A 72,089-nucleotide genomic window follows, 5' to 3' on the forward strand; every position below is an offset into this window, starting at 1 on the left:
GTCCCAAGTATAGGTTCATTAAGTCTATACTGAAACAGTTTAACTTTTTATATTATACCTAACCCTAGGCACAACTCAAGAACTAACTATGTTGCTCCTATTTTATTCGCTAATCTATGTTTATTTCTGTCATTAAAACTTTACAGACTTTTTCTTTGATATTTATCTTTTCTTTAACTTTTTATCTTTCCTTTATCTTTGCCTCACTAACATGTTATTACCACTCCCTAAGTGTTTTATGAAGGTAATTATGAGATTCTGCGCTTAAAGTTGTCTTTGTAAAGGTTTTACGAAAAATTGCCTTTTTCGTATTATTTTATTGTTTTTATTAAAATATTATTTTTAATTAAATATTATTATTATTTATTATTTTATTATTAAATTTTCGAAAATTACCCCTTTTTAACTTTTAACCTTTAAAATTCACTTTTTACCACCCGTAACTTTTAATATTTCTACTTTAACCACCCTAACTTTTAGAAACTACAAAATAACCCCTCAAACACCAAAATAATTACAACCTTGTCCTTTTTAAGATCTAAAAGGTGTTCTTCAATGTTCTTCATGTTCTTTGTAAATTCTTCAGATTCTTTCTCTGTTTTTACCCGTTTTTCAATCTTTTCAGTAACCGATTTTTACTAAAATTCATAATAAATTCCCAGCCACTAAAACCCCATCTTTTCCACATGATTTTAGCACAAATTGAACCCCATATCATAATCACACAACTCAAATACAATCAATTAAGATTAATTTCGTCAAACACTACCTGGTTTTGCTGCTTCAAATTCGGTTATACTCTTAGGTGGTCCTTAAGCACTTTTTCCTCCTAAATCACATCAAGAACAACTTTAAATCCACAAATTCTCAACTTACCGAATCTCACTCAGCATGTTAGGAAGGGATTTCTCATCTTAAAATTTCAGGAATTTAACATTTCTTGGCCCTCAAGTCAAGTTAAGCATGATTCCTAAGGAAGAACATCAAGAAAACCCATGCTTAAGCATGTTTCCTTGAAACCGAAGCAAAAGGGAGATGGTGCAGCCAACTCACTTTGATTCCAGCCTTGATAAGTCATATGGTTATGTAGAGAAAGAAGAGAGGATCATTTTGGTCGGATTGGGATTTTGATTTGAGTTTTAGTTCAGTAGAAATCAAGCTTTGAAGATTTGGAGCTAAGAACTTTTCTCTCTCTTTTTCTCTCTTCCTATTTTCGGCCACAAGGTGAAAATGAACCAGCCTTGGGGGTCTTGGGGGTGTAGGATGAGTTGTGATTGGTTGGCTTGGAGATGGGTTAAAATAATATTAAAATATCTCAGGTGTATAACTACTAAAACTAGATATATCAAAACATTTGTAAAAACATCTCTAAAAATTCTTTTCTGAGCTCCTAGCATAAATGAAACTAGTAACATATTTATTATGAGAATAGAACATGTATGATGAGGGCTTAGCATTGCTAAAGTCATCAGAGAGTGCTGGTGCTAAGCTGCACCAGTAAACTATGAACCTGGTTAAACCGATTTTCTGTTTTCAACTAAAATAGACCAGGTAACTTTATAATATCATTCAAGTAGCTTCTAATACTAATATAATGATAGTATTATACTATTATCTCTCTTCTCTCATTAATCGAGTCCGGTTCGTCAAACTGAGACTACTTACGAAAATCAGAATCAAAACTCCCAATCGATACGGTTCAAAAACTAGGTTCTTCGTGATTACGTTATCGAGCTGCCCCAAAAGAGGTTCTAGCTTAAAGATGACATAATGACAATGAGGATTGAGATGCTTGATGATACATTAGAGGTGTTCCCTTTACTGATCTTCTGGAGAAATCCGTACCTTTGGAAAAGATCTCACGTACTCGAAAATCGGGGTTGTTACATGTTTGGCGCATCTCTGTTTTCAAACTCTGGAGAGAAGCTTGGGTCTCTTGGACTATGCTGTGCTGGCTCCTTGTGAATTCTTACATGCTCTCTAATTGTCTTGTCAGAAGGTCCAACTGCTCAGCCATTGCCCTATTTTGAGCTAGGATTATGTCTGTGGCAGATTCCTCCTTAGGCTCCCTTCTTGCTTTGGGTCTTTATGCTATGTATAAGTGTTGGTTGTTAGCCACTGTTTCAATGAGCTCATGAGCTTCTTCAGGTGTTTTCATCATGTGTAAAGAGCCGCCTACAGAATGATCCAGGGACATTTGGGTTGTCTCAAGGAGTCTGTCATAGAAGATATCCAGCTTGATCCAAGGGGTGAACATCTCTACGGGGAATTTCCTTAGCATTGCCTTGTAACTCCCCCAAGCATCATAGAGAAACTTGTCCTCCTCTTGTTTGAAGGCTTGAATATCCTTCTGTAGTTTTGTCAAATTTCTTGGGGGAAATATCTGTTCAGGAACTTGCTGGCCACCTTACTCCAGGTGTTTAGGCTTTCTTTAGGTTGATCATTCAACCAGTCCTTAGAATGATCCCTCACAGCAAACAAAAAGAGCAACAACTTGTAAACTTCAGGATCCACTCCATTAGTCCTTATAGTGTCACAGATTTGCAAGAAGTCAGAGATGAATTTGGTCAGGGTTTCTTGGGGGCGTCCATAAAAATGACAGTTTTTCTGCACTATTGTGATCAATTTTGGGTTGAGCTCAAAATTGTCCGCTCCTATGGGGGGCACCCTAATGCTCCTTCCATAGAAGTCGGGGGTGGGAGCTGTATATGACCCCAAGATTTTCCTGGCTTATGCACCTTTATCTAGATCCATAGTGATTTTAGTGTTCCTGATCAGACAAGAAACAAAAAAAAGTGGGAGTCTCTATGTCAGAGTATAGAGAGCTCCCCGTGAGGTATCCTAAAAGAAGATAAAATAAAATAAAGTAGCCAATTAACAAGAAAAAAAATAATGCAATTCAAAAAGAAAGAAAAAGATAACACCAAACTTAAAATTTTTGAAATCAAATGGCATTGATTTCGAAAAAAATAGAGAGAGAAACACTGATAAGGAAATTGATTGGGCTAAAAAATAGGAATTATATTGGGGATTAGGGGTTATATCACAATAGATAAGGATTATTCAATAAAAAGGGACAAGAAAAGAATGGCATCAAGAAGAGGAATTTATTAGCATAAAGAGACATAGCGGAAACATAAAAGATAGATAAAGGTTTTCCTACTAGACCTCTAAGATACCTATTCTTAGTAACCCAGGTCACCGGAAAGGATTCCCTACTAGACCTTCAAAGAACTTGTCCTTGACAACTTAGATAAGAGGGATGAAAATTGAATCACTCAATCTTCTCCATGCAACAAGCGAAAAAAATCACTCACCTCACTTAATCACACGAAAAAAAATGTGCTTAAAAGCAACGGAAATTTATTCATCAAAGTTATGTAAATTGTCTCACCAAAGGTGTTTAAATAGGCACCTAACAAACTAACTAAAAGATAAGATAAGATAACTTAATTTAAATCTCCTAAAGATAAGATAACTAATTTAAATCAGATTTGATCTTATTGGATTAGATCAGATTTAATTTAAATTTTAAAATCCTAAAGATATGATAACTAATTTAAATCAGATTTGATCTTATTAGATTAGATCATATTTGATTTAAATTTAAAATCCCTAAAAATACTACTAAGCAAATCAAAAGTAAATCAAAACCTTCCAACAAACTCTAACAACAAAACAAATCCAACATAAATATCTAAATAATTTGAAAATTAATAATAAATTATGCCTCCCATTGGATTTGAAAAGTTTTATTGGGCTTCTTGTTGTCTTGCCTTAGCCCAATGGGCCTTAAGAATTATTGTCCTTTCAGCACCACTATTTTTGAGATGGATTCTTGGTCTTCTAGATGTCCAAGACTGGCATGGCACAATTCTTCTAGAATTCAGATCCTTGAATATGACAAGATTATCATTCCGTCCCTTAGCTCTAAGATGACGAAAATACCCTCCTGACCACGTATCATTCTCTCCCTCTTAAAAAAGATTCATCCTCGAATCTTGAACGATATGCTCTTCGTCCCTCCAAGGAATCCAAGCCCAATCTTCGGATTTAAATACCATGGTTTGATGACTCTTCTCTACCCACTGAATTGTGGCTATGTCCTTCATGTGTACCAGTTCAATCTTTCTAACCATATGTTCACCATCTTGTCCAAAGTGTGCAATTTGTCTTCCTTTCTTTTCATCCATATTAATGCCTCCATAATTGATCAGTAAATCTACAAAGGTTGGGAAAGTTGATATAAAAACACTAGGAATTTCATGGTTAGATGTATGAGAAACTAAGGATTCCATGAAATTCAATGATACTAATGCACTCTTATCTAAGCTAGAACTTTCTAGATCTCTCTCACAAGTGTGTTTATTGCTCTCAGTTTCTTTGTCACTCATTGACTCATCTCTCTCACTATTCTCATATTTTCTCTCAAAACTCTCACTTTCAATTAAACATTGATCCTTTTCACTCAAACACTCACTTTCTTTCTCTATTTCTTTTCTCTCTGGATTTTTAAATTCCTCACATGCCAAGAACCCAGTTGAGAAAGTCTGCACTTTTTAGTCTTCCAAGGACACATCACCTTCTACAGCATACTCAACAAATTCTTCCATCTCTGGCTTTGAAGAAGAATAAAAGATAGGTGTAGAAGAAATCCTCTTCGTATGGCGATCTATCATTTGTTGCACCTGCTCCCAGTTAATGGCCAATTTGACCAAATCCTCCATGGTTGTATAATGGTAACGTTGGACTTTATTTGTAAGTTCTTCACATAATCCAAACAAAAATCGTTTCATAAGAACCTCAAGACTCCTTTTAATATTAGCCTTGTCCATGAAATATAAAAACTCCTTGTGGTACTCCATCACTGATTGTGAACCTTGTTGCAACTTACAAAATCTTCCAAAAAATTCATTGTGGTATGATGAAGGTACAAGCTGGTTCCTCATAATTTTTTTCATAATTAAAATTTTTTTTGCGATCTTTTTGTTGCAGACGCTGACTTAAGATAGAATAATTGCAAAACCAAAATAAATAAATAATTTTTTTTCGTTTTTTTTTTTTTGTTTCTTTTTTTTTTTTGGGACTCTAACGTAAATTTATAAAAATTAAAGAAAAAGAAGAAAAAAAATAAATAAAGAGACTAAACAAGACCCATGGAATGTGCAGATAAATAAGAATTTACCTACAACCTGTAACTGATACCAGATGATAAGGAAATTGATTGGGTTAAAAGATAGGAATTATATTGGGGATTAGGCGTTATATCATAATAGATAAGGATTATTCAATAAAAAGAGACAAGAAAAGAATGGCATCAAGAAGAGGAATTTATTGGCATAAAGAGACACAACGGAAACATAAAAGATAGATAAAGGCTTTCCTAGTAGACCTCTAAGATACCTGTTCTTAGCAACCCAGCTCATCGGAAAGGATTCCCTACTAGACCTTCAATGAACTTGTCCTTGACAACGTAGATCAGAGGGATAAAAATTGAATCACTCAATCTTCTCCATGCAACAAGCGAAGCAAATCACCCACCTCACTTAATCATACCAAAAAAACGTGCTTAAAAGCAACGGAAATTTATTCATCAAAGTTATGTAAATTATCTCACCAAAAGGTGTTTAAATAGGCACCTAATAAACTAACTAAAAGATAAGATAAGATAATTTAATTTAAATCTCCTAAAGATAAGATAACTAATTTAAATCAGATTTGATCTTATTAGATTAGATTAGATTTGATTTAAATTTTAAAATCCTAAAGATATGATAACAAATTTAAATCAGATTTGATCTTATTAGATTAGATCAGATTTGATTTAAATTTAAAATCTCTAAAATTACTACTAAGCAAATCAAAAGTAAATCAAACCTTCCAACAAACTCTAACAACAAAACAAACTAACATAAATGTCTAAAAAATTCAAAAATTAATAATAAATTATGCCTCCCATTGGATTTGAAAAGCTTTATTGGGCTTCTTGTTGTCTTGCCTTAGCCTAATGGGCCTTATGAATTGTTGCCCTTTCAGCACCACTGTTTTTGAGACAGATTCTTGGTCTTCTAGATGTCCAAGACTGGCATGGCACAATTCTTCTAGAATTCAGATCCTTGAATATGACAAGATTATCATTCCGTCCCTTAGCTCTAAGATGACAAAAATGCCCTCCTGACCACGTATCAAACACTAAAAGACACCAAACTTAAAAATTTTTAAAATTAAATAGGGGAAAACACCAAAAAAATTTCGAACAAAAAGAAAGTAAACAAGCTAGAAAAAGTTGAAGAAAGCAAACAAGAACAATTTATGAAAATCAAGAGAAGGAAAAATAATTGACCAAAACTACTGAGAAATACTAAACTTAAAATTTTCACACAATATTCGACGAAAGATGACTAAAGATGAATTTTTAAAAAATTTTAAGAAAATAAATAAAGATGGTTTGAAAATTTTTAACAAGAAACACAATTAAAAGAAAAACTGGTAAAAAGTACATGATCTAAGCAACAAGACAACCGGTAGTTGTCAATCTCGAACAATCCCTGGCAACGGCGCCAAAAACTTGGTGCGCAAAAATTGAACTCGCACAACTTCACCGGCATGTGCACTAGGTCATCCAAGTAATACCTCAGGTGAGTGAGGGTCGATCCCACAAGGATTGTTAGATTGAGCAAGCAATGATTATCCTGCAGATCTTAGTCAGGCGAAATAGAGAAAGAGTTGTTGTTATTGTAGGTGGATGAAACAAGAAAGTAAAGAAAGCTGTAAGAAATTGGTGTAGAAATGATAATGAGAAAGCAATTAAGGTCTTAGAGATATTTACCTTTTCGGATTAATATTTTTTACCAACTATTTTAGCAATGCATGATTCATTCTATGGAAAATTGTAAGTGATTAATTAAAACCTGTCCGTTTAGTGAATTAAACTCCTCCGATCCTACTCAAAATGCCACAAACAAGGTCAGATCCTTCGAATCAGAGGGTGAAGTTCAGAAAACTAGTTTAGCACCACAAAAACCTCAATTACGCAAAACTAACGAGATTATATATCACATATCCCAATTTGCCCAGATAATTTCGATTTAGGAGGAGTGTTTTCAAGCTGTAGCTGAAGTGACCTTTTCCAGTATCACATGAACTCATGCAGAAAAAGGGACGTACCTAGTCTCATTTGGATGAAAAATGAAAACACACCTTAGAACTAAATCAAAAATATATTAGAATATAATAGTAATGATATTAATCCATAGAGATAAGCAGAGCTCCTAACCTTAACCTAGGAGGTTTAGTTTCTCATAACTTTACATAAAACAAAATTATATTCAGAAGATCTGTCTGTGAATCCCCCTCTAATCCTAAGTGATCTCCTTTTTAAATAGTAAAATACTAACCCTAAAAGATGTTAATTTAAATTAAAAGGTACAAAGGTAAGACTAGATAAGCTAAGGAGTGCTAAAATCCACTTTGGGCCCACTTTGGTTGTGTGCTTCGGTCCAAGCTTAGCATCCAACTTGGGAAGTGGGTGTTGAATGCCCATTAGGGGGTGAGCTCGCTACCTTTTGCTCCTTGCCTGGCATTGAACGCCACCTTTGGGCGTTCAACACTGGGCTTGCTCCTCTTTGGGCGTTGAACTCCAGATGTGGACGTTCAACGCCAGTTTTAGGCAATGATTCTAGAAGAAAAGTATAAACTATTATATATTGATACCATGCTATTTCATTGAAGAAATGTGAGATAAGTTGATAAAATCCCCTGAATTTAACACAAGATAAACCACAAAGTTGGGGTTTATCAGAGGACTCTTGGCTCTTTCACAAATCTTGATCCACAAAGTTATGGAAGTAGCATTGTAACACCCACAGTTAATGCCAACAACTTTGAACTAAAGCCGTAGCTTGTCACATTGGTTCAACAAAATTGTCAGTTCAGTGGGAGTCTGCAGGAAGATCCGAATCTATTTATCTCTAATTTCCTGCAAATTTGTGACACGGTCAAGACAAATGGTGTCCCGACTAAAGTTTACCGACTATTGCTATTTCCTTTTGCTGTGAGAGACTGTGCTAAGCAGTGGCTAGATAATTAGCGCAAAGAGAGCATAGCGACATGGGAGGGCTTGGTTACTAAGTTCCTAAACAAGTTCTTCCCACCTCAGACTCACATCTGAATGTAGGCAGGATTAACCACCATCCTTATGCCAATGTCGCAACCTCGACAAGCGGATTAACCATCGTCCTTGCTTAGCGCATAACGACTTACCAATCATAACACAACGGTAATATAGTATTCCGTCTCAGTGATCACTTCTCATATATCGCAAATCAATATCTTTCTTTTCATCAATTTCAATAGTCTCAATCTTTCATTTTCCTCAATTCATTATCAAATTGGCACTCTGCCAATCCATAGAATTTCCCAAGCCTAAGTCATCGTCTCTAATCTCCTAATAGAAAAATATCCAACTAAGCCCACTCAAACTACTCACCCTTGACCCAAAGTCTAAATACTAGCAAGGAAATCCTAAACAGTAGTTATAGAGGTTTAGAAAGCCAGAAGAGTGCTCAAAAACACAAAAATCAAATTTTCAGTAAAACAGAGGTCTCGTGTACGCATGAGTGTAAAAATTAGATTGCCGGGTACGTGAGCATCATCTGCGTATGCGAATCTTCGAAACAGAAAAGGGTTCCCGCGTACGCAAGCCATTGGTCGTGTAAGCATTATCTGGAATTATCCGAAGAAACCCGAGAGGCGGAGGTGATCCCATCATAGAATATCTGGAGTTAGACCCAATCTGTAAACATATATGGAGGGCACTTCCTAAGAATCTCTTTGTACCTCTCCCAAGCTTCATAGAGGGACTCTCCTTCATGTTGTCTGAAGGTTTGAATGTTGGTTCTGAGCTTAGTCAACCTATGAGGTGGGAAGAACTTGTTTAGGAACTTAGTGACCATGTCCTCCCATGTGGCTATGCTCTCCTTGTGCTGATTATCCTGCCACTGCTTAGCACGATCCCTTATAGCAAAGGGAAGAGCAATAATCGGTAAACCTCAGCCGGGACGCCATTTGTCTTGACAGTGTCACAAATTTGCAAAAAATTAGAGATAAACAAATTTAGATCTTCTTGTGGGCTCCCACTAAACTGACAATTTTGTTGCAGCAATGTAACAAGCTGCGGGTTCAGTTCAAAATTGTTAGCATTAATAGTAGGTGTTCAATGCTACTTCCACAACTCCCTGGATTAGGAGTAGTGAAAGATCCATGAGTCCTCCTAGGTGGAAGAGCATTAGCTGTTATTCTCTTCCATGTTTTTCTTAGATTCTTCTTCAACCACTTCTTCAATCTCTTCTTCAACTTTTTAATTTCTAGCTTGTTTTCTTTGTCGCCAAATAGTTCTTTCGATCTTAGGATCATATTGAAGAGGTTCTTTCTCCCTGTTATTCTGCATAGACAAAGACAACAAGGAAATCAAATTGGAACTCCCTTCACAGTGTGAATAAAATTCCTGGGGGGAAATAAAACAAAAACAGTAAATAAACAAAAAGTAAAAAGTTCTAATCTAGGTAATCAATTGATTGGTAGTTTGTTAACCACGATTAATCTCGGCAACGATGCCAAAAACTTGAAGCGTATTTTACAAACAGTAAAACATCGGCAAGTGCACTGTGTGAATATTGTATGGTTTGTCTGTGCTAAAAATTGGTTGCATTCATGATTGATTCTTGGTGAAAATTTGGTGAAATTTTGATGAAATTTCATGAAATTCGAGCTATGAATTTGTGTTCTTGGGTGCAGCTGGAAACCGAAACCCTAGACCTTAAATTGGAGTTTAATTTGTGTTAAAATCATGTAGAAAATATGGGATTTTCGTGGCTGCTAAATTATTATGAATTATAGTAAAAATCGGTTGCTGAAAAGATTGAAAAACGGGTAAAAATAGAGAAAGAATCTGAAAAATTTATGAAGAACATGAAGAACACTTTAAGTGTGATGACGAACATTGAAGAACAACTATTAGATCTTAAAAAGGACAAGGTTGTAATTATTTTGGTGTTTGAGGGGTTATTTGGTAATTTTTAAAAGTTGGGGTAGTTAAAGTAGAAATATTAAAAGTTACGGGTGGTAAAAAGTGAATTTTAAAGGTTAAAAGTTAAAGTAGGGTAATTTTTGAAAATTTAATGATAAAATAATAAATAATAATAAAATATTAAATAATAATATTTAATTAAAAAGAATATTTTAATAAAAATAATAAAATAATGCGGAAAAGGCAGTTTTCTGTAAAAACTTTAGAAAGACAACTTTAAGCGCAGAATCTCGTAATTACCTTCATAAAATACTTAGGGAGTGGTAACAACATGTTAGTGAGGCAAAGATAAATGAAAGATAGAAAGTTAAAGAAAAGATAAAAACCAAAGAAAAAGTTTGTAAAGTTTTAATGACAGAAAAATAGACAGAAAGTAGGGAACGAACTAGGGCAACATAGTTAGTCCTTGAGTTGCGACTAGGGTTATGTATTATATGAAAAGTTAAACTGTTTCAGTATAGACTTAATGAACCTATACTTGGGACAGGCTAACTATTCATACCGAAATTTACATAAGCTTTAAAATACATACGTTAAGCAGAGACATCATAGCAGAATAAAGTAACACAGAGAACAGAGTAAGTAGAGTAAAGTAAAGAGATAAAGAAAAAAAGAGTAATATGGATACAAAGGAAAGAGTAATACAATAAAGAGATATTTGTTTTATGTACATTTGTTGCTTGAGGCAACCCAAGAGATGTTTGCTTATTCATTTGTTGCATTAAGGCAACTCCAGAATTATTTGTATGCTCATCTGCTGTATTGAGACAGTCAGATAAATAGTGGTACGACCGCAGAATGTTTTCCAGTGCTACACAGAACGTTTTTTAATTGCATATAAATAAATTACACTTAATCACATTACTTTCATTTTAAATAAATTTATTTTTTTATAATTTTAAAGAATTTTAAAACATTAGAGACAAAATGTATAATTTATATTTTATTTTATATATATTATTTTTTTCTTTTCTCCAAATTTATATACTAGTCATTTTATAAACATTTTATGATAACTAAAAATTTTTAAGAGTAAAATTATAAAAAAAATAATTTATTTAAAATGAAAGAAATATGATTAAGTGTAATTTATTTAGATGTGATTAAAAAATAATTGAATACTATGTATAGTAAAAAATTGATATTATTGAAGAATAAAATTAAAATTTATTTCTATGTATCATTTTTGTCCCCAATGTTTTCATTCTATTTAAGTTCCTAACATTTCAAAATTGTCTCAATTTTATCCCGCTGTAGATTCTGTTAACGGATCTCTAATGGCAGGACAACATTAACTCAGTTTTGAAACGTTAGGGACTTAAATAGAACGATTGAAACGTTAGGGACAACTTTGAAACTTACTGATGTGGGCGGAAATTGGCGAGTTAAGAATGATTATAAAATATGTGTTGCAAGTATAGTTCTCAACCAACCAGAAATCCGCTTATCAATTTTGAAGGGTGTCACAGAAATTAAAATTAAAATACTGGGAGTATGAATCCCAGGTCGTCTACCAACGAGTTGCAGAAAAGTGTGCTATTTTATTAATCAGATGTTTTCAAAAAGGTTTAAGTTGAATGGCAGAAAATTAAATTAGAGAATTTATATAAATTTAAATAAAAGCCTTGACTGGGAGTTGATTAGCTGAAAGCCCTATTCTTGTTGGAGTACTCTCAAGATTAATTGACAATTGAGGGTTATTATGTTTAGTTGCCCCTTACTAAGTAAGGGAAAGTCAAACGAGTTGGAATGCTGTATCTATCCACAAGTTCCAATCCGCTCTTGGGAGGATTGGTGTTAATGACTAGAGAGAAATCCAACAATAAACCCAATTACAATATTTCTCTTGAGCATCCCAACTTAAGGGTTCCTTTCAATCAACTCTCCATCAAGTTAGGGAACTACTCGCTCATTGTAAATGTAAAATTCATAACATAAGAAAGGGAATTAAAGAAAGACATGATAAATAATAATCAAAAGATTAATTAAAAATAAAAGTGATTCTTGTATTAATAAATGCTAAAATAATCCAATAGTAAAATTAAGTAAATTAAGGAACATGGAAGAGTAAGAGATAAGTAAAGTGAACGAACTAGAATGTCGAAGTCTTGATGAGGTAATAACTCTTCTCAATGAAAAATAACAAATCCTAAAAACTATCAATGTGTAGAGAGAAAACCTAGAGGAGAGGAAAACTAGATCTAAAAACTAAAACTATCTGTGGAATGAATGTTGTCTTTGGTTTCTGCATGTTCTCTGGCTCTAGTCTGCTTTTCTGGGCCGAAAACTGGGTTAAAATAAGGCCCGAAATTGCCCCCAGCGATTCTGCAGATTATGCAGATCGCGCATGTCACGCGGGGTCATTCAGGCGGATGCGTCATTCGGCGTTTCGCTTTGCCACGCGGGCACGTCATCCACGCTTCCTCGTTACTTGTGCAGTTTCCAATTCGTGCGGCCGCGTCGATAAGTTCAGAGTTTGAAGGATGGCTTAGGTGATAAACTCCGTACGGTTCTAGCTTCTCTACTCTGTATGGACCTTCCCATCTTGATCTCAACTTGCCTAGCATGAGCCTCAGTCGAGACTTGTAAAGGAGGACTAAGTCCCCAGGTTGGAACTCTTTCCTCTTGATGTGCTGATCATGTATAGCCTTCATCTTCTCCTTGTACAGTCTTGAGTTCTCATAAGCTTCTAGGCGAAGGCTCTCTAGTTCCTGCAGTTGCAACTTCCTTTCAGCTCCGGCATTTTCAATTCCCATGTTGCATTCCTTTACTGCCCAAAAGTCTTTGTGCTCTACTTCAACAGGGAGATGACAAGCTTTTCCATAAACTAGGCGGAAAGGACTCATCCCAATGGGTGTTTTGTATGCTGTTCTGTATGCCCAGAGTGCATCTTGTAGCCTGGTACTCCAGTCTCTTCTATAAGGTTTGACTATCTTCTGCAAGATACGCTTTATCTCTCTATTTGACACCTCGACTTGCCCATTAGTCTGAGGATGGTAGGCTGTTGCAACTTACATGCTTCTTCATTAGTCCTGTTAGTCTCCTGTTACAAAAATGGGTGCCTTGATCGCTCACAATTGCTCGTGGTGATCCAAAGCGACAAATAATATGGTTTCTCACAAAGGAAACAACAGTGTTAGCATCATCATTGCGGGTAGGAATTGCTTCCACCCATTTGGAAACGTAATCCACAGCTAACAATATATAGAAATAACCATAGAATTTGGAAATGGACCCATGAAATCAATGTCCCAAACATAAAAAATTTCACAGAAAAGCATAATTTGTTGAGGCATCTCATCCCTCCTGGATATATTACCAAATTTCTGGCATGGAAAACAAGATCTACAAAATTCAGCAGCGTCCTTAAAAAGAGTAGGCCACCAAAATCCACAGTCTAAGATTTTTCTAGCGGTTCTTTGAGGGCCAAAATGTCCTCCACTCTCAGATGAGTGACAGACCTCTAAGATGGACTGGAATTCTGATTGAGGCACACACCGTCTAATTACCTGGTCAGCGCCACATCTCCATAAATATGGGTCATCCCATATATAATATTTAGACTCGCTTTTCAGCTTGCCTCTTTGATGCTTAGAAAAGTTCGGAGGGAAGGTGCGGCTAACTAGATAATTAGCTACAGGTGCATACCAAGAGACTATCTCATATACTGCTTGCAGGTTATCAAATGGGAAATTATTAGCTATAGGAGTGGAGTCATCTGTAATGTGCTTAAGGCGACTCAAGTGGTCTGCCACTAAATTCTGGTTACCACTCCTGTCCTTAATTTCCAAATCAAATTCTTGTAATAGCAGTATCCAACATATAAGCCTTGGTTTGGACTCTTTTTTAGCTAATAAATACTTTAGAGCTGCGTGGTCTGAATACACTACTACTTTAGTACCAAGTAAATAGGCTCGAAATTTATCCAGAGCAAAAATAATAGCAAGAAGCTCTTTCTCAGTAGTAGTGTAATTCGACTGAGCGGCATCTAAAGTTTTAGACGCGTAAGCAATAACAAAAGGATCCTTACCTTCACGCTGAGCCAGTGCTGCTCCTACGGCATGGTTGGAAGCATCACACATTATTTCAAATGGTTGGCTCCAGTCTGGTCCTCTCACAATTGGAGCTTGAGTCAGGGCGGTCTTCAGCTTATCAAACGCTTGTTTGCAATTTTCACTGAACTCGAACTCAATATCTTTCTGCAGTAATCTGGATAGGGGAAGTGCTACCTTACTGAAGTCCTAAATGAACCTTCTGTAAAAACCTGCATGGCGAAGGAAAGAACGGACCTCCCTCACAGAAGAGGGGTAAGGTAAACTAGAAATAACATCCACCTTTGCTGGATCTACAGAAATGCCAGTATTAGACACAACATGTCCTAGTACAATCCCTTGTTTAACCATAAAGTGACATTTTTCAAAATTTAATACCAGGTTTGTACTGACACATCTATCTAATACTCTAGATAATCCATTTAAGCAAAGGCTAAAGGGATCGCCATAAACACTAAAATCATCCATAAAAACCTCCATACAGTCCTCAATAAGATCAGAGAAAAGACTCATCATGCACCTCTGGAAAGTAGCTGGTGCATTGCACAAGCCAAAGGGCATTCTCTTGTAAGCATAAGTCCCAAAAGGACATGTAAAAGTGGTTTTTTCCTGATCCTCAGGAGCTATATGAATCTGGAAATAACCTGTGTAACCATCTAAAAAACAATAATGCGATTTACCTGATAGGCAATCCAGCATTTGATCAATGAATGGAAGAGGATAGTGATCCTTACGGGTTGCTTGGTTGAGGCATCTGTAGTCAATGTAGACCCTCCAGGCGTTCTGAACTCTGGTTGTCAGGAGCTCTCCATGCTCATTCTTCACTGCAGTGACTCCAGACTTCTTTGGCACCACTTGTACTGGGCTTACCCATTCACTGTCTGAGATGGGATAGATGATATCTGTCTCTAGTAGTCTGGTCACTTCCTTTTTAACAACCTCTAGGATAGTGGGGTTCAGTCTTCTTTGGGGTTGACGGACAGGTCTTGCTCCCTCTTCCAAAAATATTTGATGCTCACAGACTTGAGGGTTTATGCCTACTATGTCTGCCAAACTCCACCCAATTGCCTTCTTGTGCCTCCTCAGCATACTGAGTAACTGCTCTTCTTGTTGAGAAGTAAGTTCCCTTGCAATGATAACTGGAAACCTCTGCCCATCTTCCAGGTAAGCATATTTGAGGTGTGGAGGAAGGGGTTTTAATTCTAACTTCTGATCATGGTCAGGCTCTGGGTTGTCTGGAGCTGGTAACAGTGGTAGAGCACTATCATTGTCCTCTGAGAATGTCCCCACACTTGGACCTTGTCCTGTGTGCTTCTCTTCAAATTCCTCCTGATGGACTTCATCCACTGTTTCATCTATAATGTCACACTTGAGGATAGAGTGATCCTCCGGTGGGTGCTTCATAACTCTGTTCAGATTGAAAATCACTACTCGGCCATCTATTTCAAAAGAGTATGTTCCTGAAAAAGCATCTAATTTAAACTTTGAGGTCTTCAGGAATGGCCTTCCGAGTAGGATTGATGATGGCTTATCTGAGGCATTCTGGGACATCTCCAGGATATAAAAATCAATGGGAAATGTGAGCCCCTTAATGCCCACTAATACATCTTCAGCAACTCCAGCCATTGTGATAATGCTTTTATCTGCTAACACAAAATGAGCTGTCGACCTTTTTAAGGGAGGGAGCCTCAAAATATCATATATAGACAAAGGAATTATACTTACACATGCTCCTAAATCACACATGCAATCAGAAATCATCACACCACCAATAGTACAATTAACTATACAAGGACCTGGGTCACTACATTTTTCAGGTAAACCTCCCATTAAAGCAGATATGGAACTTTCTAAAGGAATAGTTTCTAATTAATTAATTTTGCCTTTATGTATACATAAATCTTTTAGAAACTTTTCATACTTAGGTGCCTGTTGAATAACATCAAATAGAGGAATAGTTACCTCAACCTTTTTGAATATCTCTACCATTTTTGGATCAGGTTCCAGTTGCTTCCTGGGCTTCCTTGCAAGTTGTGGAAATGGAATAGGAGTGGTGTCTTTTGCAGTGTCTGCGCCTTTTGATGCTTCTTCCTGTGGTCGAGCTTCTTCTTTTTCAGCTATGTCCTGTATGTCTTCTTCCTCTTCAACATCTTCTATTTCCACTACCTCTTCAGCTGAGGCATGTTCTGGTGAGCTTGGCTCCTCCTAGTTCCTCTCCTGTAGTGTGGTTCCAGACCTTAGGGTGATGGCATTAATACCACCCTTAGGATTGGGTAATGGTTGAGAGGGAATCCCACTGGAGCTCAAAGGTTAATTATTGGAGTTATTCATTGAACCAATCTATGAGACAAGAGCTTGCAAAATAGCGTTTAGACCATTCAGAGTGGCATTAATGTTGTTTTCCATGGTCTGCTGTCTCCGATCAATAGATTGTAGTAAGTCATCATTGGCAGATGAAGAAGGATAAGTAATTTGAGAGGTCTGCTGTAGGGTATTCTGTGGTCCTTGGGATTGCCTTAGGTGAGGTCCTCTGTAAGGCTGATTCTGATTCTGCTGCCTGTTGTGGTTATTATTCCACCTCTGATTCCCCTGATTATCTCTGCCTCCTCTGTTGTTGTTGTCCCTCCAATTCTGGTTAGAATTATCTTGCCATCCATGGTTGTAATTGCCACTTTGATTGTACCCTTGGTTGGGGCGGTCGTAGAAGTTATGTGTGGCTGCCACGGTGTTCTCTTCCTGCTGGAGCTGCGGACATTCGTCAGTATAATGGCTGTAATCAGCACAGATTCCGTAAACTCTTTGTGGGACTAATTGTTGGTTTTGCTGTGGTGGAGAAGGTTGAGCTTGCTGAACTTGTTGTTGGTTCAATTGCATCTGCTTCAGCAAGTTGGTCATTTCATAGATACTCTGAGTTAAAGCAGCAGTCTCTCTGCTAGAGGATACTTCTGCAACGGCTTTTGCACGGCCTTGTTTCTGCCTGTGATTCCTAGTAGATTTAACTAAGTCACTGATCAATTGCCATGCCTTATCAGTGGTCTTGTACTTTTTCATAGACCCATTGCTAGCACTTTCCAATGTGGTCTTATCTTGGGGCCTCATGCCCTGTGTGACATAGCCGAGTAATCATATGGTGGGGGCAAGCTTCCAGAAGATTATTGAAGCACTTCCAGTACTCATAGAGAGTTTCAGAATCATCCTGAACAATCATGGAAATATCTTTCCTCAGTTTATCAGTAACTTCAGTTGGAAAGAACTTTTCCAAGAATTCTCTTCTCAGTGTATCCCAGTTGGATACAATTTCTGCTGATTGAGTGTAGTACCACTCTCTTGCCTTCCCCTCAAGAGAAAACGGGAAAGCTTTCAGTAAAATCAAAGTTTCATCTGCACCATCATGCCTGACAGTAGAACAGGCTGCCTAAAAATCTCTCAGGTGCTTGATAGGCTCTTGAGCAGGTAAGCCATGAAACTTGGGCATCAAATTGAGTAGTGCGGTCTTTATTTCAAAGTCTGTAGCCACCGCTGGGTGATGCGCTTGAAATGGTTGCATTGTAAAATCAGGGGCTCCAGCCTCCTGGATAGTAACTCTCCTGGCTGCTGCCATGTTACCTGCACGTAAAACAACCAAATCAGTAGAACGGGGGCTGGTTTCTTTCTTAAGTGACGTTTCAGATCCGCCCTCAGAGAAGACTAACCGACGCCGAGCTTGCCTTATTCGTGAAATAGTTCTTTCAATCTCAGGATCGAATACTAACAAGCTTGGGTCAGGAAGTGAACGTGTCATCTAACGAAAGAAACAAGGAGCTCATAGTAGCAAGAATAAAATACAAATAAATAAATTCCAATTAATAACTTTAGCACTCTATTGCAACTCCCCGGCAACGGCGCCAAAAATTGATGTGGGCAGAAATTGGCGAGTTAAGAATGATTATAAAATATGCGTTGCAAGTATAGTTCTCAACCAACCAGAAATCCGCTTATCAATTTAGAAGGGTGTCACAGAAATTAAAATTAAAATACTGGGAGTATGAATCCCAGGTCGTCTCCCAACGAGTTGCAGAAAAGTGTGCTATTTTATCAATCAAATGTTTTCAAAAAGGTTTGAGTTGAATGGCAGAAAATTAAATTAGAGAATTTATATAAATTTAAATAAAAGCCTTGACTGGGAGTTGATTAGCTGGAAGCTCTATTCTTGTTGGAGTACTCTCAAGATTAATTGACAATTGAGGGTTATTATGTTTAGTTGCCCCTTACTAAGTAAGGGAAAGTCAAACGAGTTAGAATGCTGTATCTATCCACAAGTTCTAATCCGCTCTTGGGAGGATTGGTGTTAATGACTAGAGAGCAATCCAACAATAAACCCAATTACAATATTTCTCTTGAGCATTCCAACTCAAGGGTTCCTTTCAATCAACTCCCCATCAAGTTAGGGAACTACTCGCTCATTGTAAATGTAAAATTCATAAGATAAGAAAGGGAATTAAAGAAAGACATGATAAATAATAATCAAAAGATTAATTAAAAATAAAAGTGATTCTTGTATTAATAAATGCTAAAATAATCCCATAGTAAAATTAAGGAAATTAAGGAACATGGAAGAGTAAGAGACAAGTAAAGAGAACGAACTAGAATGTCAAAGTCTTGATGAGGCAATAACTCTTCTCAATATCCCAATGCAAAAACAATGAAAAATAACAAATCCTAAAAACTATCAATGTGTAGAGAGAAAACCTAGAGGAGAGGAAAACTAGATCTAAAAACTAAATCTATCTAAAAACTAAAACTATCTGCATGTTCTCTGGCTCTAGTTTGCTTTTCTGGGCCAAAAACTGGGTCAAAATAAGGCCTGAAATCACCCCCAGCGATTCTGCAGATTATGCAGATCGCGCATGTCACGCGGACGCATCATTCAGGCGGACACGTCATTCGGCGTTTCGGTTTGCCACGCGGGCGCGTCGTCAACGCTTCCGCGTCACTTGTGCAGTTTCCAATTCGCGTGGCCGCGTCATCCATGCGACCGCGTCATCCATGCGACCGCGTCATTGCGATTTCTTCTCTTTCACGCGGTCACGTCATCCATGCGGCCGCGTCGCTTCTCGCTGGTCATCTCCTCAATTTCTTGTGTTCCTTCCATTTTTGCAAGCTTCCTTTCCAATCTCTAACTCATTCATGCCTTATAAAGCCTGAAACACTTAACACACATATCACGGCATCGAATGGAATAAAGGAGAAATAAAATACATAATTAAAAGTCTCTAGGAAGCAAGTTTTCAATCATGCAATAACTTTAGGAAGGAATTATAAATGCATGCTTATTTAATGAATAAGTAGGTAAAGATCATGATAAAACTACATAATTAAACATAATATAAACCATAAAATAGTGGTTTATCACTTACCCTAAACGGTGGGGACAAAAATGATACTTTACTCTATTTATTATCTAGCTATATCTAGGGGTGTTCTAACTAAAAGTCTATACTCTGATAAAGGCTGGGTCACTGAATGTTGTTAGCTACTTGTGATGTATTTATGTGTGGTTCTTTATAACTGTTTTATCTGTTATCAGTTGTTAGTTGATTATGAATAATTCTGTTTATTAATCCAAACGTTTTCAAAAAAAAAAACCTCGCAAATTAACTACGCTTTTAACAACGAATCAGGCTCATATGATAAATAATAGATAATAATTAGGAAGACAAATTGGTAGCACTCAGTTTCCGGTATGATCTAGACATATTGAAAATTGGGTCGTTAAATTACACCAAATCTGCTGAAATGTATTTCTGGAGGAATTTCAGCACCACTCGGGTGTCATTAGTGGGTGACGCGATTGCCTCCACCCATTTAGACACATAGTCTACTGCCACCAGGATGTATGTGTTTGAATATGAGGGTGGAAAAGGTCCCATGAAATCTATTCCCCATACACCAAACAGCTTAGTTTTCAGTATTCCTTGTTGTGGCATTTCATGATTATGTGGGAGGTTTCCAACTCGCTGGCATCTATCAAAATTGCGGACAAATTCCCGTGAGTCTTTGAAGAGGGTTGGCCAGTAGAACCCACCTGAAGACCTTGGTGGCCATTCGCTCTCCTCTAAAATGTCCTCCATACTCAGAACTGTGACAATGCCGGAGAATTTGTTGGGTTTCCTCCTCGGAGACACAACGTCGAATTATACCATCCGAACATCTCTTAAAGAGATAGGGTTCGTCCCACAAGTAGTACTTAGCATCATGTTGTAGTTTTCAAACTTGTTGTTTGCTGTATTCTTTTGGGATGAATCTCATGGCTTTATAGTTAACAATGTCTGCAAACCATGGTGCCTGTTGGATTACAAAAAGTTGCTCATCTGAAAAGGTCCCGGATACAACAGTAATTGGAGGTGGCATTCCTTCCACATGTTCAATCCTAGATAAATGATCAGCCACCTAGTTTTCTGATCCCTTTCTGTCCCTAATCTTAATGTCGAATTCTTAAAGGAGTAGTACCCATCTGATTAGCCTAGGTTTAGGATTCTGCTTGGTTAGAAGGTACTAAGAGCAACATGGTCAGTATAGACAATAGTCTTAGACCCAATTAAATAGGATCTGAACTTATCAATGGCATAGACAACTGCAAGTAGTTCCTTTTCTGTGGTGGTGTAGTTCCTTTGTGCATCATTGAGAATGTGACTGGCATAATAAACGACGTGAAAAATCTTATCATTTCTTTGTCCCAGAACTGATCCAATGGCATAATCACTGGCATCGGACATCAATTTGAATGGTAGGGCCCAATTGGGTGCAGAAATGATAGGAGCAGATACAAGTTTTGCTTTTAAAATTTCGAAGGCATGTAGGCAATCCTCATCAAAATTAAAAGGAGTGTCATTAGCTAGAAGATTACACAGGGGTTTTGAAATTTTGGAAAAGTCTTTTATGAATCTCCTGTAGACTCCTGCATGTCCTAAGAAACTTTTGATAGCCTTGACATTAGTAAGTGGTGGTAATTTTTCAATTACTTCCACCTTGGCTTGATCAACCTCTATTCCCTTGTTTGAAATTCGATGCCCAAGAATAATACCTTCAGTTACCATAAAGTGACATTTTTCCCAATTCAAAACCAGGTTTGTTTCTTGGCATCATTTCAGTACCAGGGCGAGATGGTTAAGGCAAGTGTCAAAGGAATCACCAAAGACAGAGAAGTCATCCATGAATACTTCAAGGAATTTTTCAACCATATCAAAGAAAATGGAGAGCATATAGGCATGTGAATACCCCATATGGGCATGTGAATGCTGTCTTTTCTCAGTCTTGAGGATCTTCTGTGATCTGATTGCAGCCTGAATAACCATCCAAGAAGCAGTAGAATGCATGGCCAGCCAGTCTCTCCAGCATCTGGTCTATAAAAGGTAGGGGAAAGTGATCCTTTCTTGTGGCGTTGTTGAGTCTCCTATAATCGATGCACAGACGCCATCGTATGATAGTTCTTGTAGGGATCAGCTCATTCTTTTCATTATGGATCACTGTCATCCCCCCTTTCTTGGGTACCACCTGCACAGGGCTTACCCAGTGACTATTTGAAATAGGATATATGATTCTAGCTTCCCAAAGTTTTGTAACCTCTTTTTGGACCACTACTTTCATAGCTGGATTCAGTCGCCTCTGTGGTTGCACAACAGGTTTAGTAGCATCCTCAAGTCTGATCTTGTGCATACATCGAGTTGGGCTGATCCCCTTTAAGTCACTTATGGTCCATCCTAGAGTTGTCTTGTGGGTCTTGAGTACTTGAACCAGTGCTTTTTCTTCCTGCTGCTTTAGGGTAGAACTTATGATCACTGGATAGGTGTCACCATCTCCTAAGAACACGTATTTCAAGGATGGTAACAAAGGCTTAAGCTCGAGTTTTAGGAGGTCTATCTTCCACTTTAGGGGTGTTTAGCGTCTCCCCTTGCTCTTCCGGTGCATCCAGTTTAGGCATGGCCTCTTCGAGAATGTTATCCAGCTCCTCCTCGAGTCTTTCAATCTCATGTACCTCTTCAACCAGGGGTTCTATGACATTAATCCTCGTGCATTCCTCTGGGGAATAAGGGTGTTGTATGGCCTTGATAGTGTTTAGCACGAACTCATCCTTATCGACTCTCAGTGTCACTTCCCCTTTCTAAATGTCAATGATGGTTCTCCCTGTAACCAGAAAAGGTCATCCTAGAATGATGGAAGCATTCCTGTTCTCTTCCATATCTAGTATCACAAAGTCTGTGGAAAATTTAAAGGGACCAATCCTCAGAATCATGTCCTCAACCACTCCTGATGAGAACTTGACGGAGCCGTCAGCAAGCTGAAGGCAAATGTTGGTAGGCTTGACTTCTTGAATCCGGAGCTTCCTCATTAATGATGATGGCATTAGGTTGATGCTTGCTCCAAGATCACATAGGGCTATCCTTGCGCAAGTGTCTCCAAGAGTGCATGGTATCACAAAACTTCCAGGGTCCTGTAGTTTCTCCAATAGGTTCATCTGGATGACCGCACTGCATTCCTTGGTGAGGAGAACTATCTCAGCCTCCTTCCAATCCCTTTTGTGGCTTAGTATGTCCTTCATAAACTTGGCATAGGAAGGTATTTGTTTAAGGGATTATACGAATGGGATCTTGATCTTAAGTGTCTTGAGGATGTCTAAAAACCTAGCAAATTTCTTATCCTTCTCTGCCTGACGGAGTTTCTGATGATATGGTAGCTTGGTCTCGTACTTCTTAAGTGGTATAAGGTGATTATTGATAAACCGCTATTTTACGATTTATCTTGTATTTAATTTAGTGGATTTTATCCATTATTCTCACACTTATTCATTGAATTCGCATGTTTTACATTTTCTTTCCTAATTTTGTACTATTATTGAAAACATGCTTCTTTGGCCCTAAATTTGCTAATTTTAATCCTCTCTTATTACCATTTGATGCCTTGATATATGTGTTAAGTGATTTCATGGTTTATAGGGCAGGAATGACTTAGAGGATGGAAAGGAAGCATGCAAAAGTGGAAGGAATACAAGAAATTGAAGGAATTGCCAAGCTATCAACCTGACCTCTTCGTACTAAATCGACCATAAATTGAGCTACAGAGGTCCGAATGAGGCGGTTCCAGTTGTGTTGAAAAGCTAACATCCGAGGCTTCAAAATGATATGCAATTTGCCATAGTTGCCATGCAGTTAGGTGACGTGCACGCGTGGATTACGCGTACGCGTGGATTACGCGTACGCGTGACCTTGCGAAAGTCCAGCGACGCGTACGCATGGATGACGCGTACGCGTGACAGAGCCACGTGCTGCACGTATCAGAAAATGCTGGGGGCAATTTCTGGGCTGATTTTGGCCCAGTTCCAAGCCCGAAAATACAGATTAGAGGCTACAGAGTGAGGGAATCATTCATACAACTTCCATTCACATAATTTTAGGTTTTAGATGTAGTTTTCTAGAGAGAAAGGCTCTCTCCTCTCTCTAGGTTTTAAGGTTCTTAGTTTTATTTCCTTTTCAATTTCAGATTTCTATTATACTTTAATTTAGTTTTTTTCTACTCTTATTTGTTCTAGTACTTTAGTTTATCTATCTTGTCTTGTTGATGTATTTATTCTCCAATTTAGTTTATGAACTCTTCATGTTAGATTGAATTTCTTATTTAATGCAATTTGAGATATTTCATATTTATTACTTCCTCCATTATTTGTTATCATTGATTTTGCAATTATTGGTTTTAGTATTTACATTCTCTTATTGCTTTTCTATGCTTTTATTTTGTGTTTTCCAAGTGTTTGATAAAATGTTTAGTAGGATTTTAATTTAGATTTTTCTCCTTTTATTTTTGGTTGAGTAATTGGTGACTTTTAAGTTATCAAACTCTTTTATTGATTGATAATTAGAAGTTGCTAATTGACTTGAATGACACTGAAGCTAGTCTTTTATTATGATTTAGCTAGGATTTGTGGAATCAAGTTAATTCATTCACTTGACTTTCCTTCATGGTTAGAGGTTAACTAAGTGGGAGCAATGGATAATTCTCATCACACTTGATAAGTATAACTAGGATAGGACTTCTAGTTCTCATACCTTGCCAAGAGCTTTATTAGCTATTAGTTTAATTCTTGCAATTTACTTTTCTTGTCCTTTATCCAAAACCCCAAAATACTTGTCCCATAACCAATAATAAGAACACTTCCCTGCAATTCCTTTGAGAGACGACCCGAGGTTTAAATACTTCGGTTATTAATTTTTAGGGGTTTGTTACTTGTGACAACCAAATTTTTGTATGAAAGGATTCTTTGTTGGTTTAGAAACTATACTTGCAACGAGGTTTCATTTGTGAAATTCTAGACCATCAAAAATTCGTTCATCAAAATGGCACCGTTGCTGGGGAATTGCAAACGTGTTCCTTACTATTGGTTATTGTACATATTTGCCTTTTGCTTATTTGTTAGTTTTTGTTAGTTTTAGGATTTTATTTCGTATTTTCTATTAGCTTTTGTTTTTATTTTCTACTATGAATTCTCACCCCTTTGGCTATGAGTTTGGTTCAAATTAGGTTGTAGGGAATGGAAGCTATAATGAGAACATGCATCAAAGTTGGGATAATCAGAGATGGGAGGAGCCAAAAGGATTGATCAACACTCTTGGCAACAACCTCCACCAACTTACTATGAGCAAGAGCCATTCCAAGGTGCATACCAAGACAATGGATATGGTGGACCCCCTTGTAGTTACCAACAAGCCCCACCATATGCCTATGAACCCCCTCCTCAACATAGATTTGAACCACCATACTCACAAGCCCCTTTCCACCATTTACCTCCATATGACCCTAACCCTTATCCACCACACCAACCACCATACGAACCATATGAACTATACCCAGAACCACCACCTCATTTTACACCATCTCCATACCCTTATCAAGAAGAACCACCTCCGTATTATGAGCCTTTTCTCCTAACAAATGAACCCTCCTATCCACCCCAAGCTCCCATAGATGATACCTTTAGTGCTATTCACCAAGGGAAAAGAGAGCTTCAAACCACACTTACCTCTATTCTCACCGGTCTTACCTCTACTCACCAAGCTCTTATATCCCATGTAGATCCATCCTTTACCCCCAATACTCAACCCTTAAGCTCTGGTGCACTTACTTTTCACCCATATCTATTAATCCAAGAGCAAAATGATCCCAATTATGCTATTGACATGGAACAAGAGAGAAAGAATTGTCTTAGGGATGTAATAGACCGGGTTCACGCATCCATACTTTAAGAGAAGCAAGAGGAGGCCCAAAAAGTGGAGGTAGGAGAGACCCTTGAAGATGAAAGAGTAGTTGAAGAATTAGGGGAATTGAAGAAAGTTGTCAAGTGGTGGAAGCAATCAAGGAGGAGTTAGATTTTGTACTAGAGCAAGTGGAGAAAGCCGAAATTATCGAAGAAGAGGAAGTGGTTGAAGACTTAGGAGATGCGGAACCTCCATGGGAATCTCAAGTCATAGACCCTCCTTCCAAGACGTTTGAATTTGATGTTGAGGAGGGTGTATATAACGACCCAATTTTCAGTACGCCTAGGACATACCAGAAATTGAGTGCTACCAATTTGTCATCCTAATTATTATCTATTATTTATTATATGAGCCTGATTCGTTGTTAAAAGCGTAGTTAGTTAGCGAGGTACTTTTTTTTTGAAAATATTTGGATTAATAAACAGAATCATTTATAATCAATTCATAAATAATAACAGATAAAACAATTATAAACAACCACACATAAATACATCACAAGTAGCTAGCAACATTCGGTGATCCAGCCTTTATTAGAATATAGACTGATAGTTAGAACACCCCTAGATATAGCTAGATAATAACTATATACATATACATACATACAACATCCCAGGTCCTGACCTGTTCAAGAAGTCCCTAAGCTGGCACCCAGGCTAGCCTAGACTCTATCCTCACCTAGTCCCTCTAAACTACTAAACTGAGGGAAAGTACGTTCTAAGTCTTCACAACTCAAGTCAGGTGGAACGTCATCAAAAGATAGAACATCATCTACTATTCCTCTGCACGATCAGACGTTGCCATATGACGTCTCTCTGGTACCTCATCAGGTAGCCACACAACAGGAGTCTCGTACACAGGATTTAGGCTAAAGTGCGCATACGAACAGGGTGCAGACAATGGCTGGTCTCATAGTATATACATATAAACAGATAAAGAGATTCACCCTAGACTTAGAAGACTACCTAGAGTGGAATCCTCTTTGTGAAACGGTCATCAGTAGATTACGGAAGGGTACTCCTGCTTCCATCTGAAGGGGAAAGGGAGAGAGAAGGGGTAAGAACTGGGGAGTTCTTAGTAGGGCCGGGGTTATTAGTTAAGTTCATTAATTTGTGTCGCTTAGCAGATATATAGCAGAATACCGAGAAGTAGTAAACAAAAGATACAGATAATACCTAACCCTAGTCGCAACTCAAGGACTAACTATGTTGTCCTAGTTCGTTCATTAATCTCTGTCTGTTTTTCTGTCATTAAAACCTTACAGACTTTTTCTTTGATTTTTATCTTTTCTTTAACTTCTTATCTTTCATTTTTCTTTGCCTCACTAACATGTTATTACCACTCCCTAAGTGTTTTATGAAGGTAATTATGAGATTCTGCGATTAAAGTTGTCTTTCTAAAGATTTTACAGAAAACTGCCTTTTTCGCATTATTTTATTATTTTTATTAAAATATTATTTTTAATTAAATTTTATTATTTAATATTTTATTATTATTTATTATTTTATTAATATATTTTAGAAAATTACCTTGCCTTTACCTTTTAACCTTTAAAATTAACTTTTTACCACCCGTAACTTTTAATATTTCTACTTTTACCACCCTAACTTTTAGAAATTACCATATAACCCCTTAAACACCAAAAATTTTACTTCCTTGCCCTTTATAAGATCTAAAAGGTGTTCTTCAATATTCTTCACCACACTCAAAGTGTTCTACATATTCTTCATAAATTCTTCAGATTCTTTCTCTGTTTTTACCCGTTTTTCAGTCTTTTCAGCAACCGATTTTTACTATAATTCATAATAAATTAGCAGCCACTAAAACTCCATCTTTTCTACATAATTTTAACACAAATTGAACCCCAATTTAGGGCCTAGGGTTTTGTTTACCAGCTGCTCCAAGAACATGAACTTAAAGCTTGAATTTCATCAAATTTCATCAAAATTTTACCAAATTTTCACCAAGAATCAATCATATATGCAACCAATTTTTAGCACAGCCAAATCATACAACATTCACACAACTCAAACACAAATAATCAAGATTAATTTCGTGACACCCTACCTTGATTTGCTGCTCCAAATCCGGTTACTCTTTGAAGTGTTCTTAAAGCACTTTTTCCTCCTAAAACACATCAAGAAAACACATGTTTTGCATGGTTTTCCTTGAAAACCGAATTGAAGAGGGAGGGAGACAGCCATATAACCTTATTTCCAGCCTTGATAAGTCACATGGTTATGTAGAGGAAGAAGAGAGGATCATTTTGGTGAAATCAGAGTTTTGATTTGAGTTTTAGTTCAGAATAAATCAAGCTTTGAAGATTAAGTGTTCATGAAAGTTTCTCTCTCTTTTCTCTCCTTTCAATTTCGGCCAAAGGGAGTAAATGACCAGCCTTGGAGTGTCTTGGGGGTGTAAGGTGAGTTGTGATTGGTTGGCTTGGAGGTTGATTAAAATAATATTAAAATATCTCAGGTGTATAACTACTAAAACTAGGTGTATCGGAACACTCGTAAAAACATCTCTAAAAATTATTTTCTGAGCTACTAGCATAAATGACATTAGTAACATATTTAATATGATAATAAAACATGTATAATGAGGCCTTAGCATTGCTAAAGTCATCAGAGAGTGCCGGTGCTAAGCTGCACCAGTAAACTGTGAACCCGGTTAAACCGATTTTCTGTTTTTAACAAAAATAGACCAGGTAACCTTATAATATCATTCAAGCTGCTTCTAATACTCATATAATGATAATATTATACTATTATCTATCTTCACTCATGAATCAAGTCCGATTCGTCAAACAGAGACTATTTACGAAAATCAGAATCAAAACTGCCAACCGATACGGTTCAAAAATTAGGTTCTTCGTGACCGCGTCATCGAGCTTGCCTCAAAAGAGGTTCTATCTTAAGGATGACATAATGATAATGAGGATTGAGATGCTTGATGATATAGAAGAGGTGTTCCCTTTACTGATCTTCCCGTGAAATCCGTGCCTTCAGAAAAGATCTCGCGTACTCGAAAATCAGGGTTGTTACAGTGTACAACCTCCAAGGCATGTCATGGTTGAAGACTTGGAGGAGGTTGATCATGAGATAGATTCAATAATTGATGAGTTTCTATCTACAATTGAATCCTCTCCTAGTGGATGTGAAATAGCCAAAGAATAAGTTGATGAACAAGGAATTGAATTTGAAGATACTTGTCAAGAAGTGGAGGAATTCAAAGAGGAGCACAAGGGAGTGGACCTTGCATTGTCAAAGTGTGGGGAGGTCCCCCTTCCTAAGTCACCATCATCCTTTACACCATTCAAGTGGATAAATCTCTTATCTCTAGGCTTTCTAATTCGACTTGAGTATGGGTTGCTTGAAACGTTCGGTCAACTTAGAGCTCTCTGCGGATTGATGAGTAAGGGAGAATTGTGTGGTGGTTGGAAGCGTCACTCAAGGTTCATGATGATTGCACGCTCAAGTTTGATAATAATGGTTGGTGTAGAACTAAAGTGAATGGGTCTAGGAGGATGTTTGGGTGCTTACATGAGAAATCCAAGGCTAAACCACCCAGATGGAATCATGATGATCAACTTGAAGACACGTGTAGAAACAAGATTTGGGATCCCGGCATACAAGAGGATCAATTTTGGGAGCTCAAAGCTTGTGAAGAACTCCATCAAAACTTGGGGAATTCACTTGGAATTGATAGAGCTTATTGTAAGTCCAAGCATTGGTGGCAGTTTCAAGATGAGTTCAAGCACAAGCCACCATGACAAGGAGCTCACCAAATGTCCAACTTAAGGACTTTAACTAAAAGTGCTATGTGGGAGACAACCCACCATGGTATTATCTTCCATTTTATTAGTTTAATTTCCAATTCTACATGTTTACCCTTATTTTGCTTTATATTTCATCTTAAAAAAAAAACTGCGATCGACGCGTAAGCGACGATGACGCGCACGCGTCGCATGCAGGTTCGCTCCTTATCTAAAATGAACAGAGAGTTGAGATAGAGACGTGTGGGAGGAGTGCCAGGCGCACAGGCCACTCCACACGTACATGTGCCTCACGCGTACGCGTCCCCTGTGTTTTTCACCATCCACGTGTAAGCGTCAGCGACGCGTACGCGTGGGCATGAAAATCGGCGTAAAAGCGTGAATTGAACAGAGAGTTGTGCGGCCGTGGTGCTGGAGTCGCGCGAGTAGTCACGTGTACGCGTGACCGATGCTCACGCGTCAGAATGTATTTTCATGGATGACGCTTACGTGTCACATGGCCATCTTTGTTTTCACGCGTACGCGTGATGCATGCGCGTGCGTCGCGTCTGTTTCTTGTTCTCTTATCATTTCTCCTTCTTTCTTCCTCCTTTCTTACTTTCTTCTTCTTCTTCATTTCTTTACATTCTCATCCATATTCTCTTTCCATTTCTTTTACTTACTGCATTTGCATACTTTTCTTCTGTACATTTTAATTTTGATCATGATTTTATTTTCTTTTCTAAGTTTATTATTTTTTCCGTCGGTGTTAAATGTTCTTATTCAACTGTTGTATCTTTTCTTGTATTATTTTGGTGCTTAGTGGCTTGTTTTACATTGTTGGGTGATATTATTTATCTGTCAATGCTAATCTTTTATGATACCTATATTCCTTTTGCATTGACATAAATTTATATTATCTTTCATTACCTACTATCTCTTCCCCATTGTTGCAATTTTTGCACAATTGATATGCCATTTGCTTCTACTATTTTCTCACTTGCATGTTGTAGCTACCATGTGATTGAGACCCTCATTATTTGGCATTAACTCAACCATATTTTATTTGTTTTCTATCTTTGTTTTTGGGTTACCTTTCTTCGCTTTTCTCTTCTTTTAGGATGGCCACCAGGAAGGGAACCGGAAGACGTTTCAATGGGGTAACAAACAAGTCCATCTACAAATTTTTGGAGAAAAACATCAGTTGTAGCCACCCGTCCACTTGCATATCTTAGCATGCACCGAGGACGGTGCAATCTCTAAGTGTGCGGAGGTCGATACCGACTTCTGTGAGTTAGTTACTTTCCTGTCTCAACACCAATATTTAATTTTCTTTATTAGTTCATTGTTGCATTTGCATGTTTGATTGCATGTTTGTTTGATTTTGTGCATATTCTACTACTACTTGGCTGAAGTAAATTTTCTTTTTCAAGAAACTTTTTATATCATTTCACTAATTTGAATCAAATTTTTATTGAACTTGTTTGAAGACATATTATTTTTGAACATGGTTTAGAGCTCGAACACACAAAACTTGTGAGATTTTTGAGCTTATTTGATTGGTTGCATTTTATCAACCAACACTTTATTTTTGGTGTGTGTTGTTATCTCTATAATTGTGATCTTTGTTTTGCTCAATTCTATATTTCCATTGTTTGATGTATGCATGTACTTATATGATTGAGGCCTTGCTTCACTGAGCTTACATACCCATATGGCCTTAACCTTTTCATTATCCTTTGTAAACCAATGTTGAGCCTTTTAACCCTATTTATTCTTTATTTTAGCTCATCACTAACTCTAAGTGGAAAATAATAATGTCCTTAATTTGAATCCTTGGTTAGGTTAGACTAGTGAGAGTATTCATGATTTAAGTGTGGGGAAGTTGGTTTTGCCAATATTTGGTTTGAGAATTGGGTGTTATATATTCTTGTGAAAATGTGAAAAACAATAGTTGAGCACATATTATTGCATTCAATAATTTAATCCTATGCATTGAGAAAAACAAAAGAAAAGAAAAGAAAAAAAGAGCAAATAATAAAAAGGGGACAAAATGCCCCAAAGTAAGTGTTGGTAGTAATGCATGTGAGTTGTACTCAAAATTGGGATGCATGAATATGTGAAAAAACATAATTAATGGGTAATTAGATTTTGCATGTGATTATATGGATTGTCTTGAGTTAGGTGGGATGTTTAGGCTAATTAAGGATTCAGATTTTAGACTATTACAACCCTTAAAAGACCTCTTGATATGTGTATTTGTGCATTAAATCTCTGTTGATTGGTAGAAGAAGAGCAAGTCTTAGAAAGCAAGGTTAGTAGAGAATTGAGAGAATCAAACCTTAAACAGTTGAGTAATTAGAGTGTATACACTTCCAGTGAGGGTTCGATGCTCGATTCCTTGTTCCTGGCTTTCATTAGCTATCTTCTTTTGCAAGTTTACTTGTACCTTATTTTATGATTTGAATTAGTGAGATCCAGTTCATATTTCTTCCTGAAGGATTTGTTTACTTTTAACCAAGTTGGTAGAAGCATTTCACATTTAGTTGCATTCATATAGATAGGTTGCATTTCATACATTCTACCATTCCTTTTCACTCTTTTATAGTTTCTCTTGAGCTTAGCATGAGGACATGCTAATTTTTAAGTGTGGGGAGATTGATAAACCGCTATTTTACGATTTATCTTGTGCTTAATTTAGTGGATTTTATCCATTATTCTCACACTTATTCATTGAATTCGCATGTTCTACATTTTCCTTCCTAATTTTGTGCTATGATTGAAAACATGCTTCTTTGGCCCTAAATTTACTAGTTTTGATCCTTTCTTATTACCATTCGATGCCTTGTTATGTGTGTTAAGTGATTTCAGGGTATATACGGCAGGAATGGCTTAGAGGATGGAAAGGAAGCATACAAAAGTGGAAGGAATACAAGAAATTGAAGGAATTGCCAAGCTGTCAACCCTGACCTCTTCGTACTAAATCGACCATAACTTAAGCTACAGAGGTCCGAATGAGGCGGTTCCAGTTGCATTAGAAAGCTAACATCCAGGGCTTCAAAATGATATGCAATTTGTCATGGTTGCCATGTAGTTAAGCAATGCGCACGCGTGGATCACGTGTACGTGTGACCTTCCAAAAGTCCAGCGACGCGTACACGTGGATGACGCGTACGCGTGACAGAGCCACGTGATGCACGTATCAGAAAATGCTGGGGGCAATTTCTGGGATGATTTTGGCCTAGTTCCAAGACCAAAAACACAGATTATAGGCTGCAGAGTGGGGGAATCATTCATACAATTATTCACATAATTTTAGGTTTTAGATGTAATTTTCTAGAGAGAGAGAGAGGCTTTCTCCTCTCTTTAGGTTTTAGGGTTCTTAGTTTTTTTTTCCTTTTCAATTTTAGATTTCTATTATACTTTAATTTAGTTTTTTTCTACTCTTATTTATTCTAGTACTTTAGTTTATCTATCTTGTCTTGTTGATCTATTTATTCTCCAATTTAGTTTATGAAATCTTCATGTTAGATTGAACTTCTTATTTAATGCAATTTGAGGTATTTCATGTTTTTTACTTCCTCCATTATTTGTTACCATTGATTTTGCAATTGTTGGTTTTAGTATTTACATTCTCTTATTGCTTTTCTATGCTTTTATTTTGTGCCTTCCAAGTGTTTGATAAAATGCTTGGTAGGATTTTAATTTAGATTTTTCTCCTCTTGGTTTTGGTTGAGTTATTGGTGACTCTTGAGTTATCAAACTCTTTTATTGATTGATAATTAGAAATTGCTAATTGACTTGAATGCTACTAAAGCTAGTCTTTCATTATGATTTGGCTAGGACTTGTGGAATCAAGTTAGTTCATCCACTTGACTTTTCTTCATGGTTAGAGGTTAACTAAGTGGGAGCAATGGACAATTCTCATCACACTTGATAAGTATAACTAGGATAGGACTTCTAGTTCTCATACCTTGCCAAGAGCTTTATTAGCTATTAGTTTAATTCTTGCAATTTTCTTTTCTTGTCCTTTATCCAAAACCCCAAAATACTTGTCCCATAACCAATAACAAGAACACTTCCCTGTAATTCCTTTGAGAGACGACCCGAGGTTTGAATACTTAGGTTATTAATTTTTAGGGGTTTGTTACTTATGACAACCAAATTTTTGTATGAAAAGATTCTTTGTTGGTTTAGAAACTATACTTTCAACGATGTTTCATTTGTGAAATTCTAGACCATCAAAAATCCGTTCATCAATTATCCATAGTGCCTAGAGACGGGTTGTCAGTCTGGCTAGGTGAGATGTTTCCTGAACGTGTGTGTGTGTATTACCTTCCCTTTCTGGGCATTAAATGCCCCTGTTGATCCTTTTTCTGGGCGTTGAATGCCAGGATCAGGGGTTTAAGGTGTTGTGCATTCCTCTTTTGGCGTGATATTGCATTGAGATTGAGTAGTTAATGTTCAGCCACTCCGTAGCTCAATTGCCTGGCATTCATCAGTTACCTAATGGGGAATTCCTTGATTTATCTTGTAACGACCTAATTTTTAGTATATCTAGATCATATCGGAAACTGAACACAACCAACTTGTTCTCCTAATTATTACCTATTATTTATTATATGAGCCCGATTCCTTGTTAAAAGTGCAGTTATTTTGCGAGGTACTTTTTTTATAACATTTGTCTAACATTCAGAATCATTCACAAATCAACTCCCAAATAATAATAGATACAACAGTTATAAACAACCACACTTATATACATCTCAAACAATTAACAACATTCAGTTATCCAGCCTTTATTAGAGTAAAGTTCTTTAGTTAGAACACCCCTAGATATAGCTAGATAATAACTATATATATATATATATATATATATATATATACATACAACATCTCAGGCCCTGACCTATTCAAGAAGTCCCTAAGCTGGCACCCAGGCTAGCCTAGACTCTATACTCACCTAGTCCCTCTAAACTACTAAAGCGAGGGAAAATACGTTCTAGGTCTTCAAAACTCGAGTCAGGTCAAATGTCATCAAAAGGTGGAAGGTCGTCTACTACTCCTCTGCACGATCATACATTGCCATATGACGTCCCGCTGGCACTCCATCAAGTAGCCACATAACAGGAGTCTCGTAGACAGGATTTAGGCTAAAGTGTGCATACGAACGGGGTGCTGACGTTGGCTGGTTCCACAGTATATACATATAAAAAAAGAGAACGAGATTCACCATAGACTTAGAAGACTACCTAGAGCGGAATCCTCTTTGCAAAACGGTCATCAGTAAATTACGGAAGGGTACTCCTGCTTCCATCTAAAGGGGGAAGGGAGAGAGAAGGGGTAAGAACTAGGGAGTTCTTAGTAGGGTTGGGGTTATTAGTTACGTTCATTAATTCTGTGTTGTTTAGCAGACAAATAGCAGAAATACAGAGAAGCAGTAAATAGGAGATACAAATAAATAGAAGAAGTAGAGAAAAACAGAAAGTAGAACACAAACAGAAGAATACAAGAAAATAAAACTCAAACACAGAGAATAGAATACAAACAAAAAAAAGCATACATTCATACAACAATCATAACAGAGAAAATGCACAACCAAGTATGATGCATGTCTCGTCCTAGTGCAGGTAATGAGCTCATTTGTCAGTTTATACCCGCTCCCGACGTAACCCGAAGTAGCTGAAAAGGGTATGGTTTTCCAGTCAGCATAGGTACAGTTCTCACTAACTGACGTATGCGTCATATCCTCTGTAAGCAGACTCTACCTTACAGGTCGCGGCATTCCAGCCGTGTATGAAATCATATCCTCTGTAAGCAATCCTTGCCTTACAGGTGCGGCATTCTAGCTGTGTATGAACTAATATCCTCTGCAAGTGATCCCAGGTTATCAGTTGCAGGTACAGCTCTCAATAGCTGTGTAGCACTGGAAAACGTTCTGTGGTCGTACCACTATTTATCTGACTGCCTCAATGCAGCAGATAAACATACAAATAATTCTGGAGTTGCCTTAATGCAACAAATGAATTAACAAACATCTCTTAGGTTGCCTCAAGCAACAAATGACCTTTCAATAGGTCCTCTTCTCTTATTCTCTTTGTCTTTCTACTCTTCTCTGATTATTCTCTTCTCTTTGTCTCTTTACTCTGCTCTGGTTTCTCTATTTAACGTATGTATTTAAAGCTTATGTAAATTTTGGTATGAATAGTTAGCCTGTCCCAAGTATAGGTTCATTAAGTCTATACTGAAACAGTTTAACTTTTTATATTATACCTAACCCTAGGCACAACTCAAGAACTAACTATGTTGCTCCTATTTTATTCGCTAATCTCTGTTTATTTCTGTCATTAAAACTTTACAGACTTTTTCTTTGATATTTATCTTTTCTTTAACTTTTTATCTTTCCTTTATCTTTGCCTTACTAACATGTTATTGCCACTCCCTAAGTGTTTTATGAAGGTAATTATGAGATTCTGCACTTAAAGTGTCTTTCTAAAACTTTTACGAAAAACTGCCTTTTCCGGATTATTTTATTGTTTTATTAAAATATTATTTTAATTAAATATTATTATTTAATATTTTATTATTATTTATTATTTTATTATTCAATTTTTGAAAATTACCCCTTTTTTACTTTTAACCTTTAAAATTCACTTTTTACCACCTGTAACTTTTAATATTTCTACTTTAACCACCCTAACTTTTGGAAACTACAAAATAACCCCTCAAACACCAAAATAATTACAACCTTGCCCTTTTTAAGATCTAAAAGATGTTCTTCAATGTTCTTCATGTTCTTTGTAAATTCTTCAGATTCTTTCTCTGTTTTTACCCATTTTTCAATCTTTTCAGTAACCGATTTTTACTAAAATTCATAATAAATTCCCAGCCACTAAAACCCCATCTTTTTCACATGATTTTAGCACAAATTGAACCCCATATCATAATCACACAACTCAAATACAATCATTTCGTCAAACACTACCTGGTTTTGCTGCTTCAAATTCGGTTATACTCTCAAGTGGTCCTTAAGCACTTTTTCCTCCTAAATCACATGAAAAACAACTTTAAATCCACAAATTCTCAACTAACCGAATCTCACTCAGCAAGTCAGGAACAAATTTCTCATCTTAAAATTGCTGGACTTTAAAATTTCTTGGCCCTCAAGTCAAGTTAAGCATGATTCCTAAGGAAGAACATCAAGAAAACCCATGCTTAAGCATGTTTCCTTGAAACCGAAGAAAAAGGGAGATGGTGCAGCCAACTCACTTTGGTTCCAGCCTTGATAAGTCATATTGTTATGTAGAGAAAGAAGAGAGGATCATTTTGGTCGGATTGGGATTTTGATTTGAGTTTTAGTTCAGTAGAAATCAAGCTTTGAAGATTTGGAGCTAAGAACTTTTCTCTCTCTTTTTCTCTCTTCCTATTTTCGGCCACAAGGTGAAAATGAACCAGTCTTGGGGGTCTTGGGGGTGTAGGATGAGTTGTGATTGGTTGGCTTGGAGGTGGGTTAAAATAATATTAAAATATCTCAGGTGTATAACTACTAAAACTAGATATATCGGAACATTTGTAAAAACATCTTTAAAAATTCTTTTCTGAGCTCCTAGCATAAATGACACTAGTAACATATTTATTATGAGAATAGAACATGTATGATGAGGGCTTAGCATTGCTAAAGTCATCAGAGAGTGCTGGTGCTAAGCTGCACCAGTAAACTATGAACCCAATTAAACCGATTTTCTGTTTTCAACTAAAACAGACCAGGTAACTTTATAATATCATTCAAGAAGCTTCTAATACTAATATAATGATAGTATTATACTATTATCTCTCTTCTCTCATGAATCGAGTCCGGTTCGTCAAACTGAGACTACTTACGAAAATCAGAATCAAAACTCCCAACCGATACGGTTCAAAAACTAGGTTCTTCGTGATTGTGTTATCGAGCTTGCTCCAAAAGAGGTTCTAGCTTAAAGATGACATAATGACAATGAGGATTGAGATGCTTGATGATACATTAGAGGTGTTCCCTTTACTGATCTTCCGGAGAAATCCGTACCTTTGGAAAAGATCTCGCGTACTCGAAAATCGGGGTTGTTACATGTTTGGCGCATCTCTGTTTTCAAACTCTGGAGAGAAGCTTAGGTCTCTTGGACTATGCTGTGCTGGCTCCTTGTGAATTCTTACATGCTAAATTCTCTCTAATTGTCTTGTCAGAAGGTCCAACTGCTCAGCCATTGCCCTATTTTGAATTAGGATTATGTCTGTGGTAGATTCCTCCTTAGGCTCCCTTCTTGCTTTGGGTCTTTATGCTATGTATAAGTGTTGGTTGTTAGCCACTGTTTCAATGAGCTCCTGAGCTTCTTCAGGTGTTTTCATCATGTGTAAAGAGCCGCCTACAAAATGATCCAAGGACATTTGGGTTGTCTCAAGGAGTTTGTCATAGAAGATATCCAGCTTGATCCAAGGGGTGAACATCTCTACGGGGAATTTCCTGAGCATTGCCTTGTAACTCCCCCAAGCATCATAGAGAAACTTGCCCTCCTCTTGTTTGAAGGCTTGAATATCCTTCCGTAGTTTTATCAAATTTCTTGGGGGAAATATCTGTTCAGGAACTTGCTGGCCACCTTACTCCAGGTGTTTAGGCTCTCTTTAGGTTGATCATCCAACCAGTCCTTGGAATGATCCCTCACAGCAAACAAAAAGAGCAACAGCTTGTAAACGTCAGGATCCACTCTATTAGTCCTTATAGTGTAACTGATTTGCAAGAAGTCAGACATGAATTTGGTCGGGGTTTCTTAGTGGCGTCCATGAAAATGACAGTTTTTCTGCACTATTTTGATCAATTTTGGGTTGAGCTCAAAATTGTCCGCTCCTATGGGGGGCACCCTAATGCTCCTTCCATAGAAGTCGGGGGTGGGAGCTGTATATGACCCCAAGATTTTCCTGGCTTGTGCACCTTTATCTAGATCCATAGTGATTTTAGTGTTCCTAATCAGACAAGAAACAAAGAAAAGTGGGAGTCTCTATGTCAGAGTATAGAGAGCTCCCCGTGAAGTATCCTAAAAGGAGATAAAATAAAATAAAGTAGCCAATTAACAAGAAAAAAATAACGCAATTCAAAAAGAAAGAAAAAGGTAACACCAAACTTAAAAGTTTTGAAATCAAATGGAATTGATTTTGAAAAAAAATAGAGAGAGAAACACTGATAAGGAAATTGATTGGGCTAAAAAATAGGAATTATATTGGGGACTAGGGGTTATATCACAATAGATAAGGATTATTCCGTAAAAAGGGACAAGAAAAGAATGGCATCAAGAAGAGGAATTTATTGGCATAAAGAGACATAGCGGAAACATAAAAGATAGATAAAGGTTTTCCTACTAGACCTCTAAGATACCTGTTCTTAGTAACCCAGGTCACCGGAAAGGATTCCCTACTAGACCTTCAAAGAACTTGTCCTTGACAACCTAGATCAGAGGGATGAAAATTGAATCACTCAATCTTCTCCATGCGACAAGCGAAGCAAATCACTCACCTCACTTAATCACACCAAAAAATTGTGCTTAAAAGCAACGGAAATTTATTCATCAAAGTTATGTAAATTGTCTCACCAAAGGTGTTTAAATAGGCACCTAACGAACTAACTAAAAGATAAGATAAGATAACTAATTTAAATCAGATTTGATCTTATTGGATTAGATCAGATTTGATTTAAATTTTAAAATCCTAAAGATGTGATAACTAATTTAAATCAGATTTGATCTTATTAGATTAGATCAGATTTGATTTAAATTTAAAATCCCTAAAAATACTACTAAGCAAATCAAAGGTAAATCAAACCTTCCAACAAACTCTAACAACAAAACAAACCAACATAAATATCTAAATAATTCGAAAATTAATAATAAATATCTAAATAATTCGAAAATTAATAATAAATTATGCCTCCCATTGGATTTGAAAAGTTTTATTGGGCTTCTTGTTGTCTTGCCTTAGCCCAATGGACCTTAAAAATTATTGTCCTTTTAGCACCACTGTTTTTGAGATGGATTCTTGGTCTTCTAGATGTCCAAGACTGGCATGGCACAATTCTTCTAGAATTTAGATCCTTGAATATGACAAGATTATCATTCCATCCCTTAGCTCTAAGATGACGAAAATGCCCTCCTGACCACGTATCATTCTCTCCCTCTTCAAAAATATTCATCCTCGAATCTTGAACGAGATGCTCTTTGTCCCTCCAAGGAATCCAAGCCCAATCTCCGGGTTTAAATACCATGGTTTGATGACTCTTCTCTACCCACTGAATTGTGGCTATGTCCTTCATGTGTACCAGTTCAATCTTTCCAACCATATGTTCACCATCTTGTCCAAAGTGTGCAATTTGTCTTCCTTTCTTTTCATCCATATTAATGCCTCCATAATTGATCAGTAAATCTACAAAGGCTGGGAAAGTTAATATAAAAACACTAGGAATTTCATGGTTATAGGTATGAGAAACTAAGGATTCCATGAAATTCAATGATACTAATGCACTCTTGTCTAAGCTAGAACTTTCTAGATCTCTCTCACAAGTGTGTTTATTGCTCTTAGTTTCTTTGTCACTCATTGACTCATCTCTCTCACTATTCTCATATTTTCTCTCAAAACTCTCACTTTCAATTAAACATTGATCTTTTTCACTCAAACACTCACTTTCTTTCTCTGTTTCTTTTCTCTCTGGATTTTTAAATTCCTCACATGCCAAGAACCCAGTTGAGAAAATCTGCACTTTTGAGTCTTCCAAGGACACATCACCCTCTACAGCATACTCAACAAATTCTTCCATCTTTGGCTTTGAAGAAGAATGAAAGATAGGCGTAGAAGAAATCCTCTTTGTATGGCGATCTATCATTTGTTGCACCTGCTCCCAGTCAATGGCCAATTTGACCAAATCCTCCATGGTTGTATAATGGTAACGTTAGACTTTATCTGCAAGTTCTTCACGTAATCCAAACAAAAATCGTTTCATAAGAACCTCAGGACTCCTTTTAATATTAGCCTTGTCCATGAAATATAAAAACTCCTTGTGATACTCCATCACTGATTGTGAACCTTGTTGCAACTTACAAAATCTTCCAAAAAATTCATTGTGGTATGATGAAGGTACAAGCTGGTTCCTCATAATTTTTTCCATAATTAAAATTTTTTTTGCGATCTTTTTGTTGCAGACGCTGACTTAAGATAGAATAATTGCAAAACCAAAATAAATAAATAATTTTTTTCGTTTTTTTTGTTTCTTTTTTTTTTGGGACTCTAACATGAATTTATAGAAATTAAAGAAAAAGAAGAAAAAAAATAAATAAAGAGACTAAACAAGACCCATGGAACGTGCAGATAAATAAGAATTTACCTACAACCTGTAACTGATACAAGATGATAAGGAAATTGATTGGGTTAAAAGATAGGAATTATATTGGGGATTAAGCGTTATATCACAATAGATAAGGATTATTCAGTAAAAAGGGACAAAAAAAATGGCATCAAGAAGAGGAATTTATAGGCATAAAGAGACACAACGGAAACATAAAACATAGATAAAGGTTTTCCAACTAGACCTCTAAGATACCTGTTCTTAGCAACCCAGCTCATCGGAAAGGATTCCGTACTAGACCTTCAATGAACTTGTCCTTGACAACGTAGATCGGAGGGATGAAAATTGAATCACTCAATCTTCTCCATGCAACAAGCAAAGCAAATCACTCACCTCACTTAATCACACCAAAAAAACGTGCTTAAAAGCAACGGAAATTTATTCATCAAAGTTTTGTAAATTGTCTCACCAAAGGTGTTTAAATAGGCACCTAACAAACTAACTAAAAGATAAGATAAGATAATTTAATTTAAATCTCCTAAAGATAAGATAACTAATTTAAATCAGATTTGATCTTATTGGATTAGATCAGATTTGATTTAAATTTTAAAATCCTAAAGATATGATAACTAATTTAAATCAGATTTGATCTTATTAGATTAGATCAGATTTGATTTAAATTTAAAATCTCTAAAAATACTACTAAGTAAATCAAAAGTAAATCAAACCTTCCAACAAACTCTAACAACAAAACAAACCAACATAAATGTCTAAAAAATTCAAAAATTAATAATAAATTATGGCTCCCATTGGATTTGAAAAGCTTTATTGGGCTTCTTGTTGTCTTGCCTTAGCCTAATGGGCCTTATGAATTGTTGCCCTTTCAGCACCACTGTTTTTGAGACGGATTCTTGGTCTTCTAGATGTCCAAGACTGACATGGCACAATTCTTCTAGAATTCAGATCCTTGAATATAACAAGATTATCATTCCGTCCGTTAGCTCTAAGATGACGAAAATGCCCTCCTGACCACGTATCAAACACTAAAAGACACCAAACTTAAAAATTTTAAAATCAAATAAGGGAAAACACCAAAAAAAATTCGAACAAAAAGAAAGTAAACAAGCTAGAAAAAGTTCAAGAAAGCAAACAAGAACAATTTATGAAAATCAAGAGAAGGAAAAATAATTGACCGAAACTACTGAGAAACACCAAACTTAAAATTTTCACACAATATTCGACGAAAGATGACTAAAGATGAATTTTTAAAAAATTTTAAGAAAATAAACAAAGATGGTTTGAAAATTTTTAGCAAGAAACACAATTAAAAGAAAAACTGGTAAAAATTACCTGATCTAAGCAACAAGACAATCGGTAGTTGTCAATCTCGAACAATCCCCGGCAACGGCACCAAAAACTTGGTGCGCGAAAATTGAACTCGCAGAACTTCACCGGCATGTGCACCAGGTCATCCAAGTAATACCTCAGGTGAGTGAGGGTCGATCCCACGAGGATTGTTAGATTGAGCAAGCAATGGTTATCCTGCAGATCTTAGTCAGGCAAAATAGAGAAAGAGTTGTTGTTATTGTAGGCGCATGAAACAAGAAAGTAAAGAAAGCTGTAAGGAATTGGTGTAGAAACGATAATGAGAAAGCAATTAAGGTCTCAGAGATATTTACCTTTTCGGATTAATATTTCTTACCAACTATTTTAGCAATGCATGATTCATTCTATGGAAAATTGTAAGTGATTAATTAAAACCTGTCCATTCAGCGAATTAAACTCCTCCGATCCTACTCAAAATGCCACAAACAAGGTCAGATCCTTCGAATCAGAGGGTGAAGTTCAGAAAACTAGTTAGCACCACAAAAACCTCAATTACCCAAAACTAACGAGATTATATGTCACATATCCCAATTTGCCCAGATAATTTTGATTTAGGAGGAGTGTTTTCAAGCTGTAGCTGAAGTGACCTTTTCCAGTATCACAGGAACTCCTGCAGAAAAAAGGGACGTACCTAGTCTCATTTGGATGAAAAATGAAAACACACCTTAGAACTAAATCAAACATATATTAGAATAGAATAGTAATGATATTAATCCATAGAGATAAGCAGAGCTCCTAACCTTAACCTAGGAGGTTTAGTTGCTCATAACTTTACATAAAACAAAATTATATTCAGAAGATCTGTCTGTGAATCCCCCTCTAATCCTAAGTGATCTCCTTTTTAAATAGTAAAATACTAACCCTAAAAGATGTTAATTTAAATTAAAAGGTACAAAGGTAAGACTAGATAAGCTAAGGAGTGCTAAAATCCACTTTGGGCCCACTTTGGTTGTGTGCTTCGGTCCAAGCTTAGCATCCAACTTGGGAAGTGGGTGTTGAACGCCCATTAGGGGGTGAGCTCGCTCCCTTTTGCTCCTTGGCTCGCGTTGAACGCCACCTTTAGGAGTTGAACTCCAGATGCGGACGTTCAACGCCAGTTTTGGGCAATGATTCTGGAAGAAAAGTATAAACTATTATATATTGATACCATGCTATTTCACTGAAGAAATGTGGGATAAGTTGATAAAATCCCCTGAATTTAACACAAGATAAACCACAAAGTTGGGGTTTATCAGAGGACTCTCGGCTCTTTCACAAATCTTGATCCACAAAGTTATGGAAGTAGCATTGTAACACCCACAGTCAATGCCAACAACTTTGAACTAAAGCCGTAGCTTGTCACATTGGTTCAGCAAAATTGTCAGTTCAGTGGGAGTCTGTAGGAAGATCTGAATCTATTTATCTCTAATTTCCTGCAAATTTGTGACACGGTCAAGACAAATGGTGTCCCGACTAAATTTTACTGACTATTGCTATTTCCTTTGGATGTGAGAGACTGTGCTAAGTAGTGGCTAGATAATTAGCGCAAGGAGAGCATAGCGACATGGGAGGGCTTGGTTACTAAGTTCCTAAACAAGTTCTTCCCACCTCAGACTCACATCTGAATGTAAGCAGGATTAACCACCATCCTTACGCCAACCTCGCAACCTCGACAAGCGGATTAACCATCGTCCTTGCTTGGCGCATAACGACTTACCAATCATAACACAACGGTAATATAGTATTCCGTCTCAGTGATCACTTCTCATATATCGCAAATCAATTTCAATAGTCTCAATCTTTCATTTTCCTCAATTCATTATCAAATTGACACTCTGCCAATCCATAGAATTTCCCAAGCCTAAGTCATCGTCTCTAATCTCCTAATAGAAAAATATCCAAGTAAGTCCACTCAAACTACTCACCCTTGTCCCAAAGTCTAAATACTAGCAAGGAAATCCTAAACAGTAGTTATAGAGGTTTAGAAAGCCAGAAGAGTGCTCAAAAACACAAAAATCACATTTTCAGTAAAACAGGGGTCTCGTGTACACATGAGTGTAAAAATTGGATTGCCGGGTACGCGAGCATCATCTGCGTATGCGAATCTTTGAAACAGAAAAGGGTTCCCGCGTACGCAAGCCATTGGTCGCGTAAGCATTATCTGGAATTATCCGAAGAATCTCTTTGTACCTCTCCCAAGCTTCATAGAGGGACTCTCCTTCATGTTGTCTGAAGGTTTGAACGTTGGTTCTAAGCTTAGTCAATCGATGAGGTGGGAAGAACTTATTTAGGAACTTAGTGACGATGTCCTCCCATGTGGCTATGCTTTCCTTGTGCTGATTATCCTGCCAGTGCTTAGCACGATTCCTTATAGCAAAGGGAAGAGCAATAATCGATAAACCTCAGCCGGGACGCCATTTGTCTTGACAGTATCACAAATTTGTAGGAAATTAGAGATAAACAAATTTAGATCTTCTTGTGGGATCCCACTAAACTGACAATTTTGTTGCAGCAATGTAACAAGCTGCGGGTTCAGTTCAAAATTATTAGCATTAATAGTAGGTGTTCAATGCTACTTCCACAACTCCCTGGATTAGGAGTAGTGAAAGATCCATGGTCCTCCTAAGTGGAAGAGCATTAGCTGTTATTCTCTTCCATGTTTTTCTTAGATTCTTCTTCAACCACTTCTTCAATCTCTTCTTCAACTCTTTAATTTCTAGCTTGTTTCCTTTGTCGCCAAATAGATCTTTCGATCTCAGGATCATATTGAAGAGGTTCTTTCTCCCTGTTATTCTGCATAGACAAAGACAACAAGGAAATCAAATTGGAACTCCCTTCACAGTGTGAATAGAATTCCTGGGGGGAAATAAAACAAAAATAGTAAATAAACAAACAGTAAAAAGTTCTAATCTAGGTAATCAATTGATTAGTAGTTTGTTAACCATGATTAATCTCGGCAATGGTGCCAAAAACTTGATGCAGATTTTACAAACGGTAAAACATCGGCAAGTGCACTGGGTCATATCAAGTAATAACTCATGGTGAGTGAGTGTCGATCCCACGAGGATTAACGGATTAGGCAAACAATAGTCAACCGATTAGTCTAGTTAGACAATCAAATTAGGGTTTTGAATAACTTGTAACATAAGCAGCAAAGAACAAAAGCAAACAATGAATATTGAAAAGATCTTATGATTAAGAAAGTTAAGGTCTCGGAGATATTAGAACTTCCAGAATAATACTTTTCACTTTCCACCTTAATCATGCAAAGATAATTCTATGGCAAATTGTTGGTAATCAAACCCCAATCCCTTGGTGAATCAATTTCTCTTTAACCTAATTAATCGCTAATCACTTAGTCAATTAATTAAGAAAAGAGTTACGCACATTCACTGATTTATAAAGTCACACAATTCATAAGAATCTCCCCTAGTTGATTCGATGTCACTTATCAAGTCTATTTTCAAAACTTAAGAGTTGTGAGAACTGGTTTTCAAGCTTAATTCAAATTAATCAACCTTTAGAAGAAGTTAAGAGAATTCAAGTTAGAGAAGAATTATTTTCCAACATATTCAAACCCTTTAAGATGAAGAACGAAAACCTTTTCTTAAGAAGGAATCAATGCATACACTACAAGAAAAAAAGGCCTATGGGCACGCTTTTTTTTGCCACGCTTTAAAAGCTTGGCCAAAAGTGATCAATGGCCACGCTTTTATGAGGGTGGCGATAGAATTGAGATTTGGGCACTCTTTTTTTTGCTACGCTTGAAAAGCGTGGTGAAAAGGGTTTACGGTCACGCTTTTATGAGGGTGACAATTGATTCGAGATTTGGCCACGCTTTTTTTGCTACGCTTAAAAAGCGTAGCCATAGAGAAAAACAAGCACGCTTTTAAAGCGTGGCGATAGATTTTTGTTATAGTGACATTTTAAAAGCGTGGCCGTTTCCTACAAATCTTTTGGCACGCTTCAAAAGCGTGGCAAAAAAAGTTAAAAAAAACTTTTTAAAAAAAGATTATAATTATTTAATTACACATTACACTCCCTCTTTCTCCTTCGAAGCCTAAAACTCTTCCAACACTTTGTATTCACCCTAAAAAGAAGAAAGTCCCTTCCAAAGAACCCTACCACTTCGAAAGAACCCAGTACTCTCCGCGACTCCAGCAATCCGTAGAACATCACCGGCGCTCCCTGTTCCGGCACACTAACCCTTACCCCTTTTTAATTCACAAACCCTAACCTAACACCCACCGCACTCCTCCCATTTCCCCTCACAACAGCGCCGCAGCCTCACTCCCCCTTTTCCCCTCTCCAGCGCACACAACACAATACACACACGCACCACCTCACCCACGCGGAAGAGGAGAGCTCGAGGAAGGAGACAACGCCTTGCTGCCAGCTCCGTCGAAGACCAGCCCACCGCTGCTGTCGAGTCAAACCCAAGAGAGAGAGAGAGTGTGCAACGATGAGAGAGGAAGAGCCGTTACTAAACGCGTCGCCGCCGTTGGAGGAGCTTCGCTCTTCGCCATCACCGAGGAGGGGAAAGAGGACCTGCTCCCGTCGCGCCAGTCACCGTCGTGCTTCCTGGTTGCCGATGAGGGAGCCGCGAGAACCGTTGCCGTCGCAAGAAGGGGGACGCACGAGAGGGAGCCCTCAGTGTGATCGCTGTCGCAGCTGTTGAGTAAATCTTCGTGGTTTTGCAGTAAATCTTCGATCATCATTTAATCATTTTTTTAATATTACAATAAATCTGTGCTTTTAATTGTTATTACTCTTTTCCAATTGATTTTATGAAACGAAGTTTTACAGATTCGACAAGAAAGGGAACCGGTGGAAGGAGAGAACCGATGGTACCGTCAAGTTCCCGAAGAACAAGGTTACTAGAAAGGTTTGGCTTCTCATCTGAACAAAATTGATTTGTGCTTCTTTGTTTATGTTGTCTATTCTCTGATTCATTTGTGCTTCCCTAGTTCTCTGATTCTTCCGTTCATAAGTAGTTAGAGAAGTTTACATTATATTTGTTTGAGCCTCATATAATAATGTCGAACGTGGTTCTTTTGCTGTCATTATAGTAGTTAAATCTAAGAAGGTTAATTGGTTTATTTGTGCAACTAATTTTGTTCTTTTTGTTTTGTGTTTATGCTGAACAAAATCATTGCTGAGTGTAGTTCTTTAGCTGTAAGCATTCCAAATCATTGAAAAAGGTAATTCATGGATTCCATATTTTTTTCATTTGAAAATTATACTAGAACAATATAATATGATATGAGAAGCTGTTAATGAGCTTGATTTATATTTATAAGAAATTATAAACTGATTGATTGAATAGCTTATCTGCTTTTGCTTTGCTGCTGCTACCTGACTCTGTTCCAATCTTAGCCTCAGGTGCCTTTTTCCTGTATTTGCATAACTTCTCTTAAGAGCTTCAAAAGCTTGAAGAGTATTGCATGAACCAGAAATTCATTGATTCAATGGTACCTATATATTTAACTCTCTTATTAATGCTTTTACTTTGTTTAACTTTCTTCAGCACCGCTTGGTTCATCTGTGTTTGACCTAATGAGCTGAACTAATTGAAATCTCAATATTGAGTTGCTTGATTCATAGTACTAAGTTTGATGAAAAGAAAATTGAGTTGATACTTATTTAATTTTTATCATTTTATTTATTTAACACCATGTTTGTACTTGATTATTATTATTCATAGTACCAGGTTTCCATTGGAGTAGCTTGTAATCTTTCTTGGCCTGCTGACCGTCTCATGATCCAAGTCCTAGATGATTTCTACGGATCTCGTGGTTAAGGTGCATATATTTTAATTGTGCAGCGAGGAATTAAGAAGTGGAATTAATTAATTTGCTTTGTTTGTGTTGATTTGTCGCAAATGGTGGAAATGGAATGTCAGAGATGGGTGAGCAAAGGGATAAACATAACATACCAAATAAGAGAGAACAGAACGGGGTACAAAGTGGGTGCGTTAAACACAATTTGATCATCTGGACACAGGTCTTTATGAATATGCTAATAACAGGTAGAGATTATTTTCACCATCATTCTTCCCTTTTTTGTGACATTTTTTCTTCCAAAGTTTCTTAGTTCTTTTGTTCAGCTAAAAATTATGATTCTGGGGTTCTTAAATTTTTTCTCCTGCAAATAGATCTTGTGAAGGATTTGATTTTGGAGAACAAGAAAAAATCACAATCATTTTCTTTTTTTTTTTTTGTGATTCAGTTCTAGAGATATATAGGTTTTATTTTTCCTCTTTGTATCTTATTTTGACTTTTTCCTTTCTATATGAGCCTTTTTTTTCTCTTAATTTATGTTTATATATATTTTTATGTTTTTCTTTCTGCTTATGATAATTTTTCTTAGCTCTTGGTCTGTTAGATACATGGATCTGGTGCAATAGATAGAGAAATAGAAACCAATTAGGGTTGTTGTAAGGATTTTCAGGCCTATGAGATCAGCCACTTCCAACACCCCCTAACTCCCTCTTCCATTCTTGTTCATTTTTTTCTGTTTTGTTTTTTCCATGCTTGTGCCATATCCTATTTTTGGTTTCTGTGGAGTACTCAGAATGTGCAGATATTGCTGGGACTCCTCCTGATGGATGTACTGAAATACCAACTTGTCCAGTTTGCCTCGGTAGGCTGCATTTGCTTTTGCTGTGGCTTTGTGTATTTTGCTTCGTTCATTATTTTTTTAGAGGATGGAAATAATCTTATGAAATGATGTTTTATGATTTATGTTTCTGGTTTGCTCTTTGAATGATAGAGAGATTGGACCCGGATAGAAGTGGAATACTCACTACACTTTGCGATCACTCCTTTCAATGCCCTTGTGTTTCAAAGTGGACATACTTGTCTTGCCGGGTAAGCAGGTTTTTCATTCCTTCAATTCTTGTTTTCACTTTGTATTGAAGTTCTTATTTTGGCTAGTTTAGGCAATTCTATTGTCACAAAATTATCTTATGAACCACTTTACATTTAATAGATATACTGTCTTGTAGACATAGTTCCACATCATCATTTGATAGGATAGCATTTTAATTTTCTAACAACACTAAGTCTTCATTGTTATTAGGACCACTGTTTCTGAGTATATTTCCCATTTCAATACATGGTTAGTGATTCATTGTTATTTCTCAAAAACAGATTTTTGATGATTACAACCCTCTTCTAACATCTCAGCTGGAAACTCAAAGACAAGTAAGTTGACACTGATGCTCCTGAAACTCATTCTCTGGGATATTTTAATAACTATGGAAAACAGAGTCTTTGCTTTGGATGTATGAACTAGACTATATTATGTCATCAAGGTTGACTGGAAACTACTTGTTCCTGACATATCATTAGATGTATTATAATTACAGGAGTAGTTAGAATTTAGGGGTACTGATACTGTTTCGTCTCTTTTTCCCCATTTAGATACCATTTGTTATATCTAGTTTCGTCAAAATCTAATTTGACTGTCACTGTTTTAGGTGTCAAAAATAGAATAGGTTGTACCTCCTATTCTCACCAAGTTAGGCAAGGTAATGTTGTGCTTGTTATCTTTTGATAAACATTCTGATACAAGGTAGTCTATGCTTAATGACTTATGGTAGTCAATGGTCTATTGGTAAATCAATAAGCATTCCAAACAACAATAGTATGGAGTGGATTCTTCACCTTGATACGGATGAATTAATGCACCCAGCGGGTGCTCAAGAGTATTCTTTTGAGGCAGTTGCTTCTTGAGGTTCCAGGAAATGTAGACATGGTCATATTTCCCAACTATGTGAGTAGAATTTGCTGGTTCATGCTTCCTTGATGGAACTGGCAATTACAAAGATTCTGTACGTGGGATTCCAAACTACTTTCTGACTTATGAAAATGGTAAATCAGCTGCCTGTATACAAGATCATCTTCGTCCAAATGGTGCACACAGATGGGATAACTACATGAAATCCCCAAAGTATGTTCTGTTGATTCTTTATATTTATGTCTCCCCTTGATGTTTTTTCACTTTTGAGTTCCATGATGTTCTCCTGAATTATGCTAGTGAGATCAAGTTGGAGGAGGCTGCTGTTTTGCATTACACATGCTAAATTCTCATACCTCACTTCCAGATGTGATCGCTGTGGTTGCAAACCTACCGAAGATGTAAAAAGATGCTTCATGTTGGAATTTGACAGATCTGTGAGTTCATGAACTCTGTTTCCACCTTATTCTTTTACTTTCTTTTCTGTTCACTTAGCCATTTGGTTGAATATTGGGGAAAAATGGATTTGTCTTACCGGTGCAGTATATAATTAAATTACTATAGTTTGAACTTAAGGTTGACCAATCGTCACGGATTCTAGTTACTAAAAAATAGGGAAAAAGGGTTTGGGCGTGGTGGGGACTGCTTTCCCAACTCATGAGTATTCATTATAGTGTTCATTATTTCCTCTGTAGTAAGTGCAATTATTCTCTGCTGCTACAAGGACAATAACACAGCCATGGCTGCTTTAGTTTCAACCATAGGAGCTATCAAAGGAACTCCAGTATGATTCTTTTACCTTACTTTGTTTCTTTCAATTAATTCTATTCACTCAATTTATCACTTCTAGTTTTAAACTATGTATAAGATTAGGATAGTAATTGGATTGGATGTAGTGTGAATTAGTAATCAGTTATAGATACCAAATTAGAAAAATAATGATCATGCGGACTATGGATACATACATATCACTAATTTGTGAGTTATCAATATATTTAGATGCGGTTCATGATTTCTTGTATAGTTAAAAAAATTGGATTAGAGTTTTGAATAGAGTAGTAACTCTTAAATAACAAGAGAATAATGTAATTTTACATTGCAGGTGAGTTTGAATGGTTCTGGAGCTGTGGCTTCATCAGCTCCCAATTCACCAGCTTTCTTCGAAAGCAGCTTGAAGGTTACATCAAGAATCCAGAGCAGTAGCAAGGTTTCCTCTGGAAGCTTCAAGATTGTGGCGATCGATGAGGACAAGTAAACAAATAAGGACAGATGGAAAGGGTTGGCCTATGATATCTTAGGTGACCAGCAAGACATCACAAGAGGGAAGGGTATTTTGTAGTTTTTAGAGGATGTAGATAATGTAATAGTTGTTGGAATTGTAATGCATGTAATACAAATTCATGGGTAGTTGTTATCACTTTGATTTTTTGTTAGAGCTTGTCATGTGATCAACCACTATATTTGGTGTACAAGTTTATGAAGGTTTTATATTGTTAATAGTAATTAAAATTGTTATGGAGGTTTTATATTGTCTAAATTTTACATTATTTATGAATTTTGTTAGATTTTATTATGAAGATTAAAAAAAACAATTGAACTTGAACAAATTTATAGCCACGCTTTAAAAGGGTAGCTATTTCCATACAGTAGCCACTTTTCGCCACGCTTTAAAGCATAGCTATATCTCTAGCTATTGGCACGCTTTAAAAGCGTAGCCATATCTCTAGCTACTGGCACGCTTTAAAAGCGTAGCCATATCTCACGACTTTACTACACTTTAAAAGCGTAGCCGTATCTCTAGTTAATGGCACACTTTAAAAGCGTAGCCATATCTCTCGCTATTGTCACACTTTAAAAGCGTAGCCATATCCTCTCGCATACGGCCACGTTTAAAAGCGTGGCAATAGATAAAAGCGTGGCGACAAAAAAAAGCATGGCCATAGGTCACTAAAAGCGTGGCGATAGAGTAACCGGCACGCTAGCAGTTGTGACCCTTTCAAAAGCGTGCCGGTTGCTCAAAAAGCGTGGCGAAAAGCTATCGCTACGCTTTTTTTCACCTTTCGCCACGCTTTAAAAGCGTAGCAAAATCCTGGTTTTCTTATAGTGATAGAGGTAGAAAAGCTATTAAATTAAACCATGGAATCAATAGAGCTCCTAACCTTAACCAAGGAGAATTAGTTACTCATGTTCATTAGAGAAATCCTTAATTATCAAAACTAAAAACTGCCAAAGAAGAGAAGAGGTCAGTGCCCTCTTCCCTTATATACTAACCCTAGAAAATAAATTCAAATTTAAACTTGAAAACATAATCAAAACTAAAGTAAAATCAAATCTATTTTATAATTTTCCTCTCCTTCGTAAAGATCTCCTCCTTAATTGCTTGCAATATTCAATTAATTCCATCCTTGGTGGGCTCTTGATTGATCATCCAAAGGCTGAAGAAGTAGAGAACGGAGAGGCTTTGTTTGAGGCCCTAGAAGGTGGGCTAAACTCCATGTCCCACATGAAGTTCCCTGCATGCCACGTGAAGTCTCTTCTTAGGTTGAAATGTCCTCTGCCAAACTCATGTACCACGTGAAGAAGGCTGCATTGTACGTGCTTCAATTTCCTTTAATTGTATTGCCCTTTATGTTGTACAGATGAATTCCACATCCCATGTGAACCAAAGATCGTGCATACACATAATGGCCAAAAACCTCTCCTCGTGCATCGTACACATACATGCGTACGCACAATGGCCGTGTCTTATGTGAAATCTCTCACGACCCACGTGAAAAGGTAAAGTCATGCGCACACACAATTGCATGCATATGCATGATAGATAAATTGGTCCCAATGTGTTACGTGGTCCTTCTCACATTGCACGTCCCTCTCTATGTTTCTAGAGAGCCTTCTGTTCATCTCAGAAAGTGTTCTGCTTGTCACAGAAAGCTTCCTGCTTGTTGCTCTCTATCCTCTTTTCTTCTCTGTTTCGTATTGTTTTTCTTCCAAAGTTTGCTATAATAAATAAAATTCAACTAATCAAAGTAATATTCATTTTAATCTTAAAATCATTGGTTATTTAATAATAATTCTTAGTAAATTAATTAAAATAAAGAAGGAAAAATACTAAAGATGCGGATGAATCACAATACCAAACTTAAACTCTTGCTTGTTGTAAACCCCGTAAAATTAGCGAATAATTAATCCATAAATTAAATTTTAATAAAATAAATTAAAAATATAAATTTTATAGTTTTATGAGATAGATCCAATTAAAACAAAAATTTTGACACTAATTTTAAAGAATTTGGCCATAGATTGGGCTAAATAGACCGGATCGGTCGAACCGGGCCCAAGGCCCAAGCCACACTCAATTAACCCAATGAGCTTCAGCTCATTTCTTCCCAAATCACATGAAACACGTTCATGGAGAGGAGAATAAGGGAGAAGAACTCAAACCCTTGAATCCAATGCAATCCTCTGTAACTTTTCGCTCTGAGCTCTGATCGCATGCACCATTTGCGGCCACGTGTCCGAGCGTTAAGCTCTACAAAGCCCAGTACATTGTAAGGTAAGGAAGTCATATTTTCTTCCTCAATTTTCTCATTTCCAGCTTTGAAAATTTGTGAGCAAAGATGTTAAAAATTGTTTAATTCTGGTGTTTAGGTTCGAATTAGTTTGAGGGAAATGCTTAATCTTGCTTCATTTGTGCTTGCGTAAGGTGAGAATCCTAGAACCCTAGTTAATTCATTGATTTTGTGTGTTGGGTATTAAGTTTTGGGTATACATATGTGTAATGTGTATTAGGTGTGTATATATGTAAATTGGAGCTTGATTGGGAAGATTGGAGTCTTGGTGGAGTTTTGGATGTCATTGCTTTGGATTCTTGGGGCTGAATTTTGAACATTTTTATGGTGACCTTAGGTTATACGAGGAAATTAGCCAAGGTATAGTTTTGGTTTCTCGTATTTAATATATAATGTCTTGTGAAAACTTAGGCTAGACAACCTAGGATAAGTTGGATTGAGAATGTTGAACTCAATTGATAGTTAGTTCTCAATGTATGTGTGTGATTTGATGAGGCATGATAAATTCATTGTTTTTGTGGTATAAATATAGTTGATGTGGTAAGAAGGTTAATGATTGATGACTTTGATGATGGTAAATGAGAATGTTGATGGTGGATATGTTAAGGTTAATGATTTTGATGTTATTATCGGAAATGTTGGAAGAATTTGTATGGAAGATTGAGGTATGATTGATTTTAGTAGAATTTGGGGTTGTGATGCTGAATTGGTAGGTTGTGGTATTGTTTAGGTGTATAAAAAGTTGATATTGAGTTTGGTTTTTGGTGAAAATAGAGGTTTATGAACTTTTGTGAAAATCTAATTATTGGCCGAACTTCGGCGGGCCATAACTTGGCTTTCGGACTCCCAAATTATTTCAAACTTATTTCATATAAAAATTGAGTCCACGAAGTTTACGCCTTTCGAAGAACGGATGAAAAATATTTTAAAACGAGAAAATTATATGCTTCGGAAGTTTGGTATGAAAAATTAAAATTCTGCAGACTTAACCATTTTTGACTAATCTGTAATGCATGCGTACGCAAACCTCTCCATACGCGGATGGACGTTTCTGTTAGGCCTTAATGCATACGTGGGCATGGGCTGCGTACACATCATGGGCAAAAAGAGACCCTTGCGTACGCGAGCATGGGGTTTCATACGTGGACATTTTATTCTGTCCAGCGTACCTGCGTACGTGGACGAGGTAATATATACGCTTGATGGGAAAATTGTACTCCCACGCATATGCATGGCCCACGCGTACGTGTGGCCCATGCGTACGTGTGGCTCTTGTTTTAAGAAATATGTATTTTGTGTTTTAAAGCTTAATTTCAAACCTATAAAGCTCTATTTCTACTCTTTTAGCCTCTAAACCTTAGTTGTGTGTTGATTGATGAGAAGATGTTAGGAGGCGGTGGTAACTTGGAAAGGAAGAAAGTTTGAGGAAGGATGATTTAGGTTTGAGGAAATAGGTTGTATATATATATATATATATTATACATTACTTATATTATAAGGCTGATTAAAGAGGGGAATGAATGTTACATCTAAGCACTCTTTCTCGAATGTGCGACCCTAGAAGATGGTGGAAGGTGAGGATCCCCTTCCTTGTTCCTCCTGGTATTGTAAAATCGCCCCCAACGAGATGGTTGAAGATTAGGATCCCCTCCTTTGTTCCTCCTGGGCATATGAGAATGTACCTCCTGGGTAGACGCAAGGGTTTTGGTTTCGCCCAACTTGCTCCAGGTTGGTTAGTATAGAGGTTCCCTGGTAGGCACAAGGGTTGTGGTTTCGCCGCACTTGCTCTGGGTTATGATGAGTTATGTATAAAAGTGCAAATGTATGATGTATAAGTGATGTTATGGCTATAATGAATGATTATGAAATAATTATGAATGAATATGAATGAAATGAGAATTATGCACTCAATTTTATCTGAGATATGAATTTCCCTGGGTAAAGTATCGTGGCTTGCCACCACGTGTTCCAGGTTGAGACTCAATACTCTGTTGACCCTATGACGTAAGGGTGATCGGGCACTTATAAATTTCCAGGAAGGATATCCCATAATGAGAAAAATTTATATATATGAATGAGAAAAAAACTATGCATAGACTCTTGGGGATGCGCATCGAGGGACAGTCTAGGGTTTAGCAGCTGGACTTGTCGGGTTGGCTTGATAACCGATAGATGAGACTCATCAGGCATAGGACAGGCATGCATCATATGCATATTGTTTGAATTGCTTGTTTGTGCATTATTTGGGAATTCCTAAGTGAAATTATCATGTTAATTGTTATATTTGCTACCTGCAGTACTTGTATTCTACCTGTGTTTGTTATTGTCTACTTGGTTGTATGTGCGGTTCTCTGGTGTTGGAGGATTGGAGAAAGGAGGAGGATTGAGGGTTAGGTTTATGTTTTAGTTGAGATAGAAACCCTTAGAAAATGACCTTGAGTTATGGTTTCTGTTTTAGTTCTTTAAATTTATAATATGAGTGTCGGCGTTCTAGGATTGCCTCTGGCTTTCCCGGGAACTTATATCTTATGTATGCGGCACCTTTACCATGCTGAGAACTGCCGGTTCTCATTTCATACGTATATTTGTGCTTTTCAGATGCAGGTTGAGAGGCACCTCGCTAGGCATCTGGAGTTCTCTGTAGCAAAATGGGCTTTGGGATTGTATATTTTGTTCCATTTTATTATATCTATATGTATAGACTTTCCCTATGTATATATATACTTTACTGTTCCACCTCATAGAATTTTATGGAGAACTTGGGTTACTTTTATGTATTTTGGGTTATGGTTCTTTATATGTATTTATATGACTATCCTTTCGCCAGCCTTAACTTCGTAGGCTGAGTTCAGAGCTTGATATTTTGTACTCTTGACCCTCTATTCTTGCTTTTATATACATGTTTATGAACCTTAACTTTCTTCGTGCGCTTTTAATTTTGCGATTTTACTTTAGCTATTCCTTCAAGGATCCTCGTATATTACATTCTTTCAATTATTATACGTATATATATATATATATATATATATATATATATATATATATATATTTTTTTTTTATTTTAGAGGTCGTAATACCACACCACCTCTGTTTTATGACTTAAGCATAAACCTCTATGTGGTAGGGTGTTACACTTGTCCTCAATCAAGCAAAGAAAAATAGAATAGAAAACAGAGTTGAATTAGATGAAGTGAAGTTAAACCTTTCTTGAGGTTCATGACCTTCTAGGAAGTGGGGTTTAACACCATCTGTGATCATCTTGGATTTTCTTTATTTTCAATGAGTCTTGCACTCCTAGGAATGGATAATCTCCCAGGGTTGAGACTCGAATAGTATTATGAGATCCTTCTTTAAACTTTTGGTTGATCCTTGGAACTTTATTTCAAATCAGAGAGTTTTTTCAGTTGACAACTCTAAATGCTCCATTTTCAAGGCAACTCTTGATTGTGGGCGTTCGATCGATAATTCTGAGCTAATTGGCTCAAGTTATCGGGTGATGAGGCACCCTTCGGACCTAATTACCTAGGTCACTCCTTGATACATCCGCACCAAAATCATATAGTTAAAGATTGTAAATTTCCTGCCATCGATGTCTAGAACCTCTTTGGGTTTCTAAATGCTCTGTCTTAAGGGAACTCTTGATGGTCGGTGTTCGACCGGTAATCCCGAACCAGTTGGTTCAAGTTACCGGGTGATAAAGTACCCTTCAGATCTAGTCGCTCGAGTCCTATCCTTAGACAATCACACCACAAACACATAGTAGGCCTTGTTAAGCATTGATGCTCAGAGCTTTGCAACCTTTGATCTTCATCTTGATTTTCTTTCTTTGTTCTGTTGGTTGCTACTTCTTTCCTTTCTCTCTTTTCTTTCTCTTTTTTTTTTAATTCAAGTTCAATGATCTTTTCTTTTGGTCAGAGATCTCATAATACTTCTCTAAGTCTCATGTTCATAAGGAATCATCTTTCTTATTCATGCAGTATCATTATTTTGTGGCTCAGTCCATGAAAATCACAAGCATATACCACCATTATTCATGAAAGAATTTTTTAATAGGATTTAGCTTTCCTCTATCTAAGAAACTCTTTTTCATATGATTAGAGTGCTTAGGAGGGTAGTACAAGTGGTAGTTATGTGGACAAAATAGAGGATAAGGAAACACAATTAAAGCAAATACAATAACATAAAGTAAAGCAATATATTATAAAAACATAACAGAGATGGATAACAAGAGTGAAAAGGGAACTTGATAACCGTATTTATTATTATTTTCTTCCTCAACATCATCATATTCTTGTGCTCCCCTTGGTTCCGAAATTCCTGCCTCAGATTGACTAGCTTTACCTTTCGAGTTCCAAAGGCCACAGGCTTTCACTTTTCTCTCCCTCCACTCATCACACTCCTTGTTTATCCTCTGAACCTCATTCCCATAGATGTGGGATACCTTTTCATATGGAGTGATGTTTGGGTGTGCTTCATTTTGAGCTTAAGTACAGTAGTTCATCTTGGCATGCATGTGAAAATTGCCAAGATTCTTCAGCGTCATACCGAGCTTCGTAGAGTACTTTGTATTCTTAGAACTCTTTATGATTTTCCCTCTGCAAGTCCCTGAAATCTTGAAATTATTTGTAATGGGCTTCTTGCAAGGATTTTTTCTCTTGGAACTCTCTCATAAATTCTGCTTATTGTGCAGAGAGTTCTTGTATTGCAGCATACATTTGTTGCCACTCTACTCCTTGTTGTGGAAGAACCTCAGGGTGTTGAGCCTCTTGATCCTCTTGCTCTCCCTCTTGAGTTGCTTGCTCTTCTTCTTGAGCTTCTTGAGCCTCTTTCTTCTTGAGCTTCTTGAGGAGGTTGTGCTGTTACCTTTTTCATTATGTTCTTAGTGATTGGTTGTCCTAGTGAAATTAGAATGTCATTCTCTACGAAAGTACCAATTGCTTCATAGAGATGATAAATAATTCTAGGAAACCCCAGTGGAGATCTTGAGCTTGGGTTGGAAGAAAAATGGTATATCTTATTTGAAATTATTTTATCAACTCTCACCTCTTAACCAATCATGATATAGTGAATCATGATTGCTCTAGCCACAGTAACCTCAGATCAGTTACATGTTGCTGAGATTAAACGATGGACAAACTCTATCCAACCCCTTGCAATTGGCTTAAACTCACTCCTTCTCAAGTGGAATGCCTTGTCCGAAGCCCCCATGATCCATTGTGCACCCAGCAAAGCAAGGTCTCAGATTACTTTATCAAGCCTTGGATCATGCTTTTTTCTCTCTCCAAATGTGAGATCTGATGATGATGAGGTTGATATTCTCAACCTAAGGACTAAAATCAATTTCCTTGCCTCTCAAAAGGCTCTTGTAGTTTAGAGGTCTTTCATCATGTGTTTGTGAATTGGTGAGGCATGCATTGGCATAGAATTCTTGAATCAAAAGTTGCCCCTCTTTGAATAGGGTCATAGAGAACTTGCCATCTCTTCATCCCTATTTGATCCATGATTTTGGGGTACTCCTCCCTTCTTAGATTGAAAGGTCCTTCAGAAATAATCTTCTTGCCACACATAGAAGTGTAAAAGAGATTTTCATGAAAGTTTAAAAGGAAACTTGTGAAGTCATATGAAGTTGTCATTGGTTCCTTTCCCTATCTTTTGTTTGAAGTAGAGTCTTTCTTCAGAGCCATGATATTTAATGTAGCTTGCTATATCAAAACTAACACCAAACTTAGATGATTTGCTTGTTCCAAAGCAAAGAAAACAAAGATAGAATGGGAAGTAAAAGATGGAAGGTAGGGAGGTAACTGAATGGTGATGACAATGAAAGGAGGGATGTGGAGTACTACGGTGATAGTGATAGAAGATAGTAAGAAACTTGATGCATGAAGAGATAAGGGTGATGGTATTTATAGTGATGGAGGATAGTAAAATGAATGGTGAGGATTGAAAGTGGGCATCCAAGGGATGCAAGAGGGTGAGGGTGTGTCCTAGGCTATAAAGAGGGTGAAGATAAAATTTGTAAGGATTATGGTGTGGAATGATTATTAGCCTGGGGAAAGAAGAACCAATGCCTATAATATGTGAGCAAGCCAAGACAAGTATCTTTAATTCTTTGTTTAGCAGGGTGAGGTGTATGCATCGCTTTGATGTCTTTTGGAGTTAATCATGCAAAAAGGAGAGCTAATGTGTGTGCCTTGATCAGAACAATAGTGACGATGATGGAGCTTGAAGAGATTCCCTGATTCCTTGAGTAGTCATAGGCACTACATATAAAAACAATTTCAAGTGATAACAAAGGAGGAAAAACAAATATAAAACGAAGGAAAAGAAAAAAAAATAATTTGTACATGAAGTACATGATGTGAAGAGCTAGGTGTGCAATTTATGTTGCATGCATGGAGGCCACTATACCAAACTTATGCTGGTTGTGGTGTAAACAAAATGAAATCAAAACGGATAATGCATGGACACTGGAGCTTAAAATGGTGTCCTAAAGGTGCACTAGGATACATGGCGTGATACTCTAGGGTTATCACGTTACACGCCAAAGAATTCTTGGTCCTGGAGTGTGGCGTAGTGCATAGCATAAAGAGCTAGGGTTCTCACGTCGCACGTGAAATGGGAGATGGGATGCCACTTTGATACATGGTGTGGGACGCTGCAAACATCACGTTGCACAACAACAATTTGAGTGTCCCTGGAGGTGTATGTTGTGTATGGCGTGGTACATGACTTAATTCACATAGTACATGAATGAAAGAAGTCCCAGGGAGTGGTATGATAGCGTGACGTGGGACGGGGCCAAATTCACGTGGTACATGAAATGAAAAAGTGCCCTTGGGAGTAATTTTGGAGCTTCACATTGTACGTGACAATCTTCATGTAGGATGTGAAATGCAACCCGTGCATACGCATAATTGCATGCATACGCACACATGCATGTGTACGCATGACCCCTCTTTGGTGTGGGACGTGGATTTTCACACGTTTCGTGCAGGGTCTACAGAATGCCTTGGGAGTGTGCAATTCAGCCATGTTGTACGTGGTTGTTTCATATACCACGTTGTGCCTTAACAGAAGCTATGTAAACAAAATTTTAGCTCCCCGTGGTACGTGAAAGTGTGATGTGCCATGTGAAGACTCCATCACACCTAACTTAGCTTGGATCATGTATCAATACATAATTTTCTTACACCAACTCAAATTAATGTTCATGCAGAATATGAAAGAAGACAAAAAGTAAGACTTAAATAAATAAAAACATAAAATCAAAGGATATTAAACATTAGGTTGCCTCCCAACAAGCACTTTTTTTAACGTCACAAGCTTGATGGTTCACCACTCTAGGCTTTGCCTTCCATAATCTCCACATGACCATAGGGTGAGACCTTGCTGAAAGTAAAAGGTTTGGACTTCCTAGACTTTTGCTTTCCAGGGAAGAGCTTAGACCTGGAGTTGTATAGAAGTACTAATTTTCCAGTCGCAAAAGTCCTTGAGGCTATCCTCTTATCATGCCACATCTTGGTCTTCTCCTTATAGAGCCTTGAATTCTCATAGGCCTCCATCCGAAACTCATCAAGTTTATTGAGTTGAAAGAGCCGTTTCTCCCCAGTTGCCTTTGCATCAAATTTCAGGAACTTTGTTGCCCAATAAGCTCTGTGCTCTAGTTCCACTGGCAGGTGATAGGCTTTGCCGTAGACAAGTTGATAAGGCGACATCCCAATTGAGGTCTTGAAGAATGTGCGGTATGCCCAAAGGGCATCATCGATCTTCTTGGCCCAATTCTTCCTTGAGGAACCCACAGTCTTCTCCAGAATTCTCTTGAGTTCTCTATTAGAGACCTTCACTTGGCCACTTGTTTGAAGATGATAAGGAGTGACTACTTTATGCTTAACACCATACCTCAGAAGAAGTGCATCTAACTATTTATTGTAGAAGTGGCTGCCACCATCACTGATTAAGATTCGGGGAACACCAAAGCTATTGAAGATGTATTTCTTAAGGAAACTCATCACCACCTTAGCATCATTGGTGGCCAGAAGTGCAGTCTCCACCCATTTAGAGACATAGTCAATAACCACTAAGATGTAATTATTAGAGTAGGAAGAAGGGAATGGTCCCATGAAGTCTATGCCCAAAACATCAAATAGTTCAACCATCAAGGCATTAGCTCTTTGACAGGGATCACAATTCTTCACAAATTCCCTTGCATCCTTGAAGATTGTGCCCAGTAAAATCTGCATTGAATGACCTTTGTCACTGTCCTTTCTCGGCTCAGGATTCGGTGGTCCCAGAACGTTTGGACCATTAAATGGTCCCATAACAAAACATATTTTTTAAAGTTTTTTAATACTTGTTAAATAGTCCTTTTTTAAATTTAATTACAAATTAACCCCATATATTTTATTTAATTATAAAAATGATTTTTTATTTTATAAATAATTATTTTAACCAAAATCTATCATCTTTATTAACAATCAAGAACAAAAACAATAATGAATTAGATCTTCCATTGATCCTAATAAATTTTTTGACCATTCCAATCGATTAAAATATTAAATTTGATCTGTCACGTTCGTGAGGAGTCATGAAATCGTGTTTCGTTGAAAACCAATCGATTGGACTATCAAACCAATCGATTGAATTCTAACTCAATCGATTGGATTTCAGTTTATCACTAAATAATTGATTGTAAATTGCTGGGAAGCATGGTTTTGCATAAATCAATCGATTGGTCATAGTAACCAATCGATTGAACAATGAATTAAATGTGGAATTTATGTAATTCAATCGATTGTTTAGGATTTTCAATCGATTGGTTATGGCTAAAAATCGATTGAACTTTGCACGTGACTTCTAATTCAATCAATTGGTTTGAAACTTCAATCGATTGTGGAGACTTTCCCCTCAAGGTAATACCTAATTTCTTCATCTCCTTTACTTTAATAATGTTTTCTTTAAGTCACTACTTCTTTCTTCCTACCTATCTTGCTTGCTGTGATTTCATTCATTTGTTGCAAGGAAATGATTTCAGTCTGTTTGTCCGTTCATATTCGTTGTGTTCATGAGAATGTACTATAGTTATAGTGACTCAACCCTATCAATTTTCATTTTTTAATTATCCTAGACTATTCATTGATTGGTTACACCCTCTGTTTTTTCGTCAGTGTTGGGCTGCATTGGCGCTTCAAGTTTGATTGGTGCTCAATGAGTACCCGAAACTGAAGCAAACCCAAGGAAGAAAACTGCTTGAGATATGACAATTCCGATGACGTTTTCCCAATTTATATTGGCGATGATTGTACAGATGAGGATGCTTTTAACGTAAAAATAAATAATCAAACTTATTGATATTTAATTAATTACACTACTTGTATTACATATCTAACTGACTACCATAATCATCATAAGGTTTTGCGCAACAGAGGTCAATGGATTGGGAATCTTGTTTCTAGAGTTCCAAAAGACACATAAACTTCATACACCTTGAAAGATCCAGCAGAGGCAAGTTCCAACAAATAATTATTATCTTATAAATATAGTATTTTTTTTTGTATTATGGTGAATCTGAACATCCTTGCCCAACCAATATGTTCAGGTTGAGCAATTTTTGCAGCGTCTAGTGGAATGGAAAAGATCGATTACACCAACAAGTGCATAGAGAGATTTATTCCATGAGTAGTATACTTAACTTAATTGTAGATTACCTATTGAAGGAATATAAGAGTTTTAAACCAATCGATTGAATTAGAAGTCACGTGCAAAGTTCAATCGCTTTTTAGCCATAACCAATCGATTGAATAGTGAGACCAATCGATTATTTTGAAGAAATCAATCGATTGAAAATCCTAAACAATCGATTGATTTACATAAATTCCACATTTAATTCATTGTTCAATCGATTGGTTACTATGACCAATCGATTGATTTATGCAAAACCATGCTTCCCAGCAATTTACAATCGATTGTTTAGTGATAAATTGAAATCCAATCGATTGAGTTAGAATTCAATCGATTGGTTTGATAGTCCAATCGATTGGTTTTCAACGAAACACGATTTCATGACTCCTCACGAATTTGACAGATCAAATTTAATATTTTAATCGATTGGAATGGCCAAAAAATTTATTAGGATCAATGGAAGATCTAATTTGTTATTGTTTTTGTTCTTGATTGTTAATAAAGATGATAGATTTTGGTTAAAATAATTATTTATAAAATAAAAAATCATTTTTATAATTAAATTAAATATATGGGGTTAATTTGTAATTAAATTTAAAAAAAGCCTATTTAGCAATTATTAAAAAACCTTCAAAAACATGTTTTGTTATGGGACCATTTAATGGTCCAAACATTCTGGGACCACCGAATCCTGAGCCTCCTTTCTCCACCAAAATGTCCATCATACTCAGAACCATGGCAATGCTAAAGAATCTATAGAGTCTCGTCTTCTAAGACACATCTTCGGATAATGCTGTCCGAACACCTCTTGAACAAATATGGATCATCCCAAAGGAAATACCGCTGGCATTACGTTGTAACTTTTTAATTTGTTGCCTAGTAAGTTCCTTTAGTATTATCCTTCCAGCCTTGTAATTGGCCATATTAGCAAACTAGGGTGTATTGTGAATCACATATAAATGCTCATCAAGAAACTCATCCTCAAGTGGAGGTGGAGCTTCTTGAGCTTTCACAGGTTCAATTCGAGAGAGATAGTCAGCTACTTTATTCTTGGAACCTTTCCTATCTCTGATTTCAATATGAAACTCTTATATGAGAAGCATCCACCTAATCATCCTTGGTTTAGAATTCTACTTATTAAAAAGGTACTTAAGAGCTAAGTGATCAGTGTAAACAATAACCTTTGAACCAACTAAATAGGATCTAAACTTATCAAATGCGAATACCATAGCAAGTAGCTCATTCTCAGTAATTGTATAATTCCTTTGAGCATCATTGAGCACCCTGCTTGTATAGTATATAACATGCAAAAGTTTATCTTGTCTTTGTCCCAAAATAGCTCCAATTGCAACGTCACTTGCATCACACATCAATTCAAATGGTAATATCCAATTAGGAGGAGAAATAATGGGTGCAGGGATAAGCTTGGCCTTGAGAGTTTCAAGGGCATGCAGGCACTCTTCATCAAAATGAAAAGGAGCATCAGTAACTAGAAGAATACTTAATGGTTTTGCTATTTTGGTAAAATTTTTAATGAATCTTCTATAGAAGCGTGCATAACCCAAGAAATTACTTATCCCTTTTGTATTCACAAGGGGTGGTAGCTTCTCAATGACATCCACCTTGGCTTTGTCAACTTCTATGCCTTTGCTTGAGATGCGTTACCTAAGAACTATACTTTCTGTAACCATAAAATGACACTTCCCAATTTAAAACCAGGTTAGTTTCTTGTCACCTTCTCAATATTAAAGCTAGATGTTGAAAGCATGCTTCAAAGGAATCACCATAAACAGAGAATTCATCAATAAAAACCTCAACAAATTTTTCAATCATATCAGAAAAGATAGAAAGCATGCACCTTTGGAAAGTCGCAGGAGCATTGCACAAACCGAAAGGCATACGACGATTAGCAAAGACTCCAAAGGGGCATGTGAACGTTGTTTTCTCTTGATCATGAGGGTCTACCGCTATTTGGTTGTGGCCGTAGTATCCATCCAAGAAGCAATAAAAAGCATGCCCGGCCAACCTCTCTAATATCTTATCAATAAAAAGAAGAGGGAAGTGGTCCTTCCTTGTGACTATGTTGAGCTGCCTATAATCAATGCACATCTTCCACCTGGTCACGGTCCTTGTAGGAATGAGTTCATTCTTGTCATTGGCTACCACGGCCACACCTCCTTTCTTGGGAACAACTTGAACTGGACTCAACCAAGGGCTATCAGAGATCGGGTAAGTGATAACGTCTTCCCATAAATTCATTACTTCCTTCTGAACCACTTCCTTCATTGTAGGATTAAGGCTTCTTTGTGCTTGCATGACGAAGACCAAAGGCATGGGTTTGGATTTTCATACTAAAAATAGGATTGACATTGCAAGTACAGTCCAACCCAACCATTGATCATCAATCAAATTATAATCCAAAAGATGTCACAATCAACACAAAATAACCGGGAGTTTTAAATCCCGGGTCGGTCTCCCTAGGAACTAGTGACAACAAGTGCATAAAATTGGTTGTGGAAAGCAAGGGTGTTTTCAATGATAAGGAAGCAACAAAGAGATAAAGAGATAAAAGAACAAGCCAAAATTGCAATTAATGAAATAATAAAAGAACAAAAGAACTAAGTATGTAATATGGACAAGTAAAGCTATAAAGTGATGAAAGGTGGTTTAAAACATAAATGAAACCTTGACTTGGGATGAGTTATAGAATCCCTTCCTTGCTGTAACCACAACTATGATAATTATCATGAGTTAATCTTGCCTAGTTAACATCAAACATCGAGGAGTAAGTCAAGCAAGCATAATTGACCTTAATCCATAAGTTCTAACCAACTTACCAAACTAGTTGATAAAAGGCTAGCTTTAATGGAAACAAGAATCAACTAACTTCCCAAGAATTATCACTAAATGTTGGACATTATAGCTCTAGGAATCCATAAACTTATATCCCCCAAGACAAGGGGTGGAAATTACCCCATAATCAAAATTGGCATTTTATCAAACACATAGAGGGCATAAACATAAAACATGGCTAAATTGGTAAATTAATAAAAGCTATGAACCATAAATGATCAAAATCAATAAAGGCAACTCAAGCAAATATATAAAAGCCATCAAACATCAAATTAAACAACTAGGAATCCAAAAATGCAAGACTGTGTAAATATGAACAAAGGAGATAAAAATAAAAGCAATTGTAGAACAAGTAATGTAATTAAAGGGAAATTAAAGAAATACTTACAATGCAATTACTATAATCCAAAATCAAACTTGAAGTATAAAATGCTACAAACCCTAATTAAACCTAAGAGAGAATTTCCTAATCTACACTACTCCTACTCCTACTATGTGTTTTTCATATTCTAAGATGGCTCTCCTTACTATGTGTTGTTGCTCCCCTAATATAACCTCTTGAACTAACCTTTAGCACTTCAGAAATGGGCCTAGAGACCCCCAAAACCACACAGCACGTGACTTTTTAATGGAGGCATGCGCTGGGACCTGTGCGGACTCACAGATGTGTACGTCCACACACTTCGCTGAATTTTCACCTGTGCGTACGCACAGATGGTTGTGCGCACGCACGCATGCTGATTTCCATGGCTGTGTGCTTCTCCTTTGTTTTCTTCATGTTTTCTCCCTTTTTGCATGCTTTCTTCCACTTCTACCAACCCATTCTTTGCATCTAGGACCTGAAATTACTCAGCAAACATATCACGACATCGAATGGAATAAAAGTGGGATTAAACTACTCAATTTAAGCACAAAAATGCATGTTTTCACATTTAAGCTCAATTTAGAGAGAAAACACAAAAGTATGCTATTACGGTGCTTAAGTGTAGGTTTGAGTGATGAATCCACTCAAAGCAAGCTAAAATGTATTGGAAAATATGGACTCATCAATTCCCCTACACTTAAACAATTGCATGTCCTCATGCTATACCAACAAGGAGAATGATCAAAAGGGAAAACAACTTATTGAATGCAACTATCTATATGCATGCAAGTATGTATATACTATATATAATTATATATGCTATAGTATCCTATTGAATTGGTGAAAGCAAACAATCAAATTCCCAATAAAGTATATAGACATATAGGGCTAAGCAATTCAATGCAATCAAAATCTAAAGAATTAATTTACTCATCCAAAAAGAAGTAACTTGCAAGAATGCATGATAAGAAGGGTGAAAACATAGAATTGAGTGATCAAACCCTCGCTAGGTGTGTATACACTTTCAACGCTCGTTGTTTAGGGTTTAATCACTCAAGTCTCCTCTAATCATGCTTTCAAGGAATTGCTTTTCATCTAACAATCAACAAGTATTTGATGCATGTATGCAAGTATCATGAGGTCTTTAGAAGGTTGTAATGGGATTGGGGTAAGGGTAGGATGAGTATATGGCTAAGTGGACTAAAAGATTGAATCTTTGATTAGCTTAAGTATCCAGCTCAACCTATATCAATCCACTCACAAAAAAAATGCATTCCACCCATTACTTCTTTCACACACATTCATGCCTTAGTTTCTATTCAAAACACATATGCATTTCTTATTCATTTTTTTCTTTCTTTGGGATAACTTTTGTCCCCTCTTATTATTATTTTCTTTTTTTTATATATGACAAAAGCATATGGTTAAAGAAATTTGAAACATGAATGTGCACCCATTTTCCAAATTTTTTCAATAATTACACAAAACAAAATTTTTCTCTACCAATATTTTCCACAATTTCCCCCAGACTTAAATGACACACACACCTCAACCTAAGCTAATCAAAGATGCAATTCAAGGTAAATTCATTATTTTCCACTTAAGGTTGTAATGTGGTGATATTACAAACAATGGGGTTAACAAGGCTCAAAGGGGTTAACAATGGTAGATGTAAAGGGTAGGCCATATGGGTGAGTGAGTTCAATTCAAAGATGGCCTCAATCATGCTAAATGCATTCAAACATCAAACATTGGACATAAAGAAGCAAAACCAAGATTACAATCATAGAAGAGATATAACACACAATGAACAAAATTAGTGGTTAAAAGGTGTAACCACTCATTAAAGCTCAAAGGCTCACAAGGTATTTTGTTCTATCTCTCTTCTATGTTCCATAAAAATCATTCAAGCAAGTTTAAAAATAATTTTCCAAATCAATTCAATAGAATGCCCTAAAAACAAAATTCTTGAAAAATCCTTGTTGTTTTTCACCAAAATTTATTTCCTATATGTATGTATGTATGTTGTGATGGATGCAAAGTTCAAAAATTTCCTAGTTCTTTTCCTAATTTTCAATATTGCAAAAAATTAACATGAACAATTAGGACAAAATTGAACTAGGTGCTATACTATTCACATCATCCAATCACAACTTCTATCTATAAACTATATGCAATGGAAAAGATGCAAAATGCAACATGCAATAACTATGGGTGAACTAAGATGTATATATATACTAGAAGAAAGTGCGATGCAACAATCGAAAACACTCTAAATATCTACAAAAAAAACATAGTAAAAGAAATAAAAATAACATGCAAAGTGTTTAGGAAAAGAAACTTTTTGCCCCAAAAGTGGTGAATCCTCCCCCACACTTAAGCGTTACACGGTCCTCCGTGCACGAACACGATCTAGGGGGAATGACTATGAGTCTCCACCTTCATTTGGTGAGTACGAGGGCTTGGGTTGCGTGAAAATTGCCAAGTCCAACGCATTCTTGGTGTCTCCATCCTCGGTATCCTTCTCCTCTCCCGGCTCCTTGCCGTTATGTCTCATCCGCACAAAGAATAGAGAAAGTATAATTAGAATAATAGGGTAGGTAGCACAAAAGGTGAAGGAGGTAGCGATTCAGCATCTAATTAAGGAAGTTTGCATAGTTGTGTGGTATGACGAAAAGATGAGCCATGTATATATTCCAAGTGTGCACAGTTTAGAACACATACATTGGCCGGTTAAAATGGCATCCACACAATCAAAAAGTAAGCATGTGTTCCTCAATTAGATGGCCTAGGTTGCAATTTTAAGAATAAGCAATAGATGAGGTACAAACAAACCTAGGTAACCACAAAAGTGAATTGAGCGTATAATAAATCGGATATCAGAATTATGCAAGTGAAAGCGCAAAATTGATATAGGATAGCACAATAAACAACAACTAATCCTTTAATGAAAGGGGAACCACTTGTTCATCATGAAACACAAAGAAAAAGTCACATGGTATAGGTACTTGTTACAAAAAGTGATACACTTGATAGCAATCAAGTAAAGTCACTCAAACAAATGCCAAGCATTAACAAGGAGCAAGTACCGGTCATGTGATGAATTTATTACGGAAATCATGATGAACAGGTAAGTTTGAACCCAATTCACTTAATTCAATGCACTTATATAATTTGTCCTAGTGGTACAATCAAAACACGAGTTATCAAACCCACTAGGTACTAGTAATTCAAGGCAAAGTATAAGTGCATTGTATTTAATCAAGAGGTAACCTATTATTAACAAACAACACTTGCAACTTATTCAATTAACAAAAAACTAAATGAAACTTAATATAATTACTAGAATAAAAATGAAATGAAAAGAAAACGAAGTAAAACAAGTAGAAAACATGGAAAAAAAATAAGGTAGGGGAGGGATGGAGGGGGTGGAAGTGTGTTAGGGCTTAAGAAAAAGCATAAATAAAATTTGCCCAAAACAGCACCTGTGCGTCACTACGTGAAACAGGGGAGGTGTGCAGTGGACACCCTATGCGAGTGCTCTTGGCAGGGGTGAATTAAGGCGTGTGCGTGCGCATAGGGCTGTGCGCACGCACAAAAGCGATTTTTTTTTGTAATGGATGGATCATATGTACGTGCGCACACACAACTGTGCGGGCGTACAGAAGCAAGAAGGGTTGGGGTACAGTCGCACAAGTCTGTGCGGCCGCATAATGAGTGCAAGAGGAGGACACGTGCGTGCATATAGATCAGTGCGCACGCACAAAGCGCAAGAAACAGGGGAATGCACCCACACAAGGGCGTAAAGGTTTGAGTGCGTATGCACACGAGGGTGCGCACGCACAGGACGTGAAACAAGGAGGTTTGTGTGCATGCACAGGTATGTATGCACACACAGGTGCCCTGTTTTCCAAAAATTTTTCTTCAAATTCAAGGGCCCTCCACCTTATCTCAACACATTTTTCAGCCCCAAACATTTAAAACATCACAAAATCATGATCCAAATGCAAACTAACATATCTAAGCTTAAATTAAACTAATCCTAAGCTAACTAAGGCAAGCAAATATGCAATAAACTAAGACTATAAACAAAGAGAAAGGGTAAGAAAGATGTTACCATGGTGGGTGTCTCCCACCTAGCACTTTGGTTTATAGTCCTAAGTTGGACTTTTTGTGGAGACTCTTGCTAGGGTGGCTTGTGTTTCCACTCCTCCTTGAATCTCCATCCAAGCTTACACTTAGAGGTTCCTCTTGGATCCCATATCCTAGGCATCCGGTCACCTTTTTGTTGATTCCTATGCTCGAAGCCGGATGGACAAGCTCCTAATTGACCCTTGTAGCACTCCAACATTCTTCAAAAATCACCCAATTGTGCTCTACACCATGCTGAACTCCAAGTCTTGAAGTGGTCTTCTTGAAGAACCTTGGATTCAATTGGCAACCAACATCCTTTCCTCCACCATGTACCAACCTAAGAAGAACTTTGAGTTGGTAGTTTGTCTCCAAGATAGCATATTGATGGAGGCCAATGAAGCTCATAGGTGAAATTGCCACCCACTCAATATGCTCTTGGTTGTCAACTCCTTCCTTACCAACCTCTTCCTCCTCTTCCCCATCACTCACATCATAACAAGGAGGTTGTGAAAAGTCTACCTCCATGTCTTTCTCAAGCTCAATAGGAAGGGGCTCATTAGGATCCTTAAGGGGATTGATCAAGGAGGACAAAAAATTATCAATGATGGAATCCTCATCTTCATCAATCTCCCTCAATTCTCCCTTTCTCTCCTCCGGTTTATATACTTCACTTTCTCCCTCTTGTTGCACTTCAAGCTCTAACCTTCTTCTTTCCCTTGTGGTTCCATGCTCTCCTCTATACTACAAGGCTTAGTTGATGCTTCACATTCCTCAAGAGGAATGTCTTGATCAGATGAGTGTGAGAAGACTATACGGTTCACCACCTCAGCTATGATAGCCATGAATTGCCCTTGAGTCTTTTGGAATCCTTCTTGCTCTTGGAGAAAGGATTGAAGGTCTTGATCTTCTTGGGACAAGGGTTGGGGAAATCCACATTGTGGTAAAAGAGGGGTTTCATTGTTTGGGAAGAAGGTTGTATGTATGGGAGGTGGCTCATGTTGGTAGGTGTTTTGAGGTGGCATGTAATAAGGTGTATGGTGGTGGTGGTGTGGTGTTTGAAAATGTGGTGATTGAGGGTTATGTTGGGGGTATGAATCATAGGTATATGGTGGTGGAGGTGTATAATCAAAGTGAAATCCACCATATCCTTGGGTTGGGTATGTGAATTGGGAAGGGCATGGTTCATTGTGGTATAGAGGAGGTTGCTTCTTCTAAAATAGATGCTCCAATCCCATGATGCAATCCAAAATTGAAGTTATCAAGCCCTACAAAATGATAACAACCAAACTCCAAACCAAGAGGGTGATAACTCATAGAGGAAATAGAAAATAAAAACTAAAGACATCAAGTAACAAAAGAAGCAAAATCCTAATTACTAGCAAAAACAAGCAAACAACCCAAAAAGTATCTATTCACACTATTCACATATTTACAACAACCAAAATATAGCACTCATGACGCTAGCTCCCCGGCAACGATGCCAAAATTTGACGAAGACCAAAAGCATGGGTTTGGATTTTCATACTAAAAATAGGATTGACGTTGCAAGTACAGTCCAAACCCAACCAATGATCATCAATCAAATTATAATCCTAAAGATGTCACAATCAACACAAAATAATCGGAAGTTTTAAATCCCGGGTCGTTCTCCCTAGGAACTAGTGACAACAAGTGCATAAAATTGGTTGTGAAAAGCAAGGGTGTTTTCAATGATAAGGAAGAAATAAAGAGATAAAGAGATAAAAGAACAAGCCAAAATTGCAATTAATGAAGTAATAAAAGAACAAAAGAACTAAGTATGTAATATGCACAAGTAAAGCTATAAAGTGATGAAAGGTGGTTTAAAACATAA

General features: G+C 37.0%; 1 protein-coding gene across 33 annotated transcripts; it reads left to right on the forward strand.

The window, feature by feature from the left end:
- The first annotated feature begins 45,954 nt into the window (after positions 1 to 45,954).
- Positions 45,955 to 51,163, forward strand: LOC107643675 (BRAP2 RING ZnF UBP domain-containing protein 1-like). 33 transcript variants are annotated; one of them, XM_088488519.1, is made up of 14 exons: positions 45,992 to 46,598; positions 46,698 to 46,784; positions 47,065 to 47,100; positions 47,282 to 47,370; positions 47,604 to 47,700; positions 47,802 to 47,927; positions 48,473 to 48,541; positions 48,671 to 48,768; positions 49,051 to 49,104; positions 49,380 to 49,430; positions 49,530 to 49,852; positions 49,940 to 50,076; positions 50,335 to 50,423; positions 50,742 to 51,163. In XM_088488519.1, exons 6-10 carry the CDS (start codon positions 47,804 to 47,806, stop codon positions 49,395 to 49,397), a joined length of 363 nt encoding a protein of 120 aa, XP_088344645.1. In that variant the 5' UTR covers positions 45,992 to 46,598; positions 46,698 to 46,784; positions 47,065 to 47,100; positions 47,282 to 47,370; positions 47,604 to 47,700; positions 47,802 to 47,803; the 3' UTR covers positions 49,398 to 49,430; positions 49,530 to 49,852; positions 49,940 to 50,076; positions 50,335 to 50,423; positions 50,742 to 51,163. The 33 variants fall into 33 exon arrangements, with proteins under 33 accessions (XP_088344650.1, XP_088344639.1, XP_088344648.1 ...); XM_088488525.1 differs by having other exon boundaries at positions 45,993 to 46,598; positions 47,276 to 47,700; positions 49,530 to 49,675; positions 49,783 to 49,852; XM_088488524.1 differs by having other exon boundaries at positions 45,955 to 46,598; positions 47,276 to 47,370; positions 47,604 to 47,927; positions 49,380 to 49,675; positions 49,783 to 49,852.
- The last annotated feature ends 20,926 nt before the right edge of the window (positions 51,164 to 72,089 follow it).

Source organism: Arachis ipaensis, chromosome B5 (genome assembly GCF_059453495.1).
Source record: "Arachis ipaensis isolate K30076 ecotype BB chromosome B5, ASM5945349v1, whole genome shotgun sequence".
Classification (NCBI taxonomy): domain Eukaryota; kingdom Viridiplantae; phylum Streptophyta; class Magnoliopsida; order Fabales; family Fabaceae; genus Arachis; species Arachis ipaensis.

Coding starts and splice junctions, on each gene's coding strand:
- LOC107643675 (XM_088488494.1), top strand. CDS start 47,795: ATGTCAGAGATGGGTGAGCAAAGGGATAAACATAACATACCAAATAAG. Junction 48,542..48,670: donor AACTTGTCCAGTTTGCCTCG/GTAGGCTGCATT, acceptor TTTGAATGATAG/AGAGATTGGACCCGGATAGA. Junction 48,769..49,050: donor GGACATACTTGTCTTGCCGG/GTAAGCAGGTTT, acceptor TCTCAAAAACAG/ATTTTTGATGATTACAACCC.